The 63,614-nt window shown below is 33.8% G+C and overlaps 3 protein-coding genes across 7 annotated transcripts in view; 1 reads left to right on the top strand and 2 right to left on the bottom strand.

The window, feature by feature from the left end:
* The window catches only part of LOC110446253 (multidrug and toxin extrusion protein 1-like), a 21,121-nt gene extending 16,921 nt beyond the window's left edge, over positions 1-4,200 (bottom strand). Inside the window, exons 1-2 of the mRNA XM_021491298.1 lie at positions 4,122-4,200; positions 1,573-1,727 (exon numbers count right to left, since the gene is read on the bottom strand). Coding sequence (XP_021346973.1) covers positions 1,573-1,701 — 129 coding nt within the window. The 5' untranslated portion in view covers positions 1,702-1,727; positions 4,122-4,200. The remainder of the gene's footprint in view (positions 1-1,572; positions 1,728-4,121) is intronic.
* A 4,190-nt stretch (positions 4,201-8,390) lies between these two features.
* Positions 8,391-21,597, bottom strand: LOC110446290 (tetratricopeptide repeat protein 5-like). The gene is made up of 10 exons (XM_021491358.1): positions 21,489-21,597; positions 20,216-20,348; positions 19,547-19,758; positions 18,393-18,540; positions 17,677-17,771; positions 17,271-17,324; positions 12,786-12,932; positions 12,071-12,288; positions 11,352-11,496; positions 8,391-9,961 (listed from the first exon to the last, which is right to left on the bottom strand). The coding sequence occupies exons 1-10, from the start codon at positions 21,510-21,512 to the stop codon at positions 9,842-9,844; spliced, it is 1,296 nt and encodes a 431-aa protein (XP_021347033.1). The 5' UTR covers positions 21,513-21,597; the 3' UTR covers positions 8,391-9,841.
* A 3,738-nt stretch (positions 21,598-25,335) lies between these two features.
* On the top strand, positions 25,336-62,945 carry LOC110446291 (protein NDRG3-like). Of its 5 annotated transcripts, none has more exons than XM_021491359.1 (15): positions 25,336-25,465; positions 34,244-34,320; positions 38,378-38,482; positions 44,019-44,118; positions 44,502-44,622; positions 46,019-46,057; positions 49,141-49,203; positions 50,339-50,399; positions 50,981-51,067; positions 52,786-52,863; positions 53,253-53,353; positions 53,963-54,028; positions 55,925-56,024; positions 57,177-57,264; positions 60,057-62,945. In XM_021491359.1, exons 2-15 carry the CDS (start codon positions 34,273-34,275, stop codon positions 60,158-60,160), a joined length of 1,161 nt encoding a protein of 386 aa, XP_021347034.1. In that variant the 5' UTR covers positions 25,336-25,465; positions 34,244-34,272; the 3' UTR covers positions 60,161-62,945. The 5 variants fall into 5 exon arrangements, with proteins under 5 accessions (XP_021347034.1, XP_021347039.1, XP_021347038.1 ...); XM_021491360.1 differs by lacking the exon at positions 25,336-25,465 and adding an exon at positions 33,112-33,636; XM_021491364.1 differs by lacking the exon at positions 34,244-34,320.
* The last annotated feature ends 669 nt before the right edge of the window (positions 62,946-63,614 follow it).

The following is a 63,614-nucleotide window of genomic DNA, read 5'->3' as shown; positions in this document are numbered from 1 at the left end:
ACGTGACAGAGAAAGGGTATCATACCTTCACCCTTAGTAGGGAACGTGACAGAGAAAGGGTATCATACCTTCACCCTGATTAGGGAACGTGACAAAGAAAAGGTATCATACCTCTTACCTTAGTAGGGAACGTGACAGAGAAAGGGTATCATACCTTCACCCTTAGTAGGGCACGTGACAGAGAAAAGGTGTCATACCTTTATCCTTAGTAGGGAACGTGACAGAGAAAGGGTAACATACCTTCACCCTGAGTAGAGAACGTGACAGAGAAAGGGTAACTTTCCTTCACCCTGAGTAGGGAACGTGACAGAGAAAGGGTATCATACCTTCACCCTTAGTAGGGCACGTGACAGAGAAAAGGTGTCATACCCTCAGCCTAAGTAGGGGACGTGACAGAGAAAGGGTATCATACCTTCACCCTTAGTAGGGCACGTGACAGAGAAAGGGTATCATACCCTCAGCCTAAATAGGGAACGTGACAGAGAAAGGGTGTCATACCTTCACCCTGAGTAGGGAACGTGACAAAGAAAGTGTATCATACCTTCACCCTTAGAAGGGAACGTGACAGAGAAAGGGTATCCCTTCACCCTTAGTAGGGAACGTCATAAAGGGTATCATACCTTCTCCCTGAGTAGGGAACGTGACAGGGAAAGGGTATCATACATCATACCCTCAGCCTAAGTAGGGAATGTGACAGAGAAAGGGTGTCATACCTTCACCCTGAGTAGGGAACGTGACAGAGAAAGGTTATCATACCTTCACCCTTAGTAGGGAACGTGACAGAGAAGGGTATCGTACCTTCACCCTGAGTAGGGAACGTGACAGAGAAAGGGTATCATACCTTCACCCTTAGTAGGGAACGTGACAGAGAAAGGTTATCATACCTTCACCCTTAGTAGGGAACGTGACAGAGAAAGGGTGTCATACCTTCACCCTTAGTAGGGAACGTGACAGAGAAAGGGTATCATACCCTCACCCTTAGTAGGGAACGTGCCACAGAAAGGGTATCATACCTTCACCCTGAGCAGGGAACGTGACAGATAAAGGGTATCATACCTTCTCCCTGAGTAGGGAACGTGACAGGGAAAGGGTATCATACCTTCCCCCTGAGTAGGGAACCTGACAGAGAAAGGGTGTCATACCTATACCCTGAGTAGGGAATCTGACAGAGAAAGGGCGTCATTCCCTGAGCCTAAGTAGGGTACGTGACAGAGAAAGTGTATCATACCTTCCCCCTTAGTAGGGAACGAGACAGAGAAAGGGTATCAAACCTTCACCCTTAGTAGGGCACGTGACAGAGAAAGTGTATCATACCTTCACCCTTAGTAGGGAACGTGACAGAGAAAGGGTATCATACCTTCACCCAGAGTAGTAAACGTGACAGAGAAAGGGTATCATACCTTCACCCTGAGTAGTAAACGTGACAGAGAAAGGGTGTCATACCTTTACCCTGAGTAGGGAACGTGACAGAGAAAGGGTGTCATACCTTTACCCTGAGTAGGGAATCTGACAGAGAAAGGGTGTCATACCCTCAGCCTAAGTAGGGTACGTGACAGAGAAAGGGTATCATACCATTGGCCAGGAGAGTCGCAGGAGCTCCCTCAGCTGGGCCCTGTAGCCATCGTCCTGGAATTTCTCCTTGAAGACTCCCCGCGACGTGAGCAACCATTGAGTTGCTCGTTCCCATGACGGGCATGGCATTGCTTGCGGTGATTCAGATCAGATCTCTTGTGATTGTATAAAAAGTCATTTTAGGCTTGTCATAGAATTGATTACCGAATATTAAAATATTAGTGTATTGAAATGCTAACACTGAAATGGCTTCTTATCAATTCATATCTCAAATGAAAATTCAAAACACCAATGTGGCTTCACTTATTGCATTCAAATCATAAAACAAATCTTGGCATATAATATATAAAAATTATAAGATACCTAATTTTATAACTGATCTAATTACTACAGGTTTATCTATTTTTCAGAGCACAAAAAGACAGTCAATATCTCAAAGATAAGAGTAGTCTTTATGGAAAGAAGTCATTCATGTTTGGGGCGGCTTGAGCGCAGAAGAGTCTGTTAAATGACCTCGATCAGAAGTGCTGAGAAATATGGGATTTCTGTCGACAGTTGCACACCTGGAATGGCAAACTTTGTAGATGTGACATCTGCTCTGAGAAGGAGGACCTCGATCTTCTGTGTATGTTTACTTGTCTTGTTATACTTCAAGTCGCTTGCATTTCGTCGCTGCTGTGTGATGTTTGGTTCTATTTTGTTTTAAATTTGTTCTGTCATGTCGAAAATTTGAGCATTTAATTTCATACTGTTTAGAGTTGTAGTCGTATATATCTGAACAGTATTTCAAATAGAATAATATGTGTAAATTTAATTTCACGAATTCAAGGTGTTTTAGCACACAGACGGGAACTCTTCATGTTAAGTGTCAAAATAGTAAAATGGATAGGCTTACTGACTTTTGTTGAACAAGTCATCAACAAAACTAATAGATGTGATATCATTTATATATACTAGTATATAGATTTCAAACGTCATTACTCTTTATGAATATAAATCCTCACAACCACATGCGCGCTATTTCATGACGATATCACGGTTATGAAGGTTATTATCGCGGCTCATTTTCAGGCTCGTCATATTATTCTGCGGATTATATTTTCGCGATCACGTAAGTAAACGGCGAAATCGCAAAATTAACGTCCCCGCGCAAATATCCTGCTATACAGTACTAGAACTACAATTTACTTACATTTGAATAGATTCTAGATTTACAATTTATATACATTGTATTGATACTAGAAATACAATCAATTAACATTTAAATAGGTACAAGAAATACACCAACATTACATTTACATTGATACTAGCATGTAAATGAATACAATTAACGTATATGCTAGAAATGCCATCAACTTCCATTTATATGAGTACTAGAAATAGAGCTAAATTACATTTAATGTAAGTACCAGAAACGCAATGTGAATAACGGAACTAACGAAAGATTCAATACACAGGGAAAAGTTTCTTGATGAATAACACCGCGGGCTGAATACTTTTTGTACTTTTCAATCGTGCTACCAACTAGAAATATCAAAATATCACCCTCCTCATGAAATACAAATAAGGTTCATCAATAACCCCAGAATGCTAGGTTTATAACGTTTAAACCATTGCTTCCGTGCACAGATCATCCGTCTTGTCAAAATATAGTGAGACTATAAACGCTGTATTGCGACGATAAGAACACGTGGAAGCGTCGTCAGTGACGGCGTACTTTCACACTAAACCAGCTACTTACTGACAGGTGAACTTACAGTAAAAACTTATATTATATCACCGGTAAACATGTAATACAAATTCTGAATCTGGTTCAATACACGTCTGGTTCGGAGAGATGAATTTACCTAATATTTAGGCTTATTTTCTAATCCTTCGATCGTGTATGAATTATTCATGAACTACAAATTTTGTTTAAGTCTTGTTCAATGACATAAAAAAAAGAACAATTCTGTAATCAAGGTTTCATTTTTGTACAAATTACACAATAATAGGCGGCCATCTTGAATATAAAGGTTTGAGTTTCTTTATATTCCCTTTTCAGAAAATTCTGGATAGATCTCTCCGACGTTTTACGTTGGTTTCGGCAATTTCAGTTAAGTTAAGGCAGCCATCATGGATTTTTCTCCAGAAGTGCTTGACAGATCTTGATCAAATTTCGCATGTGCAAGTAGGTTCTTTGTATTTGAGTAAAGAAGTTTTAAAGGACACTGTCTGACCCAGCTGTATGAAGTTTTAATGAAAAATTACCAGAGGATGGAATTACTGCTGACCGGACTCTCAGTGTAACAGAGAAAAAAAGAGAAATATCAAACGTACATAGAAATATTAAAAATAATACGATGGTTGCACGGTGCGTTGGTCCTTTTGGAACTCTTGTAGACTTATGACATTTACTGTATTTGCAGCATCAACTACCAATAACATGGTACTTCCAGGTGAAACTTTGTGTTGAAAACCATATTTCCCAAGTGACCGAGTTGAACTCGGAGTATATCAATTTCTGTAGATATACGAAAGCAATAGATACTTTGAAAAAATAAACATACCTTGTCCTTTTTTCTCTCAAGTAAATCCTCTACCTAAAATGAGAAACAAAAATGATCGGTAAAACTGTTTGGTGTCACCTTGCACTAGGTGGGATTGCTTTCCATACCCGCATACAGTACCAGGCGGCATGTGCTGTGTTGGTTTGATCTATCCACCACTTACAGCCCTCATCAATGACACATGCCGGTCAAATCACTCTCATCTACAGCAAGTACATTATAGTTAAAAACAGGTATACGTTTATGGCTAATAAGCATACCTTTATAAGTTTTGTTTTACGTTCGTTATAACGTGTATAATACAGTGAGTTAGACTTGGTAAATACATTGTAATTCTATCATAATTGATAAAGTGTGTTGTACATTTTTTGGTCGTATGCTGCAGTTAGTGTTTACATTTTTTCGCTTTCTGCATTGACGAAGTAATTGTTTAAATAGGTGTACCTTGTTGTTTTTCCTAGTGAATACATGTGCTGGGACGTCATCTATATTACAGACTATGTCGTCATCAAGGTCATTAAATAAGACGGCATCCATTTTTAAACAATGATGTCGTCTATGTTACAGAACATGACGTCACCTATCTGACAGAACATGACGTCATCAGTGTTTTTGACTAAGATATCATCAATATTTCAAAATAGGATGTTGCCTTCGTTACAGACTATGATGAAGATCATTTTACGAATATTTACGTCACCGATGTTACAGCCTTGTTAAAAACTAGAAAGCCCCCAGTGTTGTCATTGTCACAGAGTACGACGTCATATGTTGTAAACGGTTATTTTAAGAAGAGGCCAAGAGGGCCTGTATCGTACACCCGAATATTTAAGCAGTCATAGCAATATAATCTCATTAAATATTATACTGTACTACAAATATTTCACTTGCAAACTCGACTCCATCAGTTGAAACTACCAGCCAAATATTATATGATTCTATGCTTTTTGCTTCTTCTACAGAAGTTGTTAGAAGTGTTTGACATGTTTTTTCCCTATGACATTGTAAGTAAGTCAAGGTATTTTTCCTTCTCAAACTTCGTTGGCTCTAACCAAAGAAGCTACCACCCAAATCTTATGAATCCATTTCTTTTGGTTCTTCAGAACAAATCTTTTGAAATGTTGTTGACCTCTGTGACCTTTAAAGTAGGTTGAGGTCATTTTCATTTGCAAACTTTTGTGAGCTCTATCACAAGAAGCCACCAGCCAAATATTATGATTCTATGTATTTGGTTATTAAGAAGAAGTCGTTTAATGATTTGACATATTTGACCCTTGTGACCCTGCAAGTAGGTCAATGTCATTTTCATTCTCAAACTTTGTCAGGCTCTATCCAAGGAAGTCACCAACCAAATATTGTGATTCTATGCATTTCAATTCTTCAGAAGAAGTTGTTTTAAGCGTTTGAAATATTTGACTGCTGTGACCTCGAAAGTAGTTCAAGGTCATTTTCATTCTCAAACTTATTCGGGCTCTGTCCCGGGGGGCCACCAACCAAATATGAAGATTCTATACCTTTTAGTTCTTTTTCAGAAGTCGTTGAAAGCGTTTGACATATTTGACCACTGTGACCTTCGGGCCAGGTGAGCTAAAAATGATAACTTTGTCCCTACCTCAGACCATGATATCATCTATATCAATTATGACACATATACTATACACATTTTGCTAAGAGGATCACCCATTTCTTGAAAAAAAAATGTTAGAAAGGATATTATATTTTCCTTCTGTACTGTTTTGGGCGAATATGTTAGCCTTCTAAATCGTCCTGTGTGGGTGTGTTCAGTCAACCATAAAAGCGTGTGCACGCTTTTCCACCTGTACACCCCTTTCAAAAGCTAAGATAGGCTAAGTAAGGCGTTGTTCAAATTGAATACTGAAAAAGGGATGGAAAGAAACAGATTTATTACAGCATCAACGAAATGTGGATTACATTCAGGAGAGTAATAAAAGTATAAAATGAAGATGTACCAACAATAAGCATAGCTTTCCAGCACACCAGGCACGTTGAAGGCAATTAAACAGAAGCATTCCTTGTTTAAAAAGGCATCAACATGTAAGGACATGGGAGTAAGAAATCAGTACAATAAGGCCAGAAATGAAGTAAGGAAACTAACTCGTAAAATCAGGAAATAGTATGAACACAGCATTGAAGAAAAAGCCAAAACGGACCCTAAAGCCTTTTGGAACTATATCAAATCAACAACAAAGTCAGTTATCGGAGATATGTATCAAAGACAAAAGATAAAAACGAAAGTCTCATCAGATATAGGCTCTGTAAGTTCTTCAGTGGTGTCTTTGTAAACAAAGAGATGGGAATAAGGCCATTTAGTTCCAACAGGAAGTAATTGAGGAAACGCCAACCATTAAGTTAAAGGATGAGATTGTATTTAAACTGCTAATAAGACTGAAATTGAAAAAGTCTTCAGTGTTCGACCAACTCCACCCGATGTTTCGTCAATAACAGGTCCTTTAAAAAAAATCTTCAACCAATCAAGGAACACTACCAGACGATTGGAAACAAGTTCGGGTTAGTTCTTCCTACAAGGTGATGCAGGTAACTACAGGCCAGTTAGTTTAACATCAGTGGTATGTTAAGTTCTAGAGTCCAGAGTAAGGGAACATATAACAAAAGTCATGAGGAATAACATATTTTTTTCGGACAAGCAGCATGGTTTCATTCCTGGAAGACCAGCCTATTTACAACTACTAGAAATCTGGGGTAAATGGACAGAAGCCCGGGATAAAGGACAGAAGCCCGGGATAAAGGACAGGTTATAGATTGTATTTACACAATAGACTCCTAAAATAAATTGTTTTCCCATCCCATATTTACAGTTGTATTTGTAATATTGTTGATTATATTCATATAACATCTCCAATCAAATAATCTCTTGGATATCAACATTCCTGATAGGTCGACAACAGAAAGTATCTGTAAATGGTGCAGATTTAGAATGGACTAAAACTACATCATGTATCCCCTTTAGGCTCCGTGCTAGGAGCATTGATGTTTTTGCAACTTTTATGAATGGCCTCACAGGAGCGGTTCAGTCGCATATGTACCTATTTGCAGACGACACTAGAATATTTAAAATAATTTAAAAAAACCAAGACAGTTTCGAGCTTCAGAAAGATCTTGAGTGGAGTGACACATGGCTTCTAAAGATGCATCCAGACAAGTGTAAACATATGAGAATAGGCAAGAAAAGAAGCAGAGGGCAAAGTGAAGTTGAATTTAATAGTTATGCATTGTTGTCAGCGTGGATAACTAACTCTTACAACTTTCATCTCCAATGCATTTTGTCTCCTCCTTCCACTTAGACTGGTAAACCTTGTGTCTTTATACAATTTGAAAATTACTAACTTCAGTTAGATGAACTAACTCTTACAACTTTCATCTCCAATGCATTTTGCATGACAGCCAAAGTCGGATATGTATAAATTTCTGTGAATGTATATGACATAATCTCCTCCTTTCACTTAGACTGGTAAACCTTGTGTCTTTATACAATTTGAAAATTACTAACTTCAGTAAGATAAATATGATAATCCACCATCACTCGTTGGGGAACATCTATATACAATTGCTGAGTATAAAGAATGAATACATAGCTCTAGGGTCCGGTCCCAAGAGATCACTTCTTGGATAAAAACTTTGAAAAGGTTGAGATCATAATCATAAACTCATAACCAAATATACAATTGCTTTGCATGATGAGACAAACATAAGCATGATTTCAGAATTGACCCTGGGGTCTGGCCCTGCCTCCTTGGGACTCAATGCCTGGTCACAATATGGAAACAGATGAGATCCCCTCCTTATAATCATAATTTAATTGCTGAGTTTGAAGAGACAAATGCACGTATGCTGCTAGGATAGACCCTAGTATCCGATGCCACCCCCGGAGAGTAAGTTCCTGGATTACAACTTTGAAATTATTGAGATGCCCACCTTATAACCATGGGTACTGTGGCTTTGCATGAATAGCCAAGTACATATATGCTACCAGGATTGGTCATTGGGTCAGTTCCCACCCATAGGGATATAGTCCCGGATCATATCAAATAAAAGGTTGAGATCCCCACCCCATAACAACATATACAAATGCTTTGCTGAGCATGAAGATTTGGTTTAACAAGAAGTATCAGGTTTGGCACCAGGGTCCAGCTCCACTATTGGAAACTTATTTGAGCAATACAGAACTGCTGGTTCTCTTGTTTCTTAGAAAGTGTTAAAACTAAAATAAAGAAAAAGAAAATGAAAATGACATTACTTAAATAATTTACTTCACATAAAACTTGACATTATTGTAAGTGAGAATATTTAACAGCACTCTTTAATCATAAAATGAAAAACATAGACTGAATACATATTGATTGTACAAGTTATCAACCCATGGTTGGTATTCAGCTTATTCATTTGTTAAACAAATTGAGTTGGTTTTGCGATGAAACTTTAGAATAAACCCAGTTCTTACCAGGTATAATACCCTCTGTTTATGAAGTCTTATACCACAGGTAAAATACAGTATTATACTATACCAGAATTTCTAACACTTTCTCCCTACAACACAATTACAGGTAAAATACAGTGAACTGGAATCTCTCATACTTTCTTTCTTCAACACAATAACAGGTTAAATGCAGTACATGTATACTTGAACCTCTCACTGTCCCCTAACAATACACACTACCATGTACTGACTTCATCAACCATTACAGGTCAAATACAGTATACGGGAATCTCTCTGTCTCCTTACATTACACTTCCCATGTACTGACTTCATCAACCATTACAGGTCGAATACAGTATACTGGAATCTCTCTGTCTCCTTACATTACCCTACCCATGTACTGACTTCATCAACCATTACAGGACAAATACAGTATACTGGAATCTCTCTGTCTGCTTACATTACACTACCCATGTACTGACTTCATCAACCATTACAGGTCAAATACAGTATACTGGAATCTCTCTGTCTCCTTACATTACACTAACCATATATTAATATCACCAGACAAGCATGCGACACATGATGAAATGATTTGACAATCATATATAATGGATACATCTGATGCCTGGAACATGATGTGAAACATTTGATGACTATTCAACAAGTTGCTCGAGAAAAATATGTACAGGTAATGAATTGAGAAATACGCATTTTATAAACTATTATGTAGAAGATGAGTATACCATGATAATTAGATATCAAGAAGGAATTTCATTTTCAAGCATAGTCATTTTCACATCATTTTACATGGATTTTGTTCCACCTGACTACCACACACACAAGAATTAAATTATTATAGTTTATGCTATGTCTCTCAGACTTCCACATTTGAACACATTCTTCTTTATAAAAGCATCAGAATTGCCTCAAATCAGTTTCCGTTTTTTAAACTAAACGTAAAATATCTTTTATTTTAAAGGATTTAAACATTGTCAATTTCATTTAGATCACATTCAACAAAATCATCAGATCTTATTCTTTATAAAAAAATCTGTTATTTCTTTAGATTCATAGCAGATTCCATGTCATTGAGATTGGTGTTGACCGTTGTAAATCCCTATAGAAACATGCCTGGTTGTATAAATGTCCTGTGTGTAAATTCATTCCATATAATCTTCACACACACATTCTGTACCAGAGGTGGCAGCAGTGGTCAGTCTAACACATGCAATCTTCGTTGTTAGGAACACATGATGGTCAATTAAGCATCACAAACTCTGTTGACCAGCATTGTTGGAGCCTGTTTGTCCAATCCAAGCTTTCGGCCATTGACCACTAATACCACTGGTGTGTCCACTCTAATACTTGTGTAATCTAACGTCTGAAATGTAGATAATATACATACATTACTATCTACAGCTTTTAAAGATATGCAAATTTATGCAAAAAGTATGATATCTTGCATTGCTGGATATGTGGTTTCAAGACTCAAAATGACTTTCTTGCAAATAAATAATTATAACCTGCATTCGTATCGAGATGTTGTTGGATCTAGACAAATGATTGGAAAAAATTACAGGAGACCTTTATCTCAAGTATTTTAAATATCTTTTCAACCTGTGTTAACAAAACACTACCTACTTAGATTGCTAATTTTTAGAGTTCAGTGTGTATACATAAGTTGGACAAGGATCTACTCAAATAATAATATTCAATAAAAGTCAAAATTATGTATATCCCAGTTACACAGCTGTCAGCTAAGTATTTCAATAGGAGAGCATCTACAACAAAACGTTTGAGGCAAACAACTTCATGATTTGTATAACAATGTATACTTTGACAATTACATTGTACATCTGGCTCATATTGTGTTCATTTCAAGTAACATGAAATGTTTTAAATATAAATCACCAACCATTGCTGATGATGCTATATTTGTAACTAGCTAAATGATCTGCTGATAATCAATAATAATAATAGACTTTATTTAAATTTGATAACACATTGAGTCAAGGACTCATCTCACATGTGATCGCCATAAAATATACAATATTTACAACATTTCAAAAGCAAGATGATAAAATCCTTATGATACCCATAATGGTTTAAACAAGAGGCCCATGGGCCTTAACGGTCACCTGACATCTGATTCAAATAAGGACTGTCATCCAGGGGCCAATTCATACTTTTCGTAGGTCCAAGTGACCTTGCTGCATTGTCCATTAATTTTTCCTTGTGAACACAATAACTTCAGTAAATATGAACTGATTTTGATAAAACTTTGTATTCAGCTTTGTATCAATGAGATGTTGGATGAGTTTGAATACCGGACCAATTTGACCATAACTTACATAGTTATTCCCCTTGGTAATTCTATTATTGTTGGACCCTGTGAACACGATAACTGAAATAAATGGGTGTGACTCCAATTTCGACCCAAGGGGTCTGTTTACCTTGGTAACTGTATATCTTCTGTTCTTGGTTAAAAGAAACAAGTAAAAGCGTAAATCAATGATTTATTAAAAATGGCACAAAATTTTAATAGCACCTTGTTAGTAGCAAAAATGCGTCCGAGATCTTATTGATATATGGCTGCATACAAAGTTTCATCAAACTTGGTTAACATTTACTGAAGTTATCGTGTTCACAAGGAAAAGTTAACGAATGACGAGGGAAAAAAGGCTATCACGATAGGTTACCATGACCTATGGTCAGGTAACCTAATAAAATATAGAAAGCACATCTTAACAAAACTGAAGTGTAAAACTTACAAGGCCCTTGTGATTGACTTTGATCTCCTGAAGGTAGGGCTCTGGTAAGGCTACAGAATCCCACATCTTTACACCAGCTCCCTGGGCGATGTTATACACATTTACAGCTATACATGTCCCCTCTTCATCTACCATACAAAATGTACTGAAAGTGAAAGTAGGAGGCTTATGCTATATACATTCACCGAAATACATTTCAAACTTTGTCTATCATGCAAAATGTATTGGAATTGGAAATGAAAGTTGTAAGATTATGTTATCCATACTTACAACAATACATGACTATAAATCCCTACTCCATGTGTCAATCAAAATGTAATAAAACAGAAAGCAGTAGGAATATGTTATCCACATTGACACAACTACATGCCGCTTCTTTGTCAATCAAATAAAACACAATGAAAATGAAAGCAGATGGACTGAGTTATAGAAATACAGTCAAGCCACTTTTTTATACTAAGATAGATATTTTCTTTCAGTGTTAACCCTTTAAAGGTAGAATGTTTTTCGGAAATAAAAATTATTATTTGCTAATTAATCTCAATCTGCCTTCCAGTTTTTTGTTCATAAATGATATCAGTATACTTACAAAACACTGGATCCTCTAGCAACATAGAACATACAAAGCCATTTAAATATCCTAAATACTTACAATGGTATCAAGTCTTCACCGGAAAATTTCATACAAACCTACACAGTGTATATGGTAGTATACTTACAAAGGTACTGGGTCTTCCCATGACACAGAACACACCACCCTGCCAAGCACCACCTTCTGATGGTTGACCTTGCCAGGGACAAGTTCACTGAATGGACACTTATTGAGTGTGATGACCTTGCCCTTCGGACTGGTATAACTACCTCCACTGTATGGACCTAAATCTGCCTCCTTCAACTTCTCAATCATTCCTGATAGCTTTTTCCCTTTTAATTTGCCCTACAAATAAAATGTACATATAATGACAATATGATAAGTGATTTTAAAGGACTCCTTAAATCACTCCTGAACAACAGATATATAAAACACAGAGGGTTTTTTTATGTGGTTATAAGCCTGACCATCATGTAATATTGCTTCAACATTTAAGTTAGCTGTATAGCAGAGGTTACTGTTTAAATGGAAGTAACTGAAGTCAGTTCTGATATCAGTTCTCTAACATTTATTGTGGCATAGACAGTAAATGCTGTGTAAATACTTGAAACCATTGTTTTTCTTTTGGTAATTAGAGGTTAAAATATTCCTTATCAGTGATACGATACATTTTAGTCAAATGTATCACTACATATGCTGCATTGATGTAAAAGTAAAACAAGTGGCCATTTTGAGATGATCTTGTGTTCATAACTAAAACCAAATTAGAAAATATGTTGTTAACCAAAATTCAAAGAACATGAAACTTTTCATTTCATTTAGTTTTCTAGTTTAAAGGCCACCTTTGTCTCTGTAAGCTCTCGTGTTTTTCGTAGGAATGACATCAACTCTCCTTGTTTTGTTCGGGGTTCTGGCCATGATGGATCCATCTGTGCTGCTGCGCTGAAACCCTCCAGTGCTAACTGGTACTCCTCCTGGTACTTAAACGCCTACAAAGTTTTATTCAGGAGAGTGAAAAAGATGTACAAGTCAAGTGGTATCGTAAATCATACATAAAATTGTATCTACATAACTCATCGTATCACTGTTTTACCACCAACCACACAGATTATTGTAAAACTAGTCATATGGATAACAGTATATATATAAATCTATCTTAACAAACTTATTATTCTCTACTGCATCACACACCATACAGAATTAAGTACCACAAACCATACAGATCATTGTACCACAAACCATACAGATTATTGTACCACAAACCATACAGACTATTGTACCACAAACCATACAGATTATAGACCACAAACCAAACAGATTATAGACCACAAACCATACAGATTATTGTACCACAAACAATACAGATTATTGTACCACAAACCAAACAGACTATTGTACCACAAACCATACAGATTATTGTACCACAAACCATACAGTATTGTAACAGATTATAGACCACAAACCATACAGATTATTGTACCACAAACCATACAGATTGTTGTACCACAAACCATACAGATCATTGAACCACAAACCATACAGACTATTGTACCACAAACCATACAGATTATAGACCAAAAACCATACAGAATATTGTACCACAAACCATACAGACTATTGTATCACAAACCATACAGATTGTTGTACCACAAACCACACAGATTGTTGTACCACAAACCATACAGACTATTGTACCACATACCATACAGATTTTTGTACCACAAACCATACAGACTTTTGTACCACAAACCATACAGACCTTTGTACCACAAACCATACAGACTAGTCTACCACAAACCATACAGATTATAGTACCACAAACCATACAGATTATTTTACCACAAACCATACAGATTGTTGTACCACAAACCACACAGATTGTTGTACCACAAACCATACAGACTATTGTACCACATACCATACAGATTTTTGTACCACAAACCATACAGACCTTTGTACCACAAACCATACAGACTAGTCTACCACAAACCATACAGATTATAGTACCACAAACCATACAGATTATTTTACCACAAACCATACAGATTGTTGTACCACAAACCACACATATTGTTGTACCACAAACCATACAGATTATTGTACCACAAACAATACAGATTGTTGTACCACAAACCATACAGACTATTGTACCAAAAACCATACAGATTTTTGTACCACAAACCATACAGACCTTTGTACCACAAACCATACAGACTAGTCTACCACAAACCATACAGATTATAGTACCACAAACCATACAGATTATTGTACCACAAACGATACAGATTGTTGTACCACAAACCATACAGACTATTGTACCACATACCATACAGATTTTTGTACCACAAACCATACAGACTTTTGTACCACAAACCATACAGACCTTTGTACCACAAACCATACAGACTAGTCTACCACAAACCATACAGATTATAGTACCACAAACCATACAGATTATTTTACCACAAACCATACAGATTATAGACCCCAAACCATACAGATTATTGTACCACAAACCAAACAGATTATTGTACCACAAACCATACAGACTAGTGTACCACAAACCATACAGACTATTGTACCACAACCCATACAGACTATTGTACCACAAACCATACAGATTGTTGTACCACAAACCATACAGACTATTGTACCACAAACAATACAGACTATTGTACTACAAACCATACAGACTATTGTACTACAAATCATACAGATTGTTGTACCACAAACCATACAGATTGTTGTACCACAAACCATACAGACTATTGTACCACAAACCATACAGATTTTTGTACCACAAACCATACAGACCTTTGTACCACAAACCATACAGACTAGTCTACCACAAACCATACAGATTATAGTACCACAAACCATACAGATTATTGTACCACAAACCAAACAGACTATTGTACCACAAACCATACAGACCATTGCACCACAAACCATACAGATTATTGTACCACAAACCATACAGACTAGTGTACCACAAACCATACAGATGATTGAACCACAAACCATACAGACTATTGTACCACAAATCATACAGACTAGTGTACCACAAACCATACAGACGATTGTACGACAAACCATACAGACTAGTGTACCACAAACCATACAGACTATTGTACCACAAACCATACAGACTATTGTACCACAAACCATACAGATTCTGGTACCACAAACCATACATATTATTGTACCACAAACCAAACAGATTGATGTACCACAAACCATACAGATTATTGTACCACAAACGATACAGATTGTTGTACCACAAACCATACAGATTATAGACCACAAACCATACAGACTATTGTACCACAAACCAAACAGATGATAGACCACAAACCATACAGATTATTGTACCACAAACCATACAGACTATTGTACCACAAACCATACAGATTGTTGTACCACAAACCACACATATTGTTGTACCACAAACCATACAGATTATTGTACCACAAACCATACAGACTATTGTATCACAAACCATACAGATTGTTGTACCACAAACCACACATATTGATGTACCACAAACCATACAGATTATTGTACCACAAACCATACAGATTATTGTACCACAAACCATACAGACTATTGTACCACAAACCATACAGATTATAGACCACAAATCATACAAATCGTTGTACCACAAACCATACAGATTGTTGTACCACAAACCATACTGATTATTGTACCACAAACCATACAGATTATAGACCACAAATCATACAAATCGTTGTACCACAACCCATACAGATTGTTGTACCACAAACCATACTGATTATTGTACCACAAACCATCCAGATTATAGACCACAAACCATACAGACTATTGCACCACAAACCATACAGATGATAGACCACAAACCATACAGATTGTTGTACCACAAACCATACTGATTATTGTACCACAAACCATCCAGATTATAGACCACAAACCATACAGACTATTGTATCACAAACCATACAGATTGTTGTACCACAAACCACACATATTGTTGTACCACAAACCATACAGATTATTGTACCACAAACGATACAGATTGTTGTACCACAAACCATACAGATTGCTGTACCACAAACCATACAGATTATAGTACCACAAACCATACAGATTATTGTAGCACAAACCATACAGATTATAGACCACAAACCATACAAATCGTTGTACCACAAACCATACAGATTGTTGTCCCACAAACCATACTGATTATTGTACCACAAGCCATACAGATTATAGACCACAAACCATACAGACTATTGTACCCCAAACCATACAGATGATAGCCCACAAACCATACAGATTATTGTACCACAAACCTTACAGGCTATTGTACCACAAACCATACAGATTGTTGTACCAAAAACCATACAGATCATTGTACGACAAACCATACAGACTAGTCTACCACAAACCATACAGATTGTTGTACCACAAACCATACTGACTAGTGTACCACAAACCATACAGATTATTGTACCACAAACCATACAAATTGTTGTACCACAAACCATACTGATTATTGTACCACAAACCATACAGATTATAGACCACAAACCATACAGATTATTGTACCACAAACCTTACAGGCTATTGTACCACAAACCATACAGATTGCTGTACCACAAACCATACAGATTATAGTATTTGTACCACAAACCATACAGACCTTTGTACCACAAACCATACAGACTAGTCTACCACAAACCATACAGATTGTTGTACCACAAACCATACAGACTAGTGTACCACAAATCATACAGACGATTGTACCACAAACCATACTGATTATTGCACCAAAAACCATACAGATCATTGTACGACAAAACATACAGACTAGTCTACCACAAACCATACAGATTGTTGTACCACAAACCATACAGATTATAGACCACAAACCCTACAGACTATTGTACCACAAACCATACAAATTATTGTACCACAAACCATACAGATTATAGACCACAAACCATACAGACTATTGTACCACAAACCATACAAATTATTGTACCACAAACCATACAGACGATTGTACCACAAACCATACAGATTATTGCACCAAAAACCATACAGATCATTGTACGACAAACCATACAGACTAGTCTACCACAAACCATACAGATTGTTGTACCACAAACCATACAGACTAGTGTACCACAAACCATACAGATTATTGTACCACAAACCATACAGATTGTTGTACCACAAACCATACAAATTGTTGTACCACAAATCATACAGACTATTGTACCACAAACCATACAGATTGTTGTACCACAAACCATACAGATTACAGTCCCTCCAACATAACTTACCATAGCTCTGTTGTAGTGAAGATCAGGATTGGTTCTAGCTACAGGATCCTTCTCCTGTTGTCAGATGAAAAACAGTATTTAATAGAGCTAGTGTGATTGACACACAGGTCAAAAAGCAATTTGAAAAATATGCAAAATTAGAAATATGGCTTGATCTTCCAATGTAACTTTAATTACCTTTCATTGGTCAAATGGATGCTCCTTTTAAAAGTACCACGAGTACTGGTAGATACATTTTTGTAAGAAAGTTTTGTGTCTTTATTAAAAAAAACAAATACTCAAGTGCTAAGTATGTATCATCATGATGCAGTATTTTAAAATATGTTTGAGTTCAAGCCTATATAGATATGAGTATAGGACTCAAAAATCTGCTTTACAGAAACCAATATTCATGATAAATACTTACAGCTTGTTTGTAAGCTTTCATACACTGTGTCAGAGACTCTGGGTTCTGTACCCCACTAGCAAAAAAGATGGACAGGTGGGCGTTGGCCATAATCACTGAAATAAGACATACCAATAGGTCTATTTAGATCAACTACACATCAATCACTATACATGTATACAAATAAATCTTTACAAAAATATTTTCAACCATGCTTTTTTACAAAGTATTTTTTCAGAACAATAGCATCAACAAACTGTCTTCGTCGTTGCTATTACACACAACTACATTGACAAAAGGTAAATATCATGATGTCGCAATTACGCTGACAACTTGTTGATCATGCTGGACCCCACAACTACACTTATAACATTTTAATGCTACAACTATAGTGACACACTGTTTATGGCATATTTCAATGAATGAACCACATATCCTCAACTACACTGACAAAGTAGTACAACATGGTGATACTACCAATATACAGTTTCTATGTTGTGTACTCTTTTTCATCCTTAAACTGGTTTGATGTTTGCTTTAAAAATTGTGAATATTGACGAATACAGTTATGCAAAAATTGAAATTATCATTTAACACTTATTTATTAATTTTCTGTTTCAACAATAAGTTCTGTTGAAATGTGTGGGGGATTTATTGACAAGCTCCGATATATTTACTTCAAATGCAATGTATCACAATTTGGGACAAAATATTCTTATTAAGAATAGCAATCATACTCCAAGATATTCCATCATTGACGTCAAGTTGTACCGCCTCTTTAGCCTTTTCTATACTCTCCTCAACCATCTTTAACCTCTGAGCCTGTGTACCTGGCATCTGTCGCAGCACCATGGACAAATTACGTAGGGACACCTTATTTTTCGACTAACAAAATTAAAAAATACATATTAAATAATGTACTCATCAAGAAAATGGAAATCTTGTGAAAGCATAGTAAAGCAAAGCCTGTTTGAATGAGTGAGAAATAGTTCACCAATAAACAGACAATAATTACACATTTAAATACAGAAATACAAAATACTCATCACCATCAGTTAAGGAACTTTATCATTGGATATTTCTTTAAGTACCAACAAAAAAGCAGTCAAAATTGAAATTAAAATAACATCTGATTTAATACAAAAACTGTTTAAGAACTTGATGTTTGCAATACATCAATATCTATCTATTGTTTAAATCAAAATAAGGTGGCATTAAACTATAAATATAAGCATATCAAAATCAATGAAATTCAATGTTTGACAGTAGAACATAGAAAGTGTATGGTAAAACAATATGTCTGTGTACAATATAGCTTGATTAACTAATTATCTGGATATATGGAACATGACTATTATCAAGTATGATTTTCTTTATTTCAGTCATATCTTTGTGTATTTTTCAATATTTCATAGGAATGATGTTTTCACTTCATATATGACATTTACAGGGTAGATATATTCAGGTCACAAACCAGCTATCAAAGGTGACCACATTGCAATTAAGATATGTCTGTGATAAGACAAATACCTGATAACACCTAAACAAACCCAGACTGGAGATCATATATAGTGTGTGATATCCAAAAAATAACTTTGATTATACTCGTTGTGTCAGAATACACAGATTTATTCAGGGTTTTTTATACGATGCAGGAACATAATTGTATGTTAAACATGTCAGAATACTCATGGGTTTGATCAGACAGGTTGAATAAACATGGTATGTGTCCTTCTGTTTCATTTAAATATTTTTTTTATTCTGAATGAGATATTTGGATTTAATAGTACAATAATTCTTGTGAAAGTCTGTTCCCAAGTACGAGCGTTAAGATTTTCAGTTTCCAGGATTATGGTGCCTGAACTAGCAAAGTGTTACTCTAACTACCTACATGATTAAGGGCTCCAGAAAAGCTGTTTATGGAGGAGTTGATGTTGCCACTTTTCCAGTAACACTCTCCAAGCTGGTTCCAAGCTCCAACTAGCTTGGGATCCAATTTGACCGCCTTGGACAGAGCTTCCTCAGCATTTGGGTCATAGGAAGGTAATACATTGAGAATCTTGCCCTTCAGCATGAAATACACTGCTCTGTTGGTTATTTCATCTACATAATAAGGAAACAAAACATTGAAATCATTGCATATTGTCATTCAGTCTGAACATCGCAAGTTCTTTTCCAAATTTCAACATTGACAAAATACATTTCCTTAGTGTTTATTAATTCCAAAATGACTGATGTACTTTTGAATATCTGAATTCTTGTATTTATTACATGAAAAAATATACTTCATATAATCAGCAATCATTGTTTAAAACGTAATATCAAAATTTTGTAGGACAAGTTGACATTCATAGCAAAGTATCATCAAGCTTGATGTCATGTCCTTCAGAAAAATATTGTTTACAAGCTAACCTTCTGTGTCTAATTATTGATATGTTGATAATGAAATTCTATCTTCTGACATATTTTCATACTTGTGCTTGTCACAAGAAAAGCTCTACCAACTAAGTTATATTCTGAACTTATGCAGACATAAATATCAATGTAATATTTGACCAACCGTTTAAATTTTCTAGATATTCTAGTGTTGACTGCATCTTCTTTTTGACATCTTCATTCTTTTGATGTCCTTTCTCTATGCCATTTATCTCCAGGTAGTGGTCCTTATAATGGTACAGAGCATCCACTGCTTCCTTCAATACATAAAAACTGAAACTGCTGAATAATCATTTCTTAAATAAAGTCATCCATACATGCATGATAATTAGGTAACATTCATGCTCATTTATTTCTAATTCATTTTTTGTGACATTTATTGCATTACATCAACTGTTTCTCTACAATATAGTGTAACAGGAGAAGAGAAATACACAGCCAGATCGGAATCGAACCTGGGACCCTACAAAGTCTAGATAGACGTTCTACCAATGAGCTTCATGGGCGCCAACGATCGTCCCAGTCCAAATCCAATACATTTTGCCCTCCTTTTTTCCAAGACTCTGCCCCTGAAGACATCACTTTTACAACCTAGGTTCATGTTTCCCTTGCAAAGTGTGCAATGCTGATCAAGGGTTGGTCACGGGCACCAATGTAACAGGAGAGGAAAGAAAAATGCAAAGGCCAGTCCAAGTTTCGATCCTGAGACTCTCCAAAATCTAAACTGCTGATCTACCAATTGAGCTATAAATGTACCTGGTCACTAGTAAACGACCCCATTCAGTTCTGCTACAATAGTATTACCATGTTTATTATGGAAAATAGCGAAAGAAAACGTAATGATTTGTTGTTGCCATCTGAAAATAAATGCCAAAAATGAAAATACAATGTCAACAAGATCCCAAACTGTTGAGGTAAATAACGTTGTATTAATTTATTGGCACGCAGAATAGGTCTTTGTCTAAGAAGAAGAATCGAGTTGATTGTTGACTGTGAATCCAGCACTCAAATGTAGTTAGTTTACCAAAAAGATATTCATGACAGAAATCCAACACTCCACTCTCCAGCAGTCTAATGCAATGGGGTGAATTGACCAAGGGGGAAAAGACTTGTTTTATACAATTTTTTACAATTAAATTGACATATCTTAGTCCGAATCAACTAGAATGCAAGATAGCTTATTATGCCAAGAAAACCACTTGAATAAGTCTTAAAACACAGAAATGTTTAAACAACACGGACGATGCGACAAAACACAGGCACAGACATGTGGACAAATGCAGTTTCCTCTGTATTTAGCTATGTGTTTGGGATGATCCGTACCGGAAACCCGATGAATATATGCTTGGAAAACACCAGCACATCTTTCTAGCTATCACCTTTAAACAAAAACAAACCTGTGCTTTTTCTTCGGAAGTCATTTTTTGGATTAGTTTGTTTGTTGAAAGTTTTGTTTTGATTTCGTCTTGACATGCAGTAACCAACAGAGTCGCTTGTACGCTCAAGTCTGAGGCACTCAGATGCTTTAAAGTCAAATATAATGAAGCAGAAAGACTGCAATCAAATCCGGATTCTGGATAAATGTTTTCCCCTGATTTTATTTAAGTGAGCTAAACAAAATGAATAATCTATCCAAAGAATAATACAATTTTAAAATGTTTAGAGGGAATGTTAAAAATCCATCGTTGTATTTTGATATTTTGACCTCAGATCTTTTCTCGCGCTGTAGTCGGAGAAATATCTCTGGACTTTGACTAACTTCTATTAATAAAAAACTTTTGAAATAAATCAAATTAATAATAACAAGTGTATCTCGTTTGAATTAGTTAAAATCTGATACAAATAATACATTTAAACAAATGGAATTTTATTTAAGTCTGTTTGCTTCTTGCAAAAGAGGGCTGGTGAATGGGCCAGTCCGTACCGACCAAACTATCTTACTACATAAAGTAATAGCAGAGACATATAGCACATATTGTATATGTAATATATACGTCTCTGGTAAAAGTAATCGACATTTTGAATAATTCAATTGACAAATTTTAACAAATAAATTTAAATTAATTGCCACTTTCAGAAAAGGGCTGGTGGTTGGGCCAGTCCCTACCGACCAAACTCTTATAATGCATAAGGTAACAGTATAGTATAAATTAATAACAGCGTTTATGATAATATTTTAATTAAGAAGTAATAGAGCATATCACCGAAATCACACCATTACCCTTTTACAAAATCACATTTTTGCTCGGATCTAAAATTTGATGTAAAATGTTGTTTGACCAGAATTTTGAACACGTGTAAGTTGTTGGAAGCCTTATTTTTTTCTGGTAATGCTTTCCAATCGTTTATTACATTGTAAGAGACTCGGAGAGATGTGTATACAAGTTATACGGGCTTGATCTTTTAAAAGGATTTAATAGAATATCAGTGGAGGCAGGCATTGCTGCCTCTATATAATGCCTGCCTCTATACCACATACATATTTGTAGTTTGAAATACATTGTGGTAAACATAAAATAAGCCTATATATATAAGATGCTGTATAATCGTACTTCAACCCAAGATCTTTCCAGAATTCGTCCAAGTTTTTCTCAAAGTCAAATACGTTACGAGATGAAATAACATATTGTGGGAGACTATTCCAGTTATCAAATACTCTCTGAGTAAAGTAATATTTTCTGATATTTAAATGACAATGTTGTTTAAGTATTGTTTGTACTGTGTACAGGGGTTCTCCCTTGAGCGGCGAGATCGAACAATCCCTCTATCAAATTCGGATCATATAGCCCACTCATAAACTTAAAACTTAAACATGTTGAGCATATCTCCGCGCAAGTGTTTCTATGTTAGAAGTGAAAGTTTCAATCGGCGTAATCTCTTGTACACCTCTTGTCGTGTTCCTTCATACACGCCAAGTTGGACCCTTTTCATGAACAATTTCATAATCATAGTTTAATCTCATTTGAGCCACTCTATTACTTACATTCAGCATATGATTGTCCGGTTCTACAGACGCGGTTACTCTTTTACTCCAATCTAAATCCAAAATAAAACGAACAACATTGTTTCAAGTTGTGTAACTTGAAATTTGTGTTTTTGAGATACCCTCGATCAGAGACGTACTATATACGTCTCTGCCTCGATCGTACCAAGATGATCAAGCAAAAATGACATTGGATAAGTGCCGGGCAGAGCGTTTTTCTTGGTGATAGAGATCTATAGACTAATTCTGTTTATTATAAAATGTTTAGTCTTTGATAAATTTTCTGTGAAGCATTGTTCACAATGAAAAGCTGGTCGACCAAAGATTTCACCCAAATATTTTACAAGTGGTTTGGATTCAATGGTATGTCTATTACTATTACAGAGACGTATATATTGATATTAATATTTTAATATATACGTCTCTGTCTACATATAGTAGGAGTTTGCACTCTGAGTCGATACTTATCTTTACATCTTCAGTGTTGGAATTTGTTTTAACTTGAACAATTTTTTTCCTTTGCGAGATACAAGATTTAAACCATGTAATAGGTACGCATTATGTATTATTATATCGTCTCTGCAGAAACTAGGACACCTCAATAGGGCCTACACTTCAATCCATTTATATGACATGCATTGTATTGTTGATGTTAGAAATATTGGTGTATCACCGAGCTAACTCCACGACGCCACTTGAGTTTACTTTGGGAACTCCTGTTTTCTCCCAACCTGGTTAGAAATATTGGTGTACCACCTAGCTAACTCCACGACGCCACTTGAGTTTATTTTGGAAACTCCTGTTTTCTCCCTACCTGGTTAGAAATATTGGTGTTTCACCTAGCTAACTCCACGACGCCACTTGAGTTTACTTTGGGAACTCCTGTTTTCTCTCTACCTGGTTAGAAATATTGGTGTATCACCTAGCTAACTCCACGACGCCACTTGAGTTTACTTTGTCTCCCTACCTGGTTCTACCTGGTTTCGGTCTGTTAATAGACGTTTCCGTCTCGTGACCACCTCAATGTTTCTTCTTATTAATGTGACGCAGTCACGATCTTCGGGAAAACCACGCAGAGTGATTACTAGAAAGCTGACTGAAATAACTTTTTCTTTGTAACTTACATGCTTTTGACAGTTTTGATACCATCAGTGTGTCTATGTACCAGCTCTACCTGATTGATTTAAACATATTTTATTGCATAAATGAAGCAAACGGATTAGACAAAAGTTATATCAACATTACAAAGGCCCTCTCCACAATACATTTTACATAAATTGAGAAATAGCATTATTGGATCGCAATAAATACCATTTTTTCATACAATAAATGAAATAATACAACAGATACAAATATGATGAGTTAATGTCATATCACATTAACTAAACCTTGATGTTGGCTAGAGCATTCAAAAACGTTAAAGAAAGTGTCGAAAGAAATTAATTATCAAAAACAACTGTAATCCCCCATCCCTGCTGCGAAAAAGTGCATACCATACCGAATATTAGTTATGTGAGACTCTTTTACTGCTTCTTCTTCTTCTTTAGGGTGCAAGGGGCTCCATCAATGTTGACGATTATGCCCTCGGGGTTCCCGGTCACAGAGGCGTGAAAAATGGGTTATTTACAGTGATTAGTTTTTTTGTTTGTTTGTTTTGTGTGCAGGGTATAGATAAAAGGTAAAAGCTGAGGTATGTTTTAGCGTGTAATGAGGGCTTCAAGGGCTGCATAGGGTATGTGTGCCTTGAAGTCCTCTTGTGTTGTGCATGCTGCTATGGGAAGGAGATTTCATCATTGTGTTATTGTGTGTGGGGAAAAAGGAATATTTGTAGGTGTCCTTCGCTGCAGATATGTGTTGTATGCGTAAGGGTGTGCATGTCTGGTTCGAGAGTCTACGGGTGTGAGTATATATGTTGGTTTTATAGCTACGATTAAGGGTACAATTTTGTAAAATGTAAAAATAAAAATATAGAAGTTCTGTGATATCTAATTAGTTACGATTCTGTTAAAAACACATAACACTTTTATTAGTACCTATTATTTATGCTTCAATATATTGTAACACGACTACTTTTTTTCCAATTCAGCTCTTTCCCATTTTCGTGTTATATATATAAGTATCGTCGTTTTGTGATCAAAAGTCAGTGTGTGAACCACACCCCGGTTTCCGGATATTTATTACCTTTTGTTGTCCTGTATTTTACCAAACCCGTGATATTCCGCAATCAGTCATTGGTTAGATCTTCTGTGGTACAGCCAATCAAACAGTCCGTTATTTATTGCGCAAGTTGTTCACGAAGCTTTTGGCGAAGGAGAAAGTCTATCGTCTGAAGGACAGAAACAATAATAATTCCATTTCCACTTGCAGTATATTTTTGCTGTTTTACGAAGGGTAAGAATGAAAACTGTTTTGTTTATGTCAATTATTCAGTCAATTATTAAGCGTCGACTTTTCGAAATAATAGCGTAGGTGGACATCAATCTGACTTGTTATGATCCTGAATATTCTCCGTCATACACTACTGTACTGTCACTCAGTACTTAATCATGGCATAGGTTCTTCTTTTATCTGATTATACGCATGCTGTGTGGTATAACATTTTGTTGTTTACTTTTTGAATGACACGTAACAAAAGTTTTGTGTATACAGATTCATACAATCGTCATACACGAGTACGCCATAAGTTATCACCATTTTATTATATAATTATTGCCATGTAATTACAATAACACGAAGAGGATCTTGAAGAGAGTTACTAAGTACATCTAGTAACATTGGGTAAGTAATACTTGCGTTAACGTTGTTCAAAACAACCGTCTGTTTATTTATTAATATGATCACATTTTCAATTGATCTTTGAGTGGTAAAATACGGGTGCGAAAATATGTAGCGAAGAGTTTAAATCAAGATTTTCTTACTTATGGTAGTACTGTGATATTATCTAGTTGACTTGCAATGCTTTACATACATGTACATAATAATTTCATAAAAGTGATTTGCATACACCTGAATGAATACAATGTGGTAAAAGGAGAAGTGTTTGTTTTGAAAAAGCCAGTGATTGCAGATTGTGAATTATATGGTTCCAGATATGCATAAGTTTATTTTTTATTTTACATGTGTTGTATTATAATGTTGTCCCCTGGGATATAAACTTAAAAAAGATTTGGACTCCCGTCGACAGTGACTATTCAGTATATATTCAGTTGATAAATCACCCCTCTGGAGTTTTGAAATTCCATTTCCAACATTACCCAGTTGTTATTATTACGTCTACATTTTAGAATTTCTTGGCCCTCCATGAATGATTGAATCATGATCATGGTCCATGCTGTTGCGTTTTCCACCCTAGTAGATTTAGATTAAGTGTAATGTTTGAGTGATTAAGTAAATATTTGTTCATTGTGTTGCAGAACCACTTTATATACATTATATTATGTATGCATGTAACTTTAGTTAAAATCATTATGTTTTATATATATGGTATATATGTTGTCATTGCCATAAAAAACATAAATTTGTAATCTCTGTCTTTATACATGATCATACACATACACACAAAATAGACCAAGAGAATACCTATTACCTGTATGGGCAGGAGGTAAGTTGTCTATGAAGAAACCACAGCCATATACGTGGATGTCCAGAATATATTATTGCTGGACCAATCTGTCGATACTTTTTTTGTTGATATTGTACTATACAGTAAATCAATATCACTATACTTATGCATATGTTACATGCATATTTAAAAGTTTAAACTCTTTAAATTGAACCTGTGAATCAAATTGTCACCCTATTACTGAAGTTCAATGTTGATAGGATATACAATTTCAGTTTTAGAAAGCTAGAATCCAGGCAAAATATTAGAAATTCATCCAGTCCTACCAAAATCTTCACGGTATAAATATTGAAAATTTTAACTAGCTCTAAAATAAAATCTTTTGGCCAAAGGTGTCAGGCTTTTGAAATGTGTATTATGTAAGCCTGATAGTTAAAAGTTTTTAAAGACTAATACATGACTAGATAACATCATGTGTATAGGTAGCAATATAAAATAGCGTACTATATATACTTAAAAATGCATGATCTGTTTGTAAAATGAATAACCTCTGTTATATTTATCACCTTTTACATCAAAATTTAAAAAAAATCAGCACTAAAATTGGCTTGTTCATGATGAAGTGGATTATTTTGGTGGTTTTTTTTTAAGAATGAAAATTGAATTTGGTTAATAAAAGCTAGCTTTACATGTAGTCTAATTTGTACTCAGCAGTGGAAAATTGTGAAAAATTGACTGGATGATGCTTTATGCTATAACATGAGTGTTTCTGTTACTGAGTAGTTGATGTTTATTTCAGAAAGGTTTTAAAAAAACCTCTTCCTTGGGGTCAAATTTGGGTTTAATTATATGTTTTGTTTTGCATTTCTGATGTATGGTTTTCAAAAGTATAAAATTTGGGGAAAACAGTTTTCTTTTTCACATTTTCATTTTTTGTTGCATTTATAATGTAGTTTATAAATATACATGTAGATGTGTTGTGCAGGTTGATTCTACTATCCATGTATATCTCCGACATGTCCATTATTATAAGGATTACTGGTGACATTTTTAAACCATTATGCAGTATTTTAATTGGGTATCCTTATACATGTACTGTATATATGTAAACAAAATTTCATTATTAGTGCTATGAATGTAATTGTGTTATTTCATATATAAAGTAATTAATTTTGTTAATAAGAGGTTCTCAATTTCCATACCAAATTGAATTGCACTATATTAATCTTTACTATTCATTTTTGACACTAAATAATAGTTCGTGTAGCATACACTAAATGAGGACACTTCTGACAGAAACTCTCACTTGTAAGCAAATCATGCATAAAGTCAGCAAAAAGTAAATCATGCACAAAAATAGAATGTCAGCAAATAAAAAGCTAAGGTATCAAGTAACAGTGGGCCAGCTAAAGTAGATTACACAACTAATATTATGTAAATTATCTCTAATAACTGAACACACTATCAATTAGTTTTTATGGTAATTATAAGGAACTTTAATTATCTGGAAATGTATCAGTTTTAATTACATCGAGTGTTCCAAATTATAAGCCATTATACCATTCTTCTGGCCAGCTATGAATGCTTACTTAGTATATGAGACATTTTATTCAATTTAAAAAAGATACAAAAGATATGTTTTTCTTAATAAACTACAAAATTCTGTTGGAGCAATATTTTTGGACAGAAGTCAACTGCTTGAGCTAAATGATTAGGAGATAATTTTGACATTAAAAAGATGAAAAAGAGCTAATCAAACATGTTAGAACAAAACCAGTATGCTTTCATTTGATTCAGGGTGGGTGTTAACTTATCATTTTGCTTTAGAAACTTGTTTGATCAGATGTTCTATAGATACATGTACATGGATAATTAGGTATGAACCATGTACTTGTTAATATGTGCTTGCAGTGTCAATCACAAAACCTGTATATAATTATATGTTCTTTTTCAAAATTAAATATCTTGTTAAAAACATATAAATGCTTCAGAAACAATCAAGTCGACTCAAACTACCAGCATTTATAAATAATCCAATGTCAGCAAATAATATTAGATAAAAATAAATCCATACAATTTCAAGCTCTGCACTGTTAGGAAAAATACACACTGGAAGGGAGATAACTCTGCATTGATTACAATGAGTTTACAATGGTCTGCAGATACACTATGTACATTGAAATACTACTAGGAACAAGTTATCTGGTAAACATTTTAGGATACAAAGTTCTTTACTAGTCAAATTTTTATGATGAATGTACTTGATCTAATAACTATTGACCTACTGACTGAACAGAATAAATAAAATAACATTTACTTTTATTACTCAAAAAAAGTGTGTATTATCAATTTTTAAGATGCATGGCTTATATTTTCAACCAAAAATGACAGTGTAATTCAAGAGCAAAATATGCATATAGCGAAGACCAGAATTGAAGAATTTGATAAAACTGTCACTATATAATACTGCATGACTTATTAAGCATCTTTGTATCATTTTTGATCAGTTAATTTTATGATAATTTTGTACATAAATTAAATCTTGATTTCATGGAAAAAGTGTCATTTGAAAACATGCATAAGAACCAAGGAGAAAATATTTATGAGTTATCTCCTTTCACAGAGTTAAATCTAGATTCAAACTGACTTTTTAAGATATCAATTTTCATTGGTTAGTAAATATATATAGATCATGTTGTCATTAAGGGAAATAACATTAGATACAATAGATCAAAATGTATAAATATTTTGTAATAAAAGCATTACCAGGTATCTGATGAGTTAATCATCACGATTTGACAGTATTAAGCTGCTGCAAACATGTAAAGCTCTAAAAGTAAAACTATTTTTAGTAAGTTTGTCATTCCTATTTTCTTACCCAGGTAATTGTACATGTCATGCCCTTGTTTGATGTGATCATATGTCTATTGTGATCAGTAATGCTATCTACAAAATCTAGTAAAGTGACCTGCAGCTTTTTATTCACAAAATACTGCATCAATATCTTTGGGACAAGTGAGTGTTCATAGCAAATGGAAAATATTAATACATAGTTTATATTCATATATATATAGCAATACTTGTCCTATTTTTACCTGTTGACCCTATAATTACAATAATTTGGGCTGTGAAGAGTGATGGAAAAGGACCTGTACTGTTTTGGACTGCCCCAGGCTGTGGGTTATGTAGATAAAATGACTATAACTGACAGTGACACTCTCAAGTAAAACACCTATGGTCTTTTACCGTGTCCTTGAAGATTTATCTCTGCCTTCATTTCAAGCCTTATGTATATGTATATCATTCAAGAACACTGACTGTATTTGTGTGAATATTCAACTTGTATATAAATACTTGACATAAAGTTTAGCATATTGATCTATTTGTTTGTTCAGAGGATGCTTTAAAGCTTTAAATTATTTGAAATAGGGTTATTACAGAGACTACAGATATTTTATGATATAATAGAGAAATAAAAAGAAATACTTTATTAAAAAGTGTGTTATGAATATTTATAGAAATATTGGTGTATTACATACAAAATCAATTCAGATATTGTTGTACAATTTCCCAAATATCACAGCATTTTGTATTTGTTATAATATAAGGATACAATGCAGGTTGGTGTGTGATAAGGGATGTGCTGGGTTATGCAATAGCCCTCTAAACAAACAACCTTATAGCTATAAATCATCTTTAGTTATTGATTGGCAGGCTATCTGTTAACCAGAGTACCTCGGCATTATTTATTACATGCATCCTGTCATGATAATGAATCAAGTCATCCGGTCTAAGACAAAGATTAATGTTTGTTTCTAATGCTAACAACTGGAACTGATATATCTTCTTTCTAAATATCATATCAGAGAGTAGAAGTAGAAATATATGTATTAATAAAATTATTGAGTGTTGGTAATTCTACTTAAATCATTAGCTGTATTATATGTGATTATTGATATATGTTATGATAACTGTTACTATACTATGGCCAATATATATGTATACACTTGGGGAATTCATTTCTACTTTCGGCAATCATTTAAAATTCAATCGTTGGTCTGCGGATGGAAGCTTGAGGCAGAAACATGTAAAACAAGTAAACATTTACTGATGCGATCTAGATTATATCAACTCTGTTTTGTGACTAAAGGAATATAATATTATACAGCTTCAGGTTATTATAGCTGCAGGATATATGAAGTTGTCAGGTATAGCCTACAATCAGTCTTATAATGTCTAAACTGTCAGCATGGATCAATGTACAAAGGGTAGCTGTGATATTGTCAGAATTAATACATGAAATCTGTTCTGAATATGTTACAGTTGTACTGCTGATAAATATTGTATTGTGAATGTTAAAATTTGGGCTTAAAATATTGCAATACATCAATATATCTAAAAACTAATACTTCTATGCCTGATATATATTATATACAATTGTATAAGGCAATTACATGTAATATGGTAATGTGTCTGGAATACGTATAGTATATATGCATATACACTTGAAGTAAAACATGGAAATGCCAGATAATTTTACATGAATTTTATCTGTATTGAATCTGATTCAATTTATATGTGTATTCAGTTGTGATGGAATAATAAAATACTTGCGATCACTTTTTTAAAGTATCTTAAAAGCCACAGTAAATTATGCGACAAAAATGCTAGCTTTATATTTATGTCCATCTGTGGATTATAATTACTGGCTCGAGCTCCCTTATATGCATAAGCCTTATATGGTAAATTGGTGTGTTAGCCTTAAAAGAACTCATTTAAATTAAAACAATTTTAATTATACCTATAAATAGTATAATACAAATGCATACCAATTCTCACTTTCCAGTACACATTTTGAATGTGGTACAAGGAAATAAACATGCGAGCTTTCAATATTAAAAAATGTATATATGTTTGAAGATGTAAATGTTATTGATATATCAATGAAGCTTACCTGTCGATGTTACATCAGATATCAACATTAATGATATGATCACGACAGCCCTATACTTAACCTGGCACATTTATGAGGCCTTGCGTCAGAGTTGTAACTGTACTATATATGGTGACTGTGGTGTCAATCTGTCTGTAAGAACTTTGAATCCAACAGGTAATGAATTGTTATGCATGTATGTAGATACGCAACAGAGGTTTAAAAGTTTCTTAGTATCAATAAAGGCTCAAGTCACTGTCACTTAAAAAAGAACACGGGATATATAAATGTATAGTTTCAAAATGATTAGTACTGCCATTTCAGATTTACCCGAGTTTTCAGTTTGATGATAAATGGTATTACATGGCGGATACCCTGCATGAACATCACTATGCAATCAAGATCCAAAAAAAACAAGATACCCGCCAGTCATAATTCAAGGTCACTGTTACTCAAAATAGAACAGAAGAGTATAAAAACAATTTACTTTTATGACCCTTTCTGAATTGTCATTGATTTATTTCATTAATTTTCCAAGATGGAATCATCTGTGTTTATTGGTTCTTAGTTAAGTCTACTTGTACATTGTAAATAAAGGGGTCATGTACATGATGGTTGAACTGTGTAGGTGTCTGCATGAATGTCTGCGATCATTAGCCCTCCACCACTAGGTCGCAGGTTCAGGGCCTATGTGGGGCACTCACCACTGGTCGCAGCTACATGTAGGTTGGTGCTCCTTTTCCAGTTACGATCTCAGCTGACTATAGCTGTTAATTAGATAGGATGTGAAAAAAAATACAAACAAAAATGCAAATATTGTAAATGAGATTATATTATCCAGATCCCATAATCAATTCTAGCTTGTGGTATTGACTATCTGCTTTCAGGCTACACGCTATGTTCTAAATCTATTGATCAGATACTGTTCATGCTTATTGGTAAATGGTACTTTTCAGATAAATACTAAATGTGTAATGCATCACTACCACGTACTGTTCTGAAATCCAAAATGATGGCTGTGGCTTCTGCTTGACAATAGTGGGGAACATATATGGTCAGGCACATGACAGGGCCCAGCTTGCTGTGATCACCTGTCAGTATTCCAGATATCCTGATACTGATATATAGCTTATTTAAAACCGACTCCTGACTGCAGTATACACCTTTACATAAATATTGCATGAAACCCTAAATACTGTATAATAATATCCTAACGTATATTTGTAAGGCATCAATTTTATTGTCTGTATGTATGCATTCTGACCAAAATTTGTTTAAAAACAGATAACACTCAACACAGTCACTTATCACATAATTGACTTTACAAAATTATGATCCATATTACGCAATATACTGGTTCCATACATAGCTATAGGATCACCAACAAGCTGAAATTTGAAATTATGATGTATTACGCAATATACAGGTACTTTAAACAAACACCAACAGGTAAGTTTTTAATTCTTAATAGGAAATAACTATACTTTTGAAATTGCAATTTGCATCTTTAAAACTACATTAGAACTAGAAGTTACTTAAAGCTTTTCTTTTACTGTAAAAGCCCAAGACATTAATTACGGTGCAGTCAGTTTGAACAGATTTTGAGTGAATATACATTTTTTAGTGGCCTAAATTTTAAAAGAAATGTATTGCTTCATACGTGTACCACTTTATGTGTGTATATTTGAGCCCTAGAGCTTCAATTTGTTACTCATGACATACATATTTTCGGCTAGCTATGTTGTATATATATATCACTGACTACATATATATAGACTCTCAACCGCTGATCATAAAAATATAAAAAAATACAATCCATCAAAAGTTTTGGTATTGTATCATTGTACAAACACTGATCAGATCACACAGTGAACAGCTAAAGGACACATTTGCGGTTAACGTGGAATTTAATTAATTTTGGCGAATTTACGTCAGTGACGCTTGGTTTGCCACATGTACGTGTACTGATACGTAGTGTGGCTGTGTAAAGGTAGGGACACCTGTGGATTTCACATCATTATAACCTCTACCATGTACAGCAACACACACTACATCCTCCTATCCCAGGTATGACCTCATCATCAGTGTATTGATTCATGCTTGGAATATTGGGATTGGATTTATCATTCTGTTTCCACAGCTACCAAGTTTGTATTGTGTCTTCAATATTCAATGTCATTGGGGACATGCACATGTCATGGCTTCGATTCTGTCTCGTTCCACATGTGTCATGTGAAATGGGATTTGAGATTTGTGATTGCAGCAAAATTTCTTCTTCTTTCTTTTGTGGATAAAATTGTTCTTTAAGATAGTGCATGTATGTAGAGGAAATAATGGTTAAATTTACAAAGCACGTTTTAATATGCACTTATCATTATGCAATTTCATATATACCTGTACATATATACATCTATTTCAAATTTTGTATTGCGTATGCATATAAGTGTATCTATATGTATGTTTTGTTGCATGCAACTCATCTTTTCATTTGTTAATGTTCAAGTTGTTTAATTTTATTTATACATTTATGTATGTCTTACAAAGTATGCTGTCTTATTTCATGTTTTGTTTCGATTAATGTAAAATTATTTTTGATATGTTCCTCTAGATTTAATTACTATAATATTGTTATTCAATGTTTTATTATTTCTGTTCATGATTACTTTGTCTACAGGTTTTGATAGTTAAGATTGTTTAGTAACCATGGAGACGAACCCATTACTGGACGCGTACAGCAGCCATGACAAGGAGGTCAGAGAGGGAATCAGCTTGATTTGGTTTTGCATGCTCCTTTTCAGTGTGTCCTAATCATTTGTAGTGTTTTCACTCTCCACTTTGTTTTTACTTGTACAACCTTTGTTTATTCTGTGTATTTTCCACCTCACTTTCCACTTTGTTGTGCAGAATTTTAGATAAACCATGACTGCTTAACTGATTTTCAACAAAAGGAGACCTTGAACATCAAATGATAAACAAATGTGTATATATACGTACTTACTTGAAAAAAAGTTCTTTTTCTTAATGTTGGGTCAAAAATAAAGAAAAATAAATAACGAAATTGTCTAAAAAAGCATTTCTGTTCATTCTGATGCTAAACAACATCATTATCTGTCCAATCGTTGTTAAGCATCAGAATAATGGACATGAAATACATACTTAAGCTTACATACCGGTTTATGTCCTTGTCATGTATGTGATTCTATAAAGTAAAAAAAATCAAAAGTTTAAAATAACTGTTAGTTCTTGAATGACATCAGTGACCCATTATCAGTTATGGAAGTTTACAGATCACATTTTATTTTCTAGCAACGATGAAGCCATGATCATAATCAAATGTGTTGGCTGAATGTGGTCCCAGCATATAAATAATTAAAGGCTTTTAACTGAAAGCTTGAATTTTAAAAATATTTTGTAAAAAAGTCTTGAAATAAGTCTTCAATGTCTCCTTTTGTATTTCTTGATTTTGTATTTACATGTAGTAACATAGCTAGTAAATATGTATTGCAATACTTGTCATATACAGTTTCTTTTTCTTCATTATACATATATCTGATCTTTTGCAAATTGCTTCTTCATCTCTTTACAGAATACTCATAAGACATTTATAAATGATATATGCATTCTTCTCTTTATCCATTTATGATTTACATGTCCTTTTGTTGATTTTGTTCAGATAAAACAATTAGGTTGTATTTCCCAATTTGATATTCGAAAAGACTTTTAATGTATTCCAAATATTATTGCGAAATAGACAAAGTTTTCGTATGTCTTTATCAAGCCGACAGCTATTCTGTCTTTGCGTATTGCAGAGTTGTCTTCTCTTGTTAGCAGGTATTAATTGTTACCTCATTGGTTTGTGAGAGTAACGTCATCAATTTTTGAGAAAACGACGTAATTTTCTCACACAAACCAATGACGTAACAATCAATACCTGCTCACAAGGGAAGACAACTCTGCAATACGCAAATACTGAATACCTGTAAGGTGTAATATACATGACATATGATAATTACATTTTACACAAAATTGCTGTTGTCTGACTGGTAATTGTTCGGTAGCAACAATGACAAATTTGCTCCTGAAACCCATGTATCTGTTCTGTGCTATAGTTGTTTTCTGTCATAGTTTAGTTCTACTCCAGACCTCCCTCTATGTAGATCTACGTGTTATATACCTCCGAGTACCCAGAACCATCACCCTACTTGTAAATAAATTGATGTATAGAATTAGCAAGATATAAAGCTAAGACACATATGTATACAGGTACATGTATATATACTTAGTAGACTCATTGTCAATGAAAACGTGATGCTACTAAGTTAGACACTGTATGTATATATGTTAACCCTTTGAGTGCTAGTCACAACTATAGTTGCGCTGTATGTCTGTGGCCACCACTGCTAACTATAGTTGCACATTCTATAAAATGGTATTTTATATGGTCAACAGATAATCGTGTTGATTAAAATTTAATCAAACATCAAATAACCAATTTCCATTGGTATTAATATGTTTTAATATTAACACAAGTATTATTTTTGCAATATTTTTACTAAAATTGTGACTTATGAAGTTATATCTAAATTTGAACTGCAGTGAAAATTAAATTTTCCTCATTAATTCAGCACTGATTGGTTACCGTATGTATTTTAATGTAGCACTCTAAGGGTTAAATGATACATAAATAGGAACATTTTCCTATTGGCACATTCTGGTCAAAGCATGAATATAGTTGTATAAAGTAAACTTTTCCCCTGTCAATTCTGTGCCAGGGTTGAATTCACTTTCCCTTTGTTTTGAAACTAAGGATAAAAAGGTCAGAAAAGAAAACGATGACAAAATTTCCAATTTTATAGGAAAAAAGGATAAAAGTTTTAACTTTACATTATACTATTGCCCCTGAAATTGTGGAAACAAGTTGTTACAGTTTTGATATATTGGACATTTGGAATTAGTAGCCTGTACCACTAAAATTGTTTTTTTTAGTTTTAAAAATGCAAATCAACTAATTTTTACCATTCCTAGCTCATTTCACTACGATTATAGATTTGTCCAATAAAAATACTAACAAACGAAATATAATTAAATTTTGAAAAAATAATCTCTGTCTACAACTAGCTGAAAAAAGCAAACAATGTCAACAGTAATAACATACCTCAGAAATTACACTTCTGAAAGGTGTTTTAGTATTGTAGTGATAAATATATAAATGAATATTTTCAAATTCTGTACATAAATGAAAGTTTCAGGAGGTTTCCTGGAATGACTCGAGATAAAGTACATTTTGCTATGGGAATACAAATTTTGAAAATGGTTTATTAATTTGTGGTATTACAATCTCAAAAACTGATAAACCAAATTAAGTGCAGGGTAGACTGTAATTTAAAATTAACTGATCGTCTCCTGCTAAACAAATTTAATACAGCACAGTTTAAAATGGATTGATTGAAAAACATGATTCATCATGATTTCTTCATGATCTGTCAATGTTCTTCAGCAGTGTATCAGATCAATCTTCTTAATTTGTTTTGAGTTGTAAAATTGATTCTTCACAAATTAATCATGTAACACCATTTATTTATTTTTGTGAATTAATATTTGTCCGAGATTATAACGATTTCCCTACTGCTTTTATCCAGCTTTGACTTTTTCATTCATTGAATGAATTCCTACTACCTTCCCAATATTGCGGACTATAAGCATGCTGCTGCTACATCCTATGTATACGTACCAGGCATTTAGTATCTTTCTAAAACCAAATCTAATACAAGGATGTTTGATATTTACAAATCATTTCATGAAAAAGAAAAAGGGAACGATTTTTCTATTGGATTGGGTTTGTGTAATGCACCTGAAAAAATGATAAAATTACATGTACATCCATGATATTACATAGCTGTTTTACAGGTCCATGGAAACATCCCATGTGTTTGGTTTTGCCTTAGATGGATTGCACAGCATCTCCAGCTAGCTTATAGATCCAGCTTGTAGCTAATGAGGCTTTATCTCTTGGCATTGTCCTACAAATTCATTGGCAATTGCTTTATCATTCAGACCTGTTATCAGGATGTTTTCTTGCATTGCAACCAGTCGTGAAACCAGTAAATCCTAGATTACCATGTAAATGTATAAAATCATGGAGACAAATACAATAAAGAAAAAATATTGGTCCTGGTTGAAAGGTCATGATCAACAAGGTATTCACTGGCTGGCTGCAATGTTCCTTTCCATCTCTGCTTAAACATGTAAAGAGCTTCTGTAGAATATTGATCCTACCTTCAACTGTTGTATTTATATAAATTGTGTTGCCAAGACTAATTACCTTCAAGTGATATTTGTACTAATATTAACCTTCCATACACTCATTTTTAAACAATTTTAATTAAAGATGGATATTCTTTAATGTTTGTTAAAACTTGTTTTTTTTGGTTTATTGTAATTTTTATATTTCATTTTCTAATTATCATTGCATGTTTTAAAATATTGTTTTGATGCAAATAAAATAATGCATGTAAACAAATTTGCATTGAACTATTTTCATTGTTAAAGCACGACTTTTTATTTCATATATTAATTTCCCATTATTATTAATGCTATCATTATGCATAATTTAATGGCAGATTATCTGCATTTAAACCCTGGGTATTGTGTTAACAAATCACGGCAGGGGTATGCATCATGGCTAAAAATGCAATGCAGTAGTTACGTAAATGTGGGTGTTTAAATGTATGCAACATTTGCATGTATATATAGTTACCAAATGTTTTATGAATGACGACTGACTTTGTTGCATTATTTTTTAACCTAGGAGAGAACTATGGAGAGGATCACAGACATCGAGTTGAGCAGTATCCAGACAGAAGACCCTCAAGCCAGGTCTTTTTCAAACAATGCCAATTCAATACTGATACAGGTACAGTAAATGAAGACCTCAATTTTCCAATTTTAGGATATGATCCCTATCCCACTGCACTGTGGTTTTCCTATATATACGTATATAGAATCCTCCCTTAATTTCATTTTGATAAAACTGCAGCATATTTGGGTCAGGGTACTGTCATTGACCAGATAACTTTTTGTAAGCGTGATATATAAGCCTGGTTTAGCCCAATTGAATTTACACTTAAAACACTCATTATTTTTTTCAATGGATAGTTACATTTTTTCTTCACAGTGGCATGGGGATCCTAAACAAACTGGTACTGAACATTCTCAAAATCTTCTTGGGGTTAAAGGTTAGTTGCCAAATGAAAAAGTGAAAAATATACGTTAGGTTAGAAAATTCACCAACCGATAGAGGAACATAATTGGAAAAAAACTACCAAACATTTGAGATCGCCAGGCGATGAACATTCTTTGAGTTCGTGCTTTTTTGATACAATGGTCTGATATAGAAGTTCAAGATGAATATTTTTTAAATTACTCTTCTAATGAACTGCAGGGCCTAGAGTCCTTATTTGTCTGCTAGCTTGCTTGAAGAGTTATCAAGCTTGTTCAACTAAATGACCTTGACCCATATTCAAGTTTGCAGGTATCAAATGTGTAAAAATCTTAAAAACAACTTCTCTTATAAACAATATATGATGCCTACAGTAATGATATATGGTCTGTAACTTGATTGTATACTTGGCTATCAAGTGTGTTTTCAAATACGTGACATTGCTTACTTTCAATGTTTTAGGTCAAAAGTCTTAAACGTTTTAACAATTTCTTCTAGTAAACTGAGGATTGAACTGGTGTTTTACCTGTAACTTGTTGGGTAAAAGAGCTGTCAAATGTTTTAGATCTACATTGTATATGTACATCTCAAGGCAGATGGAAGCTGTGTCATTCTCGTAAGAAATAGGTTCCTCTGTCAAGTTACAAATTAATGCACATTCATCAAAAGAGATAAAAAACAAAGCTGTATCTAGTTTTTTTACTTTGGGTACGGGTATACATACAATTATCTATAGGGAGGTAATTTTTTTTATTTTATTTCAGCAAGTTTTATTTGTTTATACATTTCCGTAAATTTACTGTAATTTGCACACCTATGTAATTTGCGCAGTTACTTTTTTGGGCTGAAAATCTATTTTGCTCATCAATTTATTTTGCTCAAAACGATGTACATATAGACAAATTTTAACTCGTGTGAGGTAAGGTCACATTCAAACATGCATTGAGTTTTTCATGAGAACACCCAATAATTGCCCCAAGCAGCAAATCATCCCTTTTTCAAATCAATTAAGACCTTGTGTGGAAGTCTGATGCATGTAGACCCTGGAAACTTCAATACCTGTATGTGTGCTGCCATACCAACAGCACCAGCTTATATTTAGTAACAAATCAAACCACCAACTACCTTCTGCCTAATGGTGGTTATAAATTAAACAGTTGGGAATTACATAATATACATATAATGCAGTAGTACATAGGTAATAAGCATATGCACAGTTTCAACACCTGACCTGGATTTAGATTAGACTTACGCTATTCATTTAAGGCTTAAAGCTATATATATTCATTTAAGGATAATGTGCTGGTGATGACATCATCTTGTAGCTGTGGTACATACATAGTACAGCTGTATGTAAGGAAGGGTTGCCTATGAATTGTTATTTTCTTACATACCTGAATTTATCAGGTTCCTGTTACAGAATAGTGACTTGCATTTCATTTGCTGTGATCATGACAGTATCCTGATCAATCAATCACTATGACAAGTTATTTCTAGGTATTACATGTACATAGGCAGAAAGCTTAAGGATAGGAGGAAACTGGGATTAAGAATGGCAGGGACAAATAGGATCATAATGACACGAATAAAAAATTGAAGTGGCTCATAGTCATACCTTTGGGGAATTCATGTCTTAAAGGACATAAAGGTATGAATATAAATAATATAAATCATTGAATACTTAACATAATGCTTATAAATGTACAGAGGGAAACAGCATCACAATGACCTAGATTCTTCTTGATTGTTTATAGCATTGTCAGATAAGCAGAAAAGAAACAAATTTTATGCTTGCTCTTGGTAGCTCTTTGTCATTTGCTATTTTATTTGAAACCTATATGTTACTGGTCGTAATAAATCATGATCAATTACCAGCAGATGTCTTTTTTGCCTGGATCCAATTTCAGACAAATTATCACTCAAATTTCAATCGTGGTATGTGAGTTGCTATAGGTGAAATAAGAACCATATTGATTTTGGGAGTAGTCCATCAAATGGTTAAAGTTACTGTTATTCAAAAATACAATTTCACAGAAATCTTAATGAATTACATGCCTTGATGATAGCTTCCGAACAAATGATACTGGAAAAAGCTCTAATTTAGTATGGGGATTGAGATTTTGGACAAGGTTCATCAAAGGTCAAGGTCATTGAACATCATTGAAAATGCATGAACATTGTTTAGAGTTAAACTCTCCTAACATTAGAAAAAAATACACATAGTTCAGGTGTGTGAGCTGCCGTAGCTGAAAGAAGGTAATTTCTGTCATGGTCTGCCAAAGGTCAAAGTCAATATGTATGCATGTTTTACTAAAAACAACTATATACCGTATAAATGAATAATCTGTTCATATGCTGATTTGGGAAAAAATAGATGACCAAAGCTCAAACTTAGTATATGGGTTGCCTTTGAAAAAGAGTAGGAAGCCTGGATGTTTTTGCATGGTACATAAAATTTCATTTCTTGCATACATTTTGTAGGGATAAAAATTGACTTTGGCAAAGGTCAAGGTCACTCTTGACATTGAATAAGAGTTTGTCCCATACTTCCTTCGAAGAAAATATAAGAAAATATTTTTTTTGGAAAATCGAGAGAACAGAAAAGGTGAAGGGGTACCTGTTGGTTGAGATTTATTAATAAATCCTGATATCATAAGGGATAGGTCAGTTTATTACGAAGCTCATTCAAACGTTGTTCGGCTGGTGACAGTTCAGGGGTAATGTCTCAAAAACAACACACTATTTTGTATGAATGTTCTTTTACACTCTTGTCAGTTACGACTAACACCTTACAGTATTAAAGCATCATTGATCAGAAATGAAGCATTACTATTAATTTCTGGATTTTTCTGTACTGAATCGTTAATTAAAGCTTTTATTGCCAGTAAACTTGACTACATTTGGGTGCAGCAAGCATTAGGTCAATAACTTAAGATACATCTAATACAGCAGTCACTTGACAGTGAAAGTTTTATTAGGGGTTTTGCATAATCCTGAATTATGTTGTAAACACCTTTGGAACAATGCATAGCCAATATGGGTATGTACATTATATATTGTACATGCATTGATTAAGGTGTATGGTTGTATACAATGTCTATGCCACATTTGAATACATGTACATGTAGTTGCAATCTATGCACTGCATTCTGATTGGTTGATGTTTTTCAAACAGTATAGTTACTTTTCACACCTTGTTTTGATTATGAGCATGCACAAATCCCAGAAATGATTGTATGGGTTGGTTGATCCATACTACATAAACAGGTCATTATTGACTTTTTCAACTAATGGTACATGCTTTTTCAATGGGAGTTTTCCTATATAAACCTTTACTATTTTTTTTCAATTTTCAATTCAAATATGGTCTGTGGCTCCTAGCTATAGTCATGTCCATTTCCAGCACAATAAAGCACATTTCCGTGAATAAACTTGGTAATTGCGTATGTGAAATTCAGTTTGTTATGGGTGTTATATAATTACTTCAGCATCTCTGAGATATGATTGACATATTGTCAATGACATCTGAAATTTATTAATTAAGATTTAAATGATATAAAGTTGGATTATCTTTGTGAAAAATAGAAATAAAATCTTTCCATGACCTTTCTTTCAAACAGCTTCATATATACATATATGTGCCTTATGGGCATTGGTTCTATATCTGGACATGACTTCTAACTCTTGTACCACGTCGTCAGCTGTCTGCATGTGCTTCCTGTCTGGTAAACCAAGTCTGACCTTTCCATGTTACTTGTAGGTGTACATGTTCTTGCCGCATTGATGTCAGCTTGCTGACACATATCAGTAGTGTACATTATAAACTTGTATGATGTATTCCAAGTGGAGGATAAGGAGTGTGACCAAGTTTACTGTTAGATTTGAAATCCTTACACGTTATATATGCTAACATATAAATGATTATACAGTTTAGTGAGGAAAACTGCACATGACTACCAGTTTGATTGATGATTCATAATGTCATTTTAATTACATTGAAACAAGCTTTGGTAAGATATCTATTTGTAAGTCATCTAATCTGGTCAAAGGTATCAAACAGATGGATTATTTTAACAATTTTATGATGCCTTTTTCATCTGATTTTTACCTGTTAATATTACGTAATATTATCAGATACTATCAGGTACTTGTTTAATCTTACAAAAAAAAGTATGGTTAAATGAGAGCTGAGTTTACACTGTTTATAGCAGTTATATACTGTGATATAATGAGCATGGTATCACTAATAATAGGAAGTTGTTAGATGTAAAACAAGAAATTTCATTTAGCATATAGTCAGATTAAATGTGTCGGCAGTGTCCAACACATTAAATTTCCACGTGGATCTGTTCATGCGAGACATGATGAGTAAATTATGATAATTGTGTGTGACAAAGACCTTGTGGAAATGACTCTTTGTCTGCTCTGGTTTGAAAGTCATGTAAAGTCATTTAGACATCCCTTCATTCAATTGCAATTTTGTTATACAAATATATCAGATTTTACAAAACTTTCATTAATAAAATGAAACAAAACAAAAAACTAGAAGGGATAAGGGATTAAACAAATTAAATTGCAAATCAAAATATCTGACGATTGGCTTGAAGTTGTATACCCTTGTATACCGAGATATCTTCACATTAAATGTATATGTGCATACATGTACTTTCCATACTGCCGTATTGCTTTGTTCATATTTTTTCTGTCATACACATCAACATTACCATTAATTCTTTATGTCATCAAAGTACAACTGTGTATTTTATGCATATACAGGTTTACCTATAGCTTTATCTAGTATAAAATTATTTACATATATACATATTCAATATTTCTTGGATGAAGCCCCCATACTGTGACATGTATATATATATATCCCTTTGCCAATGAACTCAAACCTATAAAACTATCAAAATGTCTTCTGTCAATGGTAATCTAGACTAGGTTATTAATTAAATTACAACAATACATTCATTGACAAACATTTAACATTTTAGACAGTACTTTAGAAGTTTAACATGGTGCTAATTTGAATAATAATTATGAAAAAGATATTAATGGACATAACTCTTTTTTTTTTAGAAAATCTCAGGCTTATATATATTTTTGCCAGGTAATGAGAAAAACGAATCACATTTTAAAGTGATCTACAGTACATTTTAGAACGTTGCTGGAGGCGACTGTCTCCTTTATAAAAAGATTTTCTTAACTTAGTCTTTTTGTGTTTCAGGAAGATGACATTGAGACGCCGTACGGAAATCTCCATGTGGCTATACAGGGTGACCGTTCTAAAATGGCAATCATCACTGTTCACGACATTGGCCTCAATCGTAAGTGTGTTGATCTCAAATGATCTTACTGTCTATGACCAATTTTAATTGCTCTCAGTATGTCAACATTGAGCTATAAATTAAAATGTAATATTGTCTGACAGTGTAGGAAAAAGTACGCTGTGAGACAAGAACTGAATTTAAGCACTCTGTAATTATGACTCATATGTTTCATTTGTAATTTTTGTTTTAAAATAAAATGAGAGTCATTAATAATTGGTTTTAACTTTTGGGAGTGTATTTTCATGAAAAGGTGTACTTTTGATATACATGTTAAATCCATAGCTGTTAAGTGTTTACAGTAAACAGGTTTGACCATGTATAGGTACATAAATATTGATATTTCTTTTCTAATCTGTTCATTTGTTAATGGATTGTTTCAGACGTGACAAACTTTCAGGGGTTCTTCAGTTACCAAGACATGCAACCAATCCTGCGACATTTCTGTGTTTACCATGTGAATGCTCCTGGCCAGGAGGAAGGTTCCCTACACTTGAGACCCGAGTTAGTATCTCCACCACGCCCATACTCGTACATCAAACATACCCATATTAACAGGCCTGTCACCAGAACGCATGTACCTTGTACCAGCCTCTTATTTCTCAAAAAGAAAAATATTTGTTCTCATTAAAGTAATATTCAAAATTTATTTTCATTTTATTTAGTAATTTTGTGTTTCTTGTCACCAGCATGAGCATTAAAAAAAAAATGTGTAATTTAAATGAATGAATAGAAACAAACAATGAAGTAAATCTCAGCATACATCAGTATGAACATAATCATTTTTAGCCACATCTGTATACAGTGTATATATTACTGCAATGCTAAAGCAGATCTAAGGATACATTGTCCATGATGCAGTGAGAAAATTTAAATTAAGCTGTAATTTTTTCTTTTGAAAAATACAGGCCTATTACAGGTATACCCATTGTATCAAATGCCTTTATATATATATACTGGTCAACATGCATGTGGCTATGACAGGACAGGAAGCTGAGGACTGGTTTGCTCATAAGCATTGCTTCAGTAGGCAGCTCTGTGCACTTTTGTGCAAAGATGCATTCATATCATTGACTAATGCTTGATTAATTGATTAATGGCCTGCATATTTTGAGGAAGCTTTTTGAAATAGAAGGATTATTGTTTTTCTGCTGTTGGCATGCTCCATCAGGTAATAGTGAAAGTGTTTATGAGTATAGTACTTAAATATTAATGGGTTGAAAGTAACATGCATTTTTCTCTGGTCTATAGGTGTAAAAATATAAGTGATACAAGAATTTGGTGATGGAAGGAATATGTGTGTCAGAAAAATGATTGGGTGAATGTAGGTTATTAACTTGCATTTTTGAAACAGGGTTGTTAAAAGTCTGCATGAGAAAAATGTAGGTGGCATACATAATAGGTTGATACACTCAAGTTATCTAGCTTCTTTCCTAGTGGTAACATTCATCAATATATGGATATTCTGTACACTTTTAAAATCCCATCTTTTTCAAAAGATTTGAGCAATAAATCAAAATAAAATAATTGTGTTAAATAAGAACTTCATTATATTAAATGCAACACGTTGTATTTGGAAAACAATTTTTGTAAAGTCAAAGAAGTTAAATTCTGGGATTGGAAATTTGTGATCATCTTTAATTGAGGCTAGATAAGTTGTGTGTCAACAAATGCATGTGATTAAGTTAATTATGATATCAACAGATTTGAAGAATAATGTTATGCATCATTCTCACTTTTACATAATTTCATTTTTTTTTAAAAAGTTTTTGGTCTGTGATGTCTATTAAACTGCTACTGCATTTATACCTGATGTAGTTGATCAGTTCATGTTACATCTGATTGCTATTTAATTATTAATATATTACGAATGCTTATGACTTGTTTTGTCGCTATTTAGGCATGATGCCCTAGGTAATCCTGACTCACTTGGTAAAAGGTATGTAACAATGTAACTGGAGTGTAACATCTAACTCTTCCTGCTTGTCACCCTTCCCTTTATTTGTTACATTGTATACAACTTTTTCTCATATAAAGATTTTCAGTTCCAGTTTCATTTCCACCTAATTATCCACCTGATTTTGTCATTTTAGCATTGATGGACACTAAGAGTTCTATCACTTTTAAACATTTAGTGTTGAGTTAGCCTGGTACTAAGGACAAGTTTGCTTTTGTCATGACTTTTGTCTGTCAATCTTCTGCTTTAAAACCTTACTCTTCTGAAATGACTTATGTGATTTCAACTACATTTGCTGGGACCAGAGATTCAAACATTAAAAAGGAAGGGTTGTTCCCCATGGGGACTGAGGGGATGGGGTCAAATAAGGGGGGAACTGATAGATAGCAGTTTCAAAAGACTACTTTTCCTGAAGGGCCTTATGAATTTCACCAAATGTAGTATTTAACATCAGTATGACAAGGAAATCAAATGTTGTATCAATGATAAATGAAGAATGTAACCCCCAGCTATTAAATATTAAAAACTCGACATCTCCAGAAGAACTGCAATGTTTGCTCTCATATTTGGTCTGAACATCACTAGGGCAACTTGATCCTATTTTGTATAAATTAAGTTTGAGTGTCTCCTTGGATCAAAAGGAAGGGGCATGAGAATGACCAAATTAAGGGCCAAATAAACAATTACATTTTCAAAAGATTCCACCTTAATAATCCCAGAGATTGTTTCCAAATTTGATTTGAAATGTATATTCAGTGGCAAGGCATGAAGAGGTGAATACTTTCATGCTACCAATATTTGCTCTTGGGTCTTGTCCCACCACTTTGGACTTGCTTCCTTTGTTAGTAACATGCAACACTTAAGATCCCCACCTCATAACAGATATACAGTTTCTGGGTATAAAGAAACAACTACATTTGGTATTGACTAACGATCATGCTACCATGAATGCTCTTTAGGGTCCTGCTTTCTCTTGGGGACTTAGTATTGCATCGGTATCAAGTATCAGTACTTGCTCTTCTAGTTCCTGCTCATAATTTAAAATCTTGAAAGATATCTTGATAATCATTGAGAGTTGAAGTGTTCCAGCATCACCTGCAAAAGGTTTACAGTAGACTGAAGTTACATTGTAGACCACAATGACCTTCAGCTAGGTCAAAAAATAAATAAGTGGAGACCTTTCTATGAAATGTTTTCAGGGTCATAACTTTGAACCTTGAAAGATGTCTTGATGAAACTTGAAATACATGAACGAAAGGAGGTGTACAGTGCACTGTAATTAGGTCACCTTGAATTTGACCTTTAGATCATAGAATAAATTAGTGCAAAATGGTCAGAAAAATTGCTTTCACTCACTTTTAAGCCATTGAAGATATCTTGATGAAACTTGACTTATACATGCATAACGTTAACCCACACAAGGTGTGCACTGTGTTTAGGTACAGTAACTGTGACTTTTAACTAGGTCAAAGGTAAGATTATATAATTAGACCAAAATAGATAAACTGTTGGCTATAAATAAGGGGATTCATATGCTTTTGCTCACAAAGACAAAGCTCAAAACCAAAATGTGACGTATATGTAGTTGTCATCATTGAAATTTCAAGGATGATCAGGTAGTTGTGATATTGGTTCTTGTAGGCATTATAGATATAGTAGCAACAGTTTCATTAAGCCATAACTTGAATGTTGACTACCAGGTATATATCTTGTAGCTATATATAGATTAGATGACTTTGTGTGTTACATAATTTGGTGTGATAGCTACCAGTAATGTTTGCATGATTTTTGAAGTTGTTGTTTAGTGTTTCTGGCATAGATCTAGAGATTCAATTAAAAAATGAGACAGATGTTTATCACAGTCAACCTGCGCCTCAATTTAAATGAAAGTAAATACTATTTCTTATTGTTCAACTTCTCAAAGGAGAAAATAGAGGGAATATAGAGGTTCCCCAACTCATAATGGTTGATTATAATGTTAATCTCACTTTCATTAGATAAACATAATAACCAACCATCATGAGTTTCGGGACCTTTTTATCCTACAACGTTCAGATATATCTAGAAAACCATAGTATTATGTTTCTCTAAGGGAATACATAATTTATGTTTCCGATATGGGAAAAATGCCATGAACTAATGACATCATGGTGTTACTTGGAAGATTGACCAATGAAATCCTGTCCAGGGTGTTACCCACTAGTGGGTAACCAAAAATGGTGACCAACTCCTAGCAGGTTTATCCAATGAGTTTGGAGTGAGTAAACCTATAGTGGTTGTAGGAGAAAAGATAGTCCCAATATTTGATGCAATTCTGAAATAAACATGACAGGAAATAAAGAATTATTCAAATCAAGGCTGATAGAGGGGAGAGAACTAGGAAAAATGTTCAGAAATAAGGAATTTCCTATCTACAATAACTGTTTTGAATACGAGATAGTCCAAATGAAACAGTTATATTTAAATATCTTTTAAAAATGTCCAGTTCCTATTAAAAATATAGATCTATTGTTATTAAAAAAAAAATGATCTGAAATTTATGATTTTAAAGACTTTGTTTTTCAGATTTTTGCTTCTTTTGCCAAAATCAAATCTTACCCTAACTTGTCCTTGAGTTCACTGTTTCTTTAATTACCTTTGGTATGTTTGTAAATTAGTGGAATATAGCCACGAGATATTTTGCCTCAATGCTTGCTTCACTGTGAGTCAAAACGAAAGATGTAATGTTTTAATTATGTTGGTTTTGTGGTCAATGCACACAAATATTTTGTAAATTCTTCGTAATAAATAGTTGAGCAAACAGACATGTAGTACATATGACTCAAATTATTCAGTTTAAATTAATTTTCATATATTTTCATATTAATAATATAAATATTTACGTTTTTGGTAATGGCCATAAACTTCCTTCCAGTCAATTATTTTTCTTCTAAAAGTTTGTTATTTAAGATGTTAAGTCAAGAAAGAAATCAACTCAGTGTATATAATCTGAATAGTTAAGGTTCTGTATCGTTTTATGACTGAAACTAATATGGTGTGTGGTAAACAATTATTTTGTATTTTAGGTATGTGTACCCTTCCATGGACGACTTGGCTCATGCCGTTCAGAATGTCGTGGAAAACTATGAGTATGTATAATACACCTAATATCAAGTTATTAACTATAGTCAAACTTCATCGACCTGCACACTTTGATTCCCGGAGAAAATGCTAAGATTAAAGCATTTCTGGGTAAACAAAGCTTTACTTGTACAGATCGTGACTTACGTTTAATTCTACAATATCTTACAGAATTTAAAATTTGCACTTTGTAAATGGTCTAGGGGAACAAAGTTTGTTCACAAAAGATAAAAGTAGCTGGTATTACTGTCAAGCCATATTAAAATCTGTTAAGATTTGACATAAAACTTTATGGAAAAAATATTTATACTTTATAGCATGAAATATTCATTGATACAAACTTTTGTGGTGTGATTATGTTTGAAAGTAATAAATACTCACTTTAATATTGTGAAAAATAGAAAATGGGATATCACAGGCTAGTTTGTGATACATATTTCTATATCAGAGTAATTATATGCCAAGTTCATGTACTGCCAGTAACTTACTGTATCGTACATATCTTATAATTTAGAAGCACATAGAATTATAGCAATAATTTACTGATATTTGATAACAATATAGTGATTGTTTGAAAGCCATTATATATATAAGCCATTATATATATATTATGTACTTTTATCTTCAAATGAAAATATTGAAGTTCATCTCGCCCTACATAGTACATACATTTATGTCATGAATGATATTGCTGTATTGGAAAATGTGAATGGGATTTTTTCTTTTTTTTTCTTCTTCTTTTTTAAATGTCAGTGTTCACATTCCCCATACTAATTATACACAATTCCATAGTAACCTCAAAAACTGAAAGTAATACACAGTGAATATTTCATTCTTACATTTAAATATATATAAAAAAAAATATGTTGTTCCTTTTGGGATTAATGTCATGGTTAGTTATTTTGAGTACAATGTATCACATAAATGTTGCAGTTGCCATTAATAAGTAATTATTCACATAATTACATAAGAAAACTCAAACATCATTGAGGAATTAGTATTAATTTAAAGTGATTCTTTATCTTACAAGCAAATTCAGATATGATTGTACTTAAGTTGATGGCATAAACAATTCTCCTGCATTTACAGAAAAGTTTACTACTTTGTGCTTAAGGTGAATTTAATAATCTGTTTGAATTTCAGAATTGCCAGGTTCATTGGATTTGGGATGGGAACAGGAAGCAACATCCTCTCCAGATATGCTGTAAGTTCACTTAAAACATGTTGTCTTAAAAATGCGTAAAGGAATTCCTCGTTTTGTAGTGTGCCTGTATATGTTAAGAAGCTTGAGCAAATTCTGTTTGTTTTCTTCCAGATTACCTTTTAATTAATCATTATGGAATTTTGTGACCACTAAAATTGTTCAGCCTGTGATGAGACTGCTGTAGCACAAATCTTTCCATTGAGATTTCTGTGAAAGTAGAAAGGTTTTACCGATTCTGTATTTCCTAAATCATTACAAAAATATGCATGTGAAAAAGTAATCAACACTCTTAAAAGCTTATTTTAAAAATTGATCCGTGATATATTCAGGTAAACAGTTATTATACCTTCTGAAGTGTATTAGTTGTTAAACATTATATATGGAATTTGCAGATAGAGAGGACTCGTTGAAAGTGTCGTAAATATGTAAATTGAAACTACAATCTAAGAGATCATATAATGGAAGACAAAGCATTGAAATCATTGCCTCCACAGTGACTCGATTGCCTATAGCTAGTCTACCATGTTATATCATGTCACCAGGAATTATATGTCCTCATATACTTTCCTTTTCTATTACAGCTGCGTCATCCAGAAATCGTGGACTCACTGGTCCTGATCAATCCTACATCAGGGAAGTCTGGCTGGATTGAATGGGGTTACCAGAAGGTAATATTCCATTAAAGTCTTGCTGGGTTGAATGGGGTTACCAGAAGTTAATATTCCATTAAAGTCTTGCTGGATTGAATGGGGTTACCAGAAGTTAATATTCCATTAAAGTCTTGCTGGGTTGCATGGGGTTACCAGAAGGTAATATTCCATAAAAGTCTTGCTGGGTTGAGTAGGGCTATTCATTGAAAGACTGGTTGGGTGGATTAGGGTGTCGGAAAGTAATACAATGTACTCCATTTAAGTCTCGCTGGGTAAATTTGGGCTATTCATTGAAAGACTGGCTGGGTTGAATGGGGGTATCAGAAGGTAATATTCTATTTGAAGTCTGGCTGGGTTGAGTTGGGCTATTCATTGAAAGACTGGCTGGGTGGATTAGGGTGTCAGAAAGTAATACTCCATTTAAGTCTTGCTGGGTAAATTTGGGCTATTCATTGAAAGACAGCTGGCTGGGTTGAATGGGGGTATCAGAAGGTAATATTCTATCTGAAGTCTGGCTGGGTCGAGTTCGGTTATTCATTGATAGAATGGCTGGGTGGATTTGGGTGTCAGAAAGTAGTATTCTATTTAAGTCTTACTTGGTAAAGTTTGGCTATTCATTGAAAGACTGGCTGGAAGGAGTGAGGTTATCAGAAAATGATACTGGTACCCTGTTGAACTTCTATAAGCTGTTCACTTTATAAACCATTTCTTGCTATTTCACCTATGTTCAAACTTGCTATACTTATGTTTCTTGGGAGGGTTGAGTGTCAATTGAAAACTGTTCCCCTGACCCATACAGAGTTATGACCCTTTGTTCTTTTTTCTCAAACCAAAGTTTTTCCATCCTTTTCCATATTTCCATAATCCTGTCTGTCCATCTGCCAGATTCTTTATTTGGCTCCTTATCACTGAATATTATTCAATGAGTTTTAATGGGCTTTCCAGGGTACATAGCATGTGACAACCGATTGTTTTTCGCCCTGCTGTACTCTCTTTCTATAAATGAAAATATATGGCATAAACAAGACTTTCTCTAAACATTTTCTTCACATTGGTAAGTATGGATTATGAAAAGTTCTTTTTACACAACCAATAAGATTTTCTATGTGACGTTTTGATGACTAGTAAGATATGTACACTTTCACCTTCATCAGACAAATGACCAGTGAAGCGTATGCACACAAAGGTGTAAAATGTGTATGAGTTATCCAAAAAATTGATGTCGATTCGAGATGAGGGGGATCAAAGACTCGCACATCTATGACACCCAAGTATTTAACAAAGTGTAGCTGAATCGAGTTATTTCGGTACATATATAACAACTATTGTACATATGCTTACAGCCTAGCCAAATCAACATCGATTTTGTGAACAACTCATACACATTTTACACCTTTGTGTGCTTACGCTTCACTGGTCATTTGTCTGATGAAGGTGACAGTGTACATATCTTACTAGTCATCAAAACGTCACATAGAAAATCTTATTGGTTGTGTAAAAAGAACAAGGCTTTTATTTAACAATTTTTGAAACCAACAAAGAAATTCTTGATACAGTTTAACCACTTCTCTGTCTTAATTCATCATCACTACTTGACATTATTGGAAAGTGGTTGAAAATCCTTGAGAATTTCAAGAAGGCTTGATCCAATGCATTAAAAAAAGACTCATACAAACACATAAATCTATTCAGGAATGTTTGTGACAGTTTCAATAAGTATATGGTCTATATTTCAGATGAACTCCTGGTACCTGTGGAGTGGCCAGATGACCAACTTTACAGAGGAATATCTTTTGTGGCACTGGTTTGGTTCGGTATGTGATGCTGCTGAAAAATATGATATAGCTTGATGGCTAAATTATTTCAAGCAAACATTAGTTTTGTTATTAAAATAAATCAAATAAATAACAAGTAACTTCAATATTTATTTAGAAATATTTAGATATATTGAAATAATTGAGTTTAAAGATATTTGTTTCATTTGTAGAAAATCACCCATATTTTACATATATGTACATATATATATATATATATTGGAGTCAATTTTTATGGATCACAAATTAAAAAATGTTGATGCATATCTTATCAAACTGTTGCATATATGTTTTCGTTATTTTTGTTATTTTTACAAAAACCTTGTGAATACTTCTTTGAAGTTCAAATTAATTTTTAATGATATGGAATTTGTGTTCTTGTATTTCAGAAAACTAGATGGGAGAATACAGACTTGGTGCAGGTGTTCAGAGAGTACATCAAGACTATCAACCCACAGAACCTGTCTCTCATCACCGAGTCCTACCTGAAGTATGTGATAGGGCAAATATTTTACAATATCAACATTCACTTATAAAAGTAAAGACGAGTTGAGATGGCTTAAATTGATTAATCTTAAATGAATCTGATTCATATCTTCAGCTGAGAGTTAGGATAGACTTGTGCATTCTATCTCTGATTTCCTTAGATTTAATAGTGTGTTAAAAATATTATTAAACTTCAGACTGTGATTAGCATATGATTTAACAATTTGCAATTATTACTCATTTTGCTCAGCTCACTGAGTGGTTCCAGGAAAACTTAGCTAATCTAATACAAAGTGCGTATGTAAAATATCCTCTGTCTACAGCTAGAAACTTTATGAAAATCATCAGAATGTAATATCTTAATGTGTTTGATGAGTTTATTTAGCAGTTAAGGTTTGTTGAGTTTTCCAGGAATAACTCAACATGGTTGGTAAATTGGGGCCAGAATTATGAAGAGTGAGGCAATTCAGTCCCTCAAGAACTGTTTGATTATTTCCCTGTACTGTACAAAAAAACACCATATGTTTGATCTCTTCATGCCAGATGAACTGATCTTTGATTATTTCCCTGTATTGTACTGTACAAAATAAACCATATGTTTTATCTTTTCCAGACGAACTGATCTTGGTATTGTGAGAGAACTTGACCCGATGAAGAGGTCGGGGACTAACACCATCAAGTAAAGAATTATTTTGCTTATGATCTTAAAAGAATTTCCAATTGTCTTGGATCACAAAGTTTCAAGAATTATTAGTTAGAGGGAGTAATACAGTTGTGTGACAGAATAACTCACCAAAAATAGCATGTGCACATCATGAAACGTTGTGCTATACCACAACTGTACTTCCAACTCTTGAAGCTTTGTGTGCTGTACATGAAAAACATTACATGCTGTTATATCATCGATCTGGGCGTTGCTCCTAGAGAATAATTAAAAGCTAGTTTAATGAGGGCAAGTCTAATTGAGATGGAGAGAAAAGGTTATAAATTTGTGTCGTTGTGTACATCTCAATGAGTAATGGTCAAATGCATGCGTTATGATAAAATGGTGGGATGTAGCGGCTCAAAATTCATGTGTATCGGTACAGCTACAAAAGCCTGGGGAGGACACTTATGTGATAAAGCTGACTGTATGCTGTATGTGAAGAAGCTTTGTATGCTGTTGTGAAAGATTTACTCAGTAGAAGGTAACATGAGGATCGGTTGCTTCAATTTATTAGGTATCTGTCGACCGGTTTCGCCCTTTGGCAGGCTTCTTCAGGACAAAATACAATTTTTTTTAACCCCTAAACGGCCCCAGATAATGGGAGCGGTCCGTGCAGATATAATTGTAGGATTTGTAACCACATGATACCAAGTAGAACATTCACTAGCTATTCGACTAGAGAAACGCACAAGATAATGGGAAGTATTACATGTCGGAGTACAAATGTGATATATTTAATCACATGTAGGAAATGCGGTATACAATATGTCGGACAAACGTCAACAACTTTTAATACGCGCATCAGGAATCATCTGTATTCAAACTCGGACCCGGACAAACCCGTGGCGGGACATTTCAGTACGTCCGGTCACAATACCAGTGATGTGGTTGGCTTAGCGATGGACGTAGGCATGCTAACACTGCACATTCAGCCATAAAGACATGGCATAGATGTAAAATTTGCAAAAGGTCGTACAGGAGGATGGAAAACTGTAGGAAACATCAAGTAAAGGAACACACAACCTATGGGATTGAACCTGAAGTGATAAAGACACTTCCAGGGAATATGCAAAGAATCATTAACTAAGAAACAACTAGACCTAGTGAAATTTCGGATCATCCTGGGGCGGCAGGTCATCAGTGTGGACCCGCTGAGAAGTCCCGACTGGTCTTGGATCAGGCGATGGAAAGACTCGAGGAAGACCTAGAATTGAGCAATGACTCTGAGTCGTTTGTGTCTACACCCAATACTTCGGAACATGGAGGGGAAGAAATATCGATGAACTATAATTTATACAGTTATGTATCGGAATCCAGGGAGACACTATGTCTAGACAAACTAAAATAAGCGTTAAGCAGAAACAGAACAATATGTATGTGCAGATGTGTATAAAAGAATTAAACACTAACCGTGAAGGATTTACCGAGATGATATACGGACATGGAAAAAATATGAGAATACTTGATAAGAACTTAGAAATCTGAGGAGTTATCTCGCTTGTTTAAAATGTCAGGGGCGTGACGTCATAATGCGAAATATGTTATTAATAGGATAGAGCACCCGCATTTTTAGTATTTAGGGGTTAAGAACATTTGTATTTTCTCCTGAAGAAGCCCGCTAAAGGGTGAAACCAGTCGACAGATACCTAATAAATTGAAGCAACCTATCCTCATGCTGTTGTGATTGTTACCTTCTACTGATTTGCTCTACTGATCAATCACCCTGAATACTTCCGGAATCCAGCTGAAGGATAAAGGACCCTCGGATCCACCCAAGTAACAACGAACGGCATTGGCTCTACCTCTGAAAGTTTTACGGTAGTGATTGGTATGTCTATGTTTATCTTAACACTTGGTTTTATCACACAGATGCAGAACTATGTTGTTGGTCGGAGATGATTCTCCTCACATAGATGATGTCATTTATATGAACAGCAGGATGGACCCACAGGAAACAGATTTTTTCAAGGTAAGAAGGTGACTCAGCGAAGGCCTGTCAGCTCAGAAAATATGGTTTTGACTCTAAATATTTGTCAAAATTCTATTAAAATATAATAGTATTGATTAAAATATCATTTTATTGATTTTCACAGCTGAAAACATGAGCAGTTGTTTTCAGAACTTAAAATAAGTCAGAAATAATATCTCATTTCAAATCAGACAACAATTCCAGAATTGGTAAAAAAAAATAAAAAAATATACAAAACCTGCATTTCACACAGTGATATACTTATACATGTATATATATATATGTAGATTTGCTAGAGTTTTAACATGTTCCTAAGGTCTAAATACATTATCTATTCTATGTTATCACAACAAAAAGTGTGAATCCAATCACATTACACCATAATTGCAAGAAATGGCACCCTATTTTTGGTAAATTCGGCCACATGAGAGAACAAGTTATCGTGAATTGGTAAACACATTGATTGGGAAAATGTACGGACAGAATACAGGGTAACTAATTTCTCTTAGATTGAATATGGATTTCCTATTTAATATTGAATACTGACAATTTTATGTGCTGCAATGACGGGGAAAAGTCGTCATGTTTGTGTGGGTCTGCTGCAAGGTCAGGTGACACTACTCACCGACAGGAACTCACCAGGCAATCTTATTCTAGATTGAACTGTCAATTATGCAAATTAGAGCTTGATAAAAAAATAGTTAGGGAGTCCTTTCCTTACAGTTAAAGTACATAATGGTATTATCTTTTTTAATTAAGGCAAGCAGAAGTCAGGAATGTTTATTGATTTTTAGGTCGCCTGAAGGGGCTGTTGGTGGTCCTCGTCAGTTATATGTTAATGACTTCCTTTATGTGCACACACTTGTCCAATATCGCTATCTAGTTCAGTCTGATTTGGAGACACTCGGTAAATAATTATATATTAGAAAAATGTGAGGTTTGTCAACAAATATTGACCATCCATCAACAATTTGTTCAACTTCCTTTGAATAAATTTTAACCAAATTAAATTTGAAACATCCTTAGGAGGTAGGGATTCAAAATTGTACAAATGCAGCGGATACACCACCAGGGACTAAGGAGGGGTCAAAAATGGGTAATTGGACTACATTGCTTTAAAGGACCTTTGGTTTTTATATTGTTTGCTTACAGATCTCTGACTGTGGAGGGATGCCTCTAGAGGAACAGCCAGGCAAAGTGTGTGAGGCATTCCGCCTTTTCCTGCAGGGAATGGGATATGGTAAGTGGATTTTAGGGTCTTTCTCTATCTTGTCTGAATGTAGCCTCCTACCCAACACCAAGCATACATAATGTACCCCCAGTAGTAAACAGTAGTGGGTCTGTTTATGTTAATCTAATTATAACTTACTGGCAGTATACTCATATAGATGTGCACAGTATACTCATTCAGATGTGCACCATTTCAATATATATTCTAAATATATGCACATTATTACAGACATACAAACACTAGTACAGTTGTTATGATTTATTTCTGAAGGTAGTGTTCTCATTGAAAGCTGATTGCCAGCAAAAATAGACTGCTACTCATCAACATTTTTTTAACACCCATATAGGTTAATGTGAACATTCAACAGGCTATTTTAAAAAGAAAAAAACCCAAACTCCATCTTTTAAAGCTTTGTGAGAACACTTAATGTGCATTATTAGCACATCATTGCTATGGATATGTAATGTATATTCCTGCAGATTTGTATCCTTTATTTTTTAACAATATATGTGATAATATACTATTACAGATTTGCACCATTAAGTGTAGATAGAGACTCCCAGAAAATGTACATGGTTTATTAGATACAGAGATATCCTCACATATGTGCATAGTGCAGCATAAAAACTCTCTCACAGATATGAATCATTAATTATACCTCCATTTAGTGGAAGGGGTGCATGGTAATAGCTTTATCTGTAAGGTTCTACACTTTATTGGACTTCGGTGATCATTAATCATACTTTTAGGGTTAAAGGTCACTCCTGATCATTTTGGTGAGGTGAAGGGTATATACATTGGGGAATAGCCTGCAGGAGCTAATATACAGTATTTGTTAAAACCTTACTAGATAGCCCCTAGCAGATCTAGATAGCCCCTAGCAGAACTAGATAGCCCCTAGCAGATCTAGATAGCCCCTAGCAGAACTAGATAGCCCCTGTCTATATATATACTAGTCATGGGTAATACATTGAAACAACTTTTATAATAAAGGGATAGGTATATATACATGTATGTACGGATGTATTGATCTCTGTAAAAAAACTTAAAACTTAAAAAACTCTGTATGGTCAAACCCTAGTGTGCCTGTGGAGATGGCAACATGCCCCAATTAACTAATGTTGTGCCAACATTCAGTTTTGATTGATTTTCAATTGATTCAAGCGATAAAATTGTATGATATTATTTTTGTTTTTGTTTGTATACATCTGGCAATAACATTTATTTGGATTTGTTTGTTTTTTTATGTTATGGCATTAATTATCTAGGTTTTGGGATATTTCTGCTAGTGCTAACCATTAATTATGTAATAAAGTGATTTTCAAGCAGAGGTGCATCATTTAAACAGAGAAATATTTCTACAGTAGCCAATATTAATTTATACATGTTATATAGACATAATCAACATACAGACAGACCCTCTTCATGTGTAGAGATACACAACACAAATTGAGTGTAAAACAGAATATAAGTTACAAATAAAAAACACAATCATGTAGGATCATAATTTTCACATTATTTCTTGCAATTTCTATCTAAATCCTATTTCATGAGCAAAACTTTTATCCTAATGAGTTCAGATCTACTTATTTCATCTGTACCTGTAATCATTCTCTCCTTAACTGTTTCTTCTGTCCTCCTTAAGTTCCCATGAATGGCATTTTGTAAGTATAGGGAAGAGTTAGATTGCATGCTGTATTATAAATAGAGTATTGATTAATTTTTTAATGCTGTGCAAAATATTTTGGTATATTTTTATCTATGTTATACAATGATTTATTTCTATTTGGCAATATTTTGATATTTTTTCCCCACAGTTTTGAGTATATTTTGTTTGATGATTGAAAGTAGCTCTTTTTTGCTTAGAGTTTGAAAATATTTGTATTTCAGTATTATTTGTGAAATGTGTACAAATACCCACTTTTTGCTGAAAATCATCAATGGATATTTGTTTTCAATTTGAATGCTTCATAAAAAAATTGTGTTGCATAACTGATTCCATTTATAATGTCAATATTCAATAAAAGATTTTAATCTAAAAGAACAGATATTTACTGATACAGTGTTCAGTGAAAAAATTTTGTCATACAAATTATATATAAATAACTGTTTTCAGTGCAGGGTAAGAATATAGTGTTCAGTAGAGGAGATGCTATGTCATTCATTGTCAGCTCTCACTAACTGTTTTCATGGTTTCTTGTTTCTGTACATGTTGTGCTAGGGATTGTACTTGCTTCTCTTATCTCTGAGTTTGCCTTCATATGCTTCAAAATCATTTTAATTTACTTGATATCTTATTGTTTTGATACACCTTTTAGACTCACTGCCAGCACATATATTTATCTGTTTACATCTATACATATGCTCTACAGAAATTACTTAAAATCCTGGTCTGATACAGATAATAATTTAAAAAAACTAACTCAGTACTCGTACATTAATTATGTAACACATAAGCTAGGATTTTATTTAACCATATTTTCATAGTTAAAATGATACATAGTTTAGAAAAAACACCTTAATTCATGTTTTAAAGAAAATTGATGTAGTACACTGTTACAAAGACATTGAAAGTAGCAGTGTAGTAAAAATTTATGCTGAGGAGTTTCAGGACACATCGGATATAAATCAAGACGATGTATATATCTATTTAACCATATTTACAACAAATTTGTAATGATATAAATATAAAAATATATTAAAGTACTTTTGTAGGATTGGCTTCGTAAAGTACTCAAATATTGCCTTTCAAGGTTGTTTCTGAAATCAGTATTAAAACATGTACCTTTGTCCTGTTTCAGTCCCAACTCTGAATCGGTTGCCAAGTCAAAAGCACGTCACCAACAATAACCCACAGAAGCTGATCAGTGCAACAGATTTCACAAATGTCACGCCTGTCTGTTGATCAGACCAAATACTGACATTTCTTGAGCCTTTATACTTAGGGACCGAGCCAGAAATGTGAAGGATGCACCCATTAACTGGCCATGTCATCTTAACTCCTGTGATGTTGAGTTCCATCTAAATGTTTATTAAAGGACGTCATCCTGTTTCTAAAGTCATAAGCTGTCATAGTTGATTCTGAACACTGGAAGAAAAGTGAAGATAAAACTGGTTTTCTATAATAAATCAAGGTTTTCATACTACTGTAAGAGTAAAAAACTGATTTTCTATGATAAGTTAAGGTTTTCATACTAAATTACAACTTCATGAATACAGGAAGGTCGAAACAAAAAGTATTTAGATTGAATATATGTCAGCACCACTGTAGAAAAGTTAGTATGTATTGTTTAGTTTCATTAGTACTCACACAAGAGAAGATAAAAGAAGATTTTGTACCATTATGTAAATTAATATCTTAAAGATAAGAGAAAAGATGCACTTTATCCATATTGTGACAGTTTGATGTATGTGAAATTTTCATAAAAGAAAAATCCATTTATGCACAACATCTTTTTTATCATGATAATTTTGTTACAGCATCTATGAAGACTGTAGTAGTTTGTAGTTAAGTTAGAGACATGGATTTGTGTTGCAATTTGTAATAATGGCAGATTTTTCATGCAAAAAGAAAAAAGAAAACCATTCCATTTGAGAAGATGCAGAGATATCGTGATTTATAATTGAAACACATCATTTGCTTTTTTATCTGACTTTGTGTTGGTGTTCTGTCAAAATTCTGTGTGCAGTTTAATTATTTTAATGGCTTAAAAAGGGTTTATTTAGTAAGGGTTTGACATACAACTTGTGCCTATGTATCTATGTACACGATGTATCACAGAACAGAAAGGTATACAGACATATGTGTGAATATATTTCTGTTCATTATAGTTAAGCTTTCTGTTGTACACTCAAATACACATTGAGGAAGTCATTTCTGTGATTTGTAATTGATTGCATACTGTGTCCTCTCCTTAATCTGGATTCTTAATTATATGAAAATTAATGTACTTGAGGACTTTCATATTATGGAACCTAGTTATGTTTGTGATGTTTTCTGTTAACATTAATATGTTAATTTGGAAAACATAGTAGCCCAGACTTGATTTTGGAGACCAATGTCAGATTAATGAGGTTTCACTGTACACCAGACTGTTTAACAAATACATTGAAGTTTTGCCAATTTTGAACTACAGTAATCATGGAAGTTGTTTCCATGGTGAGGCTTATCAATATTCTGCCAATTCACGTTTGATTAATTATTAAAAAAAACACCAGAATATTTTTTATTTTGCAAAAATTTGTATTTCTCCTCATAAATTATGGAAGAGGGAACATAGATACACATAGCCAAATATAAACAGTTGCAAAATTAATCATCATAGATCTGTTCATTATCAAAAATCACAACAGGATGTTGATCTCAAGCAAGTGTTATGACATTCATGATTATCATTGTACATTAAAGAAAATCTCCAAACATGTCCCGTATTTAAATGCTAAATGATTGTTTTATTATACTGATCACAGTTTTAGGAATAAATGAGAATGCTTTCTTTAAGAGACCTAAATACAGGTGTATTAGATTTAAATTAAATATATCAATACATCCAAGACGCTACTTTACAAGTAAGTTTCATATATGAAATAATTACAAATGTAGAGACATTAACAAAGATGGTCCATTTCCTTGCATCAAGTTGTAGGTTACCATTTTACACAAGTCTAAACTTTGAATGCAAAATGTATAATAATTATATCTATGATTTATAAAAAAGTATGCTTCATTTTTTTGTATTTTTTTTTTTTTTGTATCCATTTTTATACAAAATTGCAAGGTTATGTTTATCTATTATGATTATAAATGGTATAACTTATTAATTTCCAATGAAATGTTTACAACACATTATGTATTTGATTTGTGTTAATATTGCAGATGTTCTGATAATATATTGTGTCAAAATGTTGCATTGAAATTTTGTAAATATTAATTATGTTAAAGGAGTTGTTGGAATTTGTTAATGATTCAAATAAGGTTTTGCTATTTGTGAATTTTTTGCAAATGAATTATAATGAGTTGAGAGTGAAGTTATGCATGCGTGTGTATATGTGTGCCAGTGAACCTTGCATTCCAAGCTATCTCCAATTTTCCACTCTAGTTTCAATTGTGTTCCATGTTTGTTTTAATAAGAAATTTTCTTGATATAGGTGTTATCAGGTAAAATGATATTTCTTCATGACAGCAATTTTGTAGTTTATGTAGTGACACCATATCAGTTATAAATCTCCTCTTCAAGACAAGAAGTATTTATCGCAACCAAATATTAACTCCAAAAAGCATTTTGAGATATTGAAATATTGAAAGATATAACTAGAGTCATAAACATGTGCAATGAATTCACCCATGCTATGTCATAATTCTGAATTCCAATAGACAGTGTTATTCACTTTTCTTGGTTATGACATAATCTTTTATCAGGTAATTTCTTGAAAAAAATGGAATTTCTTGCATAATATCAGAAGAACTCATGTCATTTCTGCTTCATTGTAGTTGTTAATTTTCAAGAAACAATTAGTGTAATTTCAAAGATTTTTTTATGTTTTTTTATACCCAGTATTTGCTGACAAATGTTGATTTCGTATAATGTGGAGATAACATCTTCAGCGTGATCCATTTGCTTCACTGAAGTTCGCTATTTGTTCTGTTTTGTGAATTCTAAAGTTTTTGTCAATAAAGTCATAAACCATGATTGGCTGCTTTCTATGGTATATTAGTGTAGTAGAATCTCATGTGTCATGTTGGTCCTTAGTGTAACAAACCAAATGGCTTTAAAATTGTTATCTCTCTACTTCTAACCGCTCAAGTCAAGATTCTTGGCAAAACTGAAAGAGCTGTATGGTGGAAAACTGCCCGTATTTCCCTAAGTCACCATTTTTGAAAACGGTGGAGAGAAAAAAAATCAGTCGCTAAATTGCACGGAATAAATATATAACCAATTGAATATGAAATTTTGAATTTTTGAGATATTTGGTATTGTTAATATAATACTGCAAATATAGTCATATTCACTATATGCATGAAAATGACACGGTTTCCCAGACTTAAAAAAATACTTTCAATACTTTCCCATCCGAGGACCAACTTTTGAATGCAAAAAAAAATCGTATGATGGAAAAGCTGTCCTCCTTTGGGAAAGTGCTCAAAATAATGAACAAGGTTACCGCGAGCGGTATATAATACGCCCGTCACACATTGAATGAGCAGTTGTTTGTATGATTGAAATATATGAAGTATTTGTGAGTAATTGATATTAAAAGAGAAATCATTCAACATAACTGGTAGATCAATGAGTGCAATACAACATCATGGAACGCATGCATCGCATTAATGAAACCAAGGGTAATAACTCCAGTAATTA

The sequence above is a fragment of the Mizuhopecten yessoensis genome, unplaced genomic scaffold (assembly GCF_002113885.1).
Source record: "Mizuhopecten yessoensis strain PY_sf001 unplaced genomic scaffold, ASM211388v2 scaffold2671, whole genome shotgun sequence".
Lineage (NCBI taxonomy): Eukaryota > Metazoa > Mollusca > Bivalvia > Pectinida > Pectinidae > Mizuhopecten > Mizuhopecten yessoensis.
The sequence above is the reverse complement of the archived record's forward strand: the minus strand, read 5'-3'. Positions and strand labels throughout refer to the sequence as shown.

What these genes read in the sequence shown, in the direction of transcription:
- LOC110446290 (XM_021491358.1), bottom strand. Translation starts at nt 21,512, where the DNA reads ATGACTTCCGAAGAAAAAGCACAG. An exon ending in TGAAAGCTTACAAACAAGCT is followed by an intron (nt 17,325 to 17,676) that starts GTAAGTATTTAT and finishes ATCTGACAACAG; the next exon opens with GAGAAGGATCCTGTAGCTAG. An exon ending in AAGTCAATCACAAGGGCCTT is followed by an intron (nt 9,962 to 11,351) that starts GTAAGTTTTACA and finishes TCTACATTTCAG; the next exon opens with ACGTTAGATTACACAAGTAT.
- LOC110446291 (XM_021491359.1), top strand. Translation starts at nt 34,273, where the DNA reads ATGGAGACGAACCCATTACTGGACGCGTACAGCAGCCATGACAAGGAG. An exon ending in CCAATTCAATACTGATACAG is followed by an intron (nt 38,483 to 44,018) that starts GTACAGTAAATG and finishes TTTGTGTTTCAG; the next exon opens with GAAGATGACATTGAGACGCC. An exon ending in TCGGGGACTAACACCATCAA is followed by an intron (nt 54,029 to 55,924) that starts GTAAAGAATTAT and finishes TTTATCACACAG; the next exon opens with ATGCAGAACTATGTTGTTGG.